Raw genomic sequence first — 72,089 nt, 5'->3', positions numbered from 1 at the left:
TCTTATGAAAGAAGTGGGAAATAGTAAGATTTGGAGAGCACAGGAACCTCACAAGGAGAGCAACAGAACCAGAAAATTTGAACACAGGGGTCTACCCAGAGACTCGTACTCCAACCAAGTACCAGGCATGGAGATAACCTAGAATCCCTGCACAGATGTAGCCCATGGCAGTTTAGTGTCCAAGTGGGTTCCATAGTAATGGGAAGAGGGACTGCCTCTGACATAATCTGATTGGCCTACTCTTTGATCACCAACCCCTGAGTGGGGAGCAGCCTTACCAGGCCACAGAAGATGACAATGCAGCCACTCCTGATGAGATCTGACAGACTAAGATGAAAAGGAAGGAGAGGAGGACCTCCCCTATCAGTGGACTTGGGGAGGGGCATGCATGAAGAAGGAGGTGTGAGAATGGGATCAGGAGGGGAGAAGGGAGGAGCTTATAGGGGGATACAAAGTGAATAAAGTATAATTAATAAAAAAAATTAAAAAAGAAAGTAAGTAAATTCATGTAAAGTTAATTTCTGATCGTAACTTTGTAGTCAATCTAGCTTATATACATAAAAAATAAAAGGGAGGTTTGATGACACAGTTATTTAAGCATTTGGCCTTCATGCAGCATAACTGGGCACATTTAAATGAATGACTAGCAAAGATTTCTAGTTGAACTATCTTTGGTTGAAAAACATTTAAAATATTCACAGGAACTCCACAAAGAGACCAACAGATCAAAAAATCCTGGGCCCCGGCTTGCCTGCAGAGACCAATATTCCAACCAAAGACCGTGAATGGTGAAGACCTAGACCTCTGCTCAGAGGAAGTCCACAGGCTACTTGGTTTCCAAATGGTTTCCCTAGTAATGGGAACAGGCACTGTCTCTGACATGAACTCAGTGGCCAGCTCTTTGATTACCTCCTCCTGGAGAGTACAGCTTTGCCAGGCCACAGAGGAAGATGATGCAGCTACCCCTGATGAGACCTGATAAGCAAGCGTCAGATAGAAAGGGAGGAGGACCTCCCCTATGAGTGGACTAGGGAAAGGGAATAGGGGGAGAAGAGGGATGGTCAGTAGGTCTCGGAGGAGATGAGGGAGGGGCTACAGCTGGCATACAAGTTGAATAAATTGTAATAAATAAATAAATAAATAAATAAATAAATATTTACAAGTTTCATGATTCACCTCATTGTATTCCTTTTATCTCTACATTTTCTTGGGCTTAAGTTTCTGTGGAGAAGGGGAAGAAAGTACAATTTGAATGACAGGAGGAAATTATACTAATAACTACATCAATGGACTGCAGTCCATAACAACTTTTGATATATATGTATATATTATAGCATTTATTTATTGAAAAGATTATACATGTAATAATGTATCATGGTCATGTGTGTCCCCTACTGCTTCATCCCAATTCTGTCTGGCTCCAGAACATCTCTCCCTCCTAACTTTCTCTTAGCTTCATACCCATATTTATAAACCACTATGTTCAATTTGTGCTACTTACATGTAAATTTGTTTGTACTCTTCCACTGGGGAATAAGTAACTTATCAATGACTGTTCCTCCAAAAGTAAAAAAAAAATTCTTCCTTTCTCAGCAGACAGTTTTATATCCTCAGCTAGGTTTAGGACACTGGAAGTCCCACCCACTTTCATGCTAGAATTTTGTCTTCTCTCACATATTTCATCCCATCTGTTTTTTCTCCTCATTCCTCTCTTCCCAGCCCCTTCTCCCCTCCCTACAGATCTGTTCTTCCTCCATTTCCCCTCAGAAAAGGGCAGGCCTCCCAGGAACATCATCCAAACATGGCATATCATTTTGCAGTAAGACTAGGCACATCTCTCATATTAAGGATTGATGAGGCAACCCAGCAGAACGAAGGAGGTCCCAAAACCTGGCAAGAATTTGAGACAGCCCCTAACTCACACTGTCCCACAAGAATACCAAGATATACCACCATAACACATATGCAGAGGAAATAGGCCAGACCTGTGTTTCAGTCTCTGTGAGCTCCTACACCTGTGTACCGTTTTCATATGGTGTCCTTGACAACCCATGGCTCCTAAAATTCTTCCTCTTCCTCTTTTGCAAAATTCCCCAAGCTCCAACTAGGTCTCTGGAATATCCAGCCTCTAGTTCCTGGCCTTCCAGGCAGTGTCAGATGTGGTCTCCTTCTGGAGGCATCAATCTGGAGTTGCACTAGTCATTGCTTGGCGACTCCCACAGCTCAAAGGTTATTTTTTTGTTTGTTTGTTTTTTGTTTTTTGTTTTTTTGGCTAGGCTGGTGTTCCAATCCCTCAACTGGAAGCCTTGCCTCGTTATTGATTTAGACTCAGTATCCCCTATTACTTTGGATCTTCACTAGGCTCACCCTCATAGATTTCTAGAAACCTTAACTCCTTGGATCATTTGGAGGCCTTAGGCAGGTAACCCTGGCTGCTGTTGGGTGCACGTGCATAAATACCATGGATGTCTAGGAACTAGCCTTTCCTAGAACTCTTTTTCATGATCTTCAAATTCCCCTTTTGGAATGTTCCCTAAACTATTGTGCTGACTAATGGCTCCTGTACTGAGGGGTAGGAAAACAAGAGCTCAGTATTCACACCAGAGCTGGGCAGATGGTCTAATACATACTTTTTGATGAAGCAAGAGAATATTTTGAAGGCTACAAAACAGAAGAAACATAAATGCATACCATGAAAATGTTAAATAATCAGATTAGTCAATATATTATATACATAAGCTGGATAATCCTTTTGCATCATATAGGAATATAGGAATATACAAATGTTATGTGTCAAGAAGAGAGAAATTATATGTAAAAGTTCTTACCATGGTTACAATAAAAGTATATGAGCAAAGTCTCTTACATATGACTTGTGATGATGCTTTCATTTTTATGGACTGTAGTCTTCTGTTTCATAAAGAGTTAGCTACTTGGATTTGTTGACCAGAACTGCTTCAAATTACATATAGAAAAGTTATTATAACTAAATTAGGTTTCAAAGCTACAGTAAGTGTTTAAATGCCAAGGCTCAGTTTATAAATGTTTTGGCCTCATTTTATAAAGTTCTCACAGTTTCAGCCAATAAATTTTTATTAGGCATTTGTTGATTTTTATGTCTTCATGTTTTCATCCCAGAGTGTAATGATTTTGAAAATGGAGACTGTTTTTGTCTTTCTATTTTTTTTTCCTGAGTATAGAAGATGGCTATAAGAAAGGATGGAATTTTTTCAGATATTGGTTTTCAGATATTTGGTTTTCATATAGTCCTTGACACCTATAATCTATTCACTTTTTTCTGAATAAGGCTTTTAAGAAAAGTTTTACTGGAAACTTTAGAGCCATCTTACTTAAGATAACTTTTTGAGATGGTTGGTTGGTTAGCTGTGGTTCATAAGTAGCAGTCACAAATAATGGTGCTTTAGAAAATTTACTTTGGGGTATAGGTCACAGATATAAAATTATATTTTTGAATGATAGTTGATAAAGTGCTACCATTAAGTGGGAATAAAATAAAAATCTCAGTATATGCTACATTGTTAAGATTTTAATCCTATATTTGAAATTGGTTTCTTTTGTTTTTACATTTTAAAAGGTTAATTTATTTTTGTTTTCTGTATGTTAATGTTTTGTTTGAATGTATTTATGTTTACCATACACATTCCTTATACCCACAGAATCCATAAAATGACATAAGATCTCTCAAACTGTAGCTCTTCATGACTGTAAGTCAGCATGTGGGTGCTAGGAAGCAAACTCAGGTCCTCTAAATTTTTTTGACTTATATGTAACCTCAATCAACTTGCTGTGACTTCCTCAGCCTTTATTTTAGGATGTTGAGAAATGTTTCATTCATACTTCTTGAAGAATTGTTTTCTTTTCTTGACACCATATATTATTTGTACTATACTTTGATTACAGAAATGGTCAAGCTTAGTTTGATTAGAGATGTTGGCTTACTTTTGTAACTAACTGTTGATGACATGTCTGCAGTAGATTGTTCCAAATACATTGTGAGACTATAACTGTAGTCCTTCTTAAACGTATCCTCTAATATTGTGGCTCACGTCGCTTACTTATTTTAGTAGACTCTGAAATATACACCAGCAGCATTACTTAATCTAAAACACTCAGTGATGGTTCATTTAAATCGGAAAAAGGAAACTTGAAGTGTAACTAACAGTAAGGTGGGTGTGGGAAGGAAGATAGACTCGCACTCCTTTAGTATCTGTGATAGCCTGCTAATTCATATACATGTAAACATTTAACTCTTGCATAGAGTTAACTCATCTATTTCAATATGCATGCACAGTGTATTAGGGATGGCATGTCATTGTGCAACAGCATGCCAGAAAGTCACTTACAGACATTTAGGAATGACTTCAAGCGTAAAGCTCCTGACTTAATTAAGATCTGGAAAAATGTCAAAGAAAATCATACTCTCCCACATCTCCTTTTAAAAATCGTTCATCAATAATGACTTCATTAAAGATTTTCCTTTCCATTTAAACAATTTAAACATGGTCCACATGAACCGTAAGTAAACACCTTGAAATGAAGTTAAGGGAAGACTAGAGAAAACTTAATTTATATTCCTATCAATTTCTACACTGAAAGAGTTGGAGTATGGGTTTATGCTTCTGTTTTTTCACTAGTCAATGGAGAAGACTGGACCAAAGTCTCTTTTAGGCAATGAACTTACTGAATACCTTTTTACCATTGCCATGAGGCATTTTTGTTTGTTTGTTTGTTTGTTTGAAACATAAATACATGAAGTTTTGTGGTGTTTTTGGAAATGTTTAACTTGAAGGAGGAAGTTAACAAAAGTGCTGCTAAGTGAACAGTATACATTTGATAAAAGGATTTAAAAAGGTTGTTTTGCAAACACAACACAATGCGTTTTGCTTAAGCTGAACTCTTGTTTAGTAAAACCCAACAGTCTGTGCTGATTCAATGAACAGTGGAAACAAATTTATCCTCTAAGTGTAATTATTAACAAGTAGCCTCTTTAGAGTCTTAAAGTTCCTCCTTCTATCCTTAAAGGATCCCTGTAAACTCTTCCTCAGGAGGACAGATTCTGATCCTTCTGGAAGTCCTGCTCTACTCTCAAAGAAGCACATTTTGCTTAGCACATTGTCCGAGCCCCTTCGGGTAACGAACTCACTTGGTATCTCGTTTCATGAAAAGAACAAATTTTAATTATTTGCAAAACAAAGTTTGAAATAAAAGAGAATTTCTGGGATACAAATCTATGTGTTATTTGTGTGCAGAATTTAGAAAAAAAAAGTATGTGCAAAAGAGCTTGTTTAAAATGAGAAGTTATTTTGACATACTTCAATGTAAGATATTACATCTTCCAACTAGAAACAAAAATGTATTTCTGAGCCTCATCCTCTAACTCGTCACTTCTTTTCCTGTCAAAGTGCTTTTCCAGGCATGTGCCTTTTACAGATTATATTGTACATGCTTTTGATACAGATTATGAGTTTTTCCTACATGCTTCCCTTTTTATATATAAGCTATGGGCTAAAATCTCTAAATTCTAGGTTTGTTTTCAAAGTGGGAATTTTTATGGGAGCACCTTTGTCTCAATATTATTATTGTTGTTGTTTTTATTTAATTTTTTATTTATTTTTATTTAATTTTGTTTATATATTTATTTATTACAATGTATTCACTTTGTATCCCCACTGCAGGCCCCTCCCTTGTCTCCTCCCAGTCCTATGTAATTTCATATCTAGACATTTTAAATCCAGGATCTCTGAACTATCTTTTGGACTTATCTATAAAATGCCTATCATTTGATTTCACCTTTTAAATAAACATATTGCATATCAAATTTCCCTTTCTAGCTTTGACATCCTAGGACATGGTCCAAAACTGATGGAGTATTTCAAGAGACAGACTTCTCTTCCTGAAGCCAATTGTAGAATTCTGTCTGTGTTATCCCTTGCATTATGGAGATAATAGCTTCAAAATTGAAAACTTGCAAAATGCTTCTTCCAGAATCCCTGCTTCTTTAGTCTCGTTGACATCAAGTTCATAAGAGCAAGTCAGAATTGTGAGAGTTCTGTGCACATCAGCAATATTTCTAGTCCGCTTGGTTAACCCAGTTAGATCAAATCTGAAAGAATGTCAAGTTGTTTTGGAAGAAAACAAATAGGTGTCCATGATCTCATATTTCTTTTGAATTGAAGAGTTTTGCTGCTATTGTGAACCTCTGTGAAACAATTTGTAAGCATTTAGTGACAAGATTTGGGCTTCCAGTTACATAGCTTTAATGCTTAAAAGGAAAGGTTAACATATAATATCTTCTAACATAGAAAGGAAGTTTCAATTCCCAAAGCACAAGGCTTAAACTCCCTAAATCTGACTATTTGTGTTGATTTCTTTAGGAATGCCAGATGTTTTTCTTCCCAAGTTTTATGAGCCTCTTTGTCCCTTATATCCTATGCTTTTAATATGAAAATAATTTTAAGTAAATTCTGTATACAGAGGAAAGAATAACCCTATTTTTGTTGTATTAATCTTCATATTTTACTACTAAAGCATCGTCTTTATCATTGTATTTTCCTTTCTTAATTGTCACAGTTAATGATGAAACTGTACTATTGACTTTACTGAAAAGATGAAAAGGAAGGAGAGGAGGACCTCACCTATCAGTGGACTTGGGGAGAGGCATGCGTGAAGAAGGGAGAGGGAGGGTAGGACTGGAAGGGGAGGAGGGAGGGGCTTATGGGGGGATACAAAGTGAATAAACTGTAATTAATAAAAAAAACTTTCTTGTGAAAAATACCACGCAATGTTTGAGTCATTTGAGTTCAGTGTGCTTGGAGACATTCTATCAAGTGGAGCCTGATTGCATCCTCACATCTATCGATGAGCTAAGGATACTTTCCTGATTATGACATGTCTGGATAGGAAAATTCCAAGAGTATTAAATTCTTATCTCTCAGTTACAAAGGCAAGGAGACACAACCTATCCTGCGTTCACCGCAAAAATAGCTGTCCAAATCAGCCCTGTGTCTGGCTGTATCCGTTGAAATAGAGCCCAGGTTAAGTCGCCTGAGCTAATTCGGGACTTTAATTGAACTGAAGAAAGTTTCAGTCAGTTGTAGATCTATGTCAGGATGCGGGATGAAAGCTTTTCTAAAACAATGTCACTCAAACTGCTGCAGTGCTTTAACAAACCAAATTCTCGGGAAAATATAGTAAAGGGAACCTGTAGAGTGCCTGCGAGTGATCTGGCGGTAAATACGGCCTGTGTTGGTTTTAAGGCTTAGCTGACAGTGGAGACTTATTACCAGATTGCCTCTGTGAGGATCCAGTGCATGAACCTCAAAAAGTCACTCTACATCCTCTGTCTAGCGTTGCTTCCTGTTACACCATGATCAGGAAACACTTCCCTAAAGGCTCTTGGGTACCTGCGAACATTATTGAATTAACTCTTTTCCACTTACAGTCATTTCTGAAGCAGAACCTCAGAGACTGATGCTCTCAGGAAGAAACAAACATTTTAGCTTCTGTTGTGATGACAGATACAATGTTCCTACTGGAATCCCTGGATGCCCTTGTTTTGCTTTATTTGAATAACAAGTATGCTTTTCCTTCTGAGTATTGTGAATTTAACTTCCCAAAAATGAAACCATACCGATGTTAGGGATTCTATAAGGCTGATGGACAGAGAGGAACCTGCAGAATTAGAATACTAGAAATTCTGAGTCGAATTATCCTGCTGTATCTTTTATTCTCTGTATGATTCAGTCACTGTCCGCCTTTCTATGTGACCTAATGTCCTTTCTGCTATCATGGCAAATGTATTGTAGCACACTATAAACAAATAACTTCTACTAACACAGGTAGTGTCTGAGACTTAAAGCAGAGACTTTGCTATAATGTGCCTCATGTTTCTACCAAAGAATCTGAAAAAATACTTAATTTGTGATTTTTTTTCTTCTATCACTGTAAAAACTTCACGAAACTATTTCTGTGCTGTGTTTTCTACCAATAAGACCTAACTGTATTTATAAATGAGGAAAAAAATCATTAGCAAATACTAAAATAATCACATATTACAAGACACTTTTTTATAAATGTACAATCATTGTGAGGAACACAGATTTAGTATTAAAACCTTGAGTTCTGTGAGAGATGAACTGAGTGCTAACCAAATTTACATAAGAGGAAATGAAGAAAATCCTACTTGAAATTAAAAGATGGACACAATTCACATCATTACACTACTTCAAAAGTCACTATACTTGTTGTGGACCTCTGAACCCCTGGACAGACTATGGTCCACTCTATTCTTGAACCATCAGTAACTGTGACTACCAAGAGGAAACCCATATAAGATTGGGTTTATTAACTTTTCATCGTGGGGGAAGTGCTCATGAAGCCGCATCCATCCCTGAGGTTTTATAGATCATTGCCAGTTATTACCAGAGAGGGTCTAAAAAAGTCAGTATTTCTTCATAATTCACACTCTTGGAGGAAGAGCTCACAAGGACTCACCCAAGACAGGTGTGATGGCCATGTTCACTTGTCAGATTTACTACATCTGGAACAACCAAAACCAGAGTAATTAAATCATATGAAGTGGGGGGAAAAAAAACCCATTTGTATCCCAAATATTTGAGGTGGAAAAAAAACTTTAATTTTGTTTTGAGGTAGGCATATCCACCTTCAGTCTGGGCCACACATTCTTCTGGAGGCCATGACCTATATAAAGGTCATGGAATAAGAAAGCTTACTCTCCCTTTGTCTGCTTGATTTCGCTCTTGTGGCAAGTCCATTCATTCAGTAGCATTACAGCCACTTTTTCAGGATTCTGAAATATACTGAAAACCAACTGAGACATCCAACTTCGTGCACTGGACAACTACTGGATTCTTGGACCTTCAGTTGGTAGACAGTCAATGTTTAACCAACTGGACTAGCCCACAAACCATTACAGTATATAGAGAGATGCATTTTTTTCCAGCCAGGTGGCTGCCTATAAAATGCCCAAGGTTTTCTAAGTCATTCCTCCCTCTTGCTTAGATAAGTTATACAAATTAAACCCAGTGTTTCACCAGGATTTACATGCATGAAATATTTATTTGTTTCTGGTATAGTACCTGATATAAGTAAAGGTTTGTTCATGTATCCTTATAAACAGTTCACATAAGACTGTAATTCTTTCTCAATAGCTCTATGCTGTAGAAATAAAGATTACTAATAAAACTGAAAAATGGAATCTGCTAAATCTTTTTAGAGAATATGTTTTGAAACTTTATGCAATGTAACAGAGTAACTCAAATATTTAAGGCATTAGAGTCCTTAGAATAACTCTTAAGGAAAATAGTATTAGACATTAGCAAACATCTAAAATTGATGGTTTGCTTTAGAAAACTGTCTTTAATTGACACAAAATAATATCACTTTCATCTCTCTTCCTCCCCAGCTTCTCCCGACCAAACTTCCTCAAGATGTTTCCATGTGCCCATTCGCTATTATTGAATTTGTGTATGTGTATATAGAAGTATATACATATTCATATGTGCATATATACCCCTCAGTCCATTTTTGTGGCTTGTGTGTATATGGTTTCAAGGCTGACCACTCCATATTGGGCAACCAATTAGTTCTCATCCCTAAGAGAGCCTAGTTTTCCTTTCCCATTAGTTGGTTGTAGTTCTTTGTCCAAGGGTCGGACTCAGAAAAATTCCCTCTTACATGTTCACATGCCCATTAATATTGCCATTGTTCTGGACTGTTTAGACATCAGGTCTCAGTGAGACTGTTTTACAGCAGATTTCATTGAATTCTGGCTGTTACTGTCTTTCTGTCCCCTCCTCTGCCTTACCATTATCCAAGCAACTTATAAAGGCTGAATCCAAGTTGAAGGGCCAACAATTAAAATCCATCATTACATTCACTCAAGTCTCCAAACTCTAATTTACCTTCAGGAAACCTGAGTACATGTACATAAAAAAAAGAAAATCAGCTTCAATGTGAAAATAGGCAGACTTTCTGCAGACCCTAATGAGAAAGGGACCTATATATTTTTTAAATTACAAATGAATATCTGAGACACAGAAAATAACTTAATTCTTTCATACACAGCAACTTAAGAAAAAAACCAGTGTTAATGTGGCTCACTACGAATTTGATTCTAACAGTAATCACTAATAACCTATAAAATACTTGTATCTCAAAGTCCTCACACTTTTTGGTCAGTCATGCAAATCTACTTAGCATTTCTTGGCTTTAACATTGACAGTTTATTGGTATAAAGAAAGATTGGTCCCACTGTGGGAAGTGAGTTATAAAACAACACTTGAGTGGAAGATAAGCCATCAATTTTACTTTCTAATAAGTGCAAATATTGCTATTCTTGACTGAAATTATGGGGAAAAAATAAGTAGAGTCAGAATTAAACTAGAAGTCACTCATTGAGGATTTGAATAGTTAATTTAAAGTGAAAGTGGAGAATAACTACTATAGGGTGGAAGTTAGTATTAGTTGTGTCCAACAAATTGTGTGTTGGGGAAGGTAGCTTATCAGGGTTCTTTTTGGTTGACTATGAAAAGGATCGGCCTGAATGATATTTTTTTTTTTAATAACCATAGCCTTTCAGTAAAAAAAGTGCCAGGCTTAGAAATTCTCCGTAACAGCCACAGTCACACCGGAGAAGTCTCCAAATGCAGCATTATCTTTAGAGTTGCACATTGTACCCCATCCGTAATGTTTTAGTCCAAAGGCGATTTTGAAAACATAGCTGGCAGGATTTGGAAAAAAAAATGCTGTATCTGCACTTTAAAAATGTTCTTCTTTGAAAGTGCTGCATAAATACAGATAAACTTTATATCCATCTTTTCCTGATGGCTAAGTATATGGAGAAGGGGGTGTTTGCAAGCCTGACGGTTCTCATGTTCCGGTCTGGACTGCGGCATTTCTCCTAGGGTAAACAGAAATAATTACAGTAATTATCGTTCAGATCCTCTGGCAGCAAAACACATGTTTATTCGGAGCAGTGCATGTTCTAAAGGATGCTTCAAAATGAATGGCCCTACCTGAACCACACTTTCATAACGCAGGGGATAATATATCTGCCGCAAGATTTTTACAAGCCTGCAGCAGCCTCTCTTGCCCATGTAAATAGTTTTACCACTGTAACTGCTGAGTCATTCCTTTTTCCAACAATCTTTTCTTACTAAGCAAAAGAAAACAATACTGAGGCAGTACATGGAACCTGTTCGTTAGTGTCTCTGGCTGGCATTTGTAGTCTACAGGTCAAACATGCTACACTCTGCATCCGGTATCATGTTAGCCCAAATTAGAAGTCTCCTACATCCTGGCGGTCTTTGGTTGTGGAATTCAGAATTTGAAGGACTATTAACCACTCTGTAAAATGTTCACAGCAGATCAGCATAAAGCCGTAGAGTGCAGGTGTTTCTGTAATTGGAAAAGTGCTCTGTGTTCAATGGTCCCTCAAATTCAGCCTCTTCTCCAGTGCTCCTTTGGGCTTTACAAAGCAGCTGAGGAAACCTGAGTGCTGACTGTACTTTTCTGCAAATTCAGGCTTCTACATCTGTGTAAAGCCTCAGAAGAGTTGTGCTTGCTCCCCTAAACTTTACTTAAGGAGCTGGCATTTCTTTGGGGAAAGTAAGCAATAGTGCCTTGCAATATGTGTGCTTGAAATCAAGGATTTCAGAAACATGAAGCATTCACTTAGGAGGAATTTAAGAATATGGACTACGTATAACATGTTAAAAATGATGCAAGCCTTTTTATTTCCCAAACCAGCTTAATAATATTTACAGAGAAAAGCATAGATTTATTTAAATAATACCAGTGTACATCTTCCCCAGATACTCAGTTGCTTCAGACAGAATGTATCAGATTTCTGAACACTACTTTTAACGTATGATAATGTGGCAGATGTGCTCATAGAGAGTGTAAAGAACTGAGGAATGAAGAAGACACCTTGCACACTTGCCAGGTGCCCTCTTTGTTCTTTCCTTCACTCTCCTTGGTTGTATAACATTTTGAGAGCCATGTGGTCTCTGCTTGCCAGGAAAGATGTCTGTGTATTACTCTTCATGGAAGGCCACAGTTGGCTGCGATGGCAGAAATTCATTCCTTCTCCACTTTCAGGAGATGGGTGTGGAAAGAGCTGTGCACAGTGACCTGGAAGCACTTGTTCTTCCTCCGAGGACCTTGGTGAGAAGAAACACGTTCTCTTTCAGAGAGAAAAAGTTTTCTCTGGGAAAATGCTTCAGTTCTCATTATGAAGATACTGATTCCCAAATTAATCATTTTTTCTAACAGGTCCATAGACCATACTTAGCACAACTGACTCCATGATGGAAGTGCCAGTCAGCCCATAAAACTCATCACACAGACAGCATCACTTGCTTAACAAAAACAAAACCGTAATCCATCAATGTCCACATAGGCCTGTGAAAGTCCCTAAATGTCCTAACTTTGCTTTTCGCCTTTTGTAGTTCTGCTTCTGGCTAACTGTTCATGTTAACTGAAATATGTCAACCTAAAGTATGGACTCTTGTGCTTAAAAGTTCACCCTAGGATAGTTTCAGGGTCTTCCAGGGTTCTAAATAACCAGTGTAGTTTCCAGCTGGCTAATAAAAACTTTCTATTGGCTTAAACACACATCTGAGCAGTCTTTTCTGGTAGATACGCCAGAAAATTTTTTTTAACGTTGAAAATTAGTGGACTTTTATGTAATTAGTTAATTATAAACAAACAGATTTAAAGTCACAGTCATAGATCAGAAACTTAAATTACACAAATAAAGGGATTTAGAAAATAGCCTTTTGTAATAATAGAAAAATACAATTATGTGGTAAAAGTAATTTACCTTTATCAGTGAAGATTTAGTTCCTTTGGAACCCACATGATGGAGAGAATCAACCTTTGCAAGCTGTCCCCTGGTTGTCACGTGCATGCTGTTATGCATATGAACACACATTCACACACACACAAACACACACAGAGGGAGAGAGAGAAAGAGAGAGAGAATAAATTATAACAAGTTGTAATAAAAATTGTAAACAACAATTGGTGAAAATCAGTTGCTTCTTACATCATAACTTTCATAATGTTAAAATCCCATTTACTTCAAAGATAACCTCTTATAAAATATTCAGACCAAACTTAACACGAAGAATTTGAATAAACTGCATTGAAAAAAAAAAGAAAGTTTATAAAAGTAAAAAAAAAAAGAAACAGGATGCTATAATGTTTAGTCTGAAAGTAGTCAACTACTGTGTAGTAAAATAGTATTTCTAAAACAATGATTGGGATAAGGGAGAGGAGCATCTTAGAAAATAAAATGTTTCAGAAAGAAATTACTTCATTATATATTTTTATAATTCTGGTGTTTTTTAACAGAGCAAGTAAATAAATGTGACACCTTCATATTTATGTATTTTATAAATTGTACTCAGTAACTTCGGCATAAATAATACCAGCCCTCAGAATTAATAAATACTGGGATATTTAACATGCCTGTGTTATTTACAATAAAATGGTATATAAATGCAGTAAAAAGCCTAATAGTGATATTCAGAAAAATTTTTTTTTGGTGCAAGTTTATGATGCTTAGTAGAAAGGTACAGATAATGTTACATGCACAAGAAGACACATTGCAGACCTTCTGTATCTTCTTTCTAGAGGTCAGAGAACAAAATCTCAAGATTCTGCTTCTGATTTGTTCCATGGATCATTAAGTATAAAACTTCAGAATAATTGGAAACTACACTAAGTAAAGAAATGAAACTATTTTTAAAATATTATTAATATAACGCAAATAGATTTTTTCAAAGATAATATTCATTGAATGTAGCTAAACCTGGACAAGGCCAATCCAAGCATTCTGAGTTTTCTACAATGATTTTCAAATATAAAATATGGAGTATGTTTTGTAGTTAGTAATTTTCTTTAAGTAGTAATTTTCTTGTAAGTAGTAATTTCCAGGTGAGTGGCAAGTAACTTCCTATTCTAATTGACAAATTATGGTGTTATAATTTATGATATTATATGCTGAGAAATGATAAAGCAAAGAAGATGTATATATGCATATATGTATATATGAGAAGGACTTCAGATAATGAATAAATAATTCACTAGTTATAAGAAAATGTGCAGCACAAATGATACTATTGTAGCTAATATTAAATGCACTAACTATATATATATTATATATAGTTATATAATATTATAATAGTTATATAATATTAAATGCACTAACTATATACTAAGGGATATAAAGAGAAAACAACTGAGTTTACAATAACAATTATTAAAAATCACAACTGCAACAAACATTTTTAAAGGAGAAATTAATGGACTAGGTGAATTTTTTCACAGTAACTTGAACACAGATATGCTTTACTTGGTTCAGGGATCAGATTCCTGTATAGATGATTTTTATTTTTGGTAAATTATTCATAGGTTAAATGTCTGAAAGAAGATTTCAAATCAAATGTATTATGTAAATTAGTTGTTTTGTGAATATAACATAACACTAAAGCCTTTCTGCTCAATGTGGGGTTTTCTATAGAAAGTTATTTTTAATGTTCTGTGGAATTGGTAATAAACACCTTTTAGCTGTGCCTATGGCTTGTGTTAGGTTTGGTCAACAACAGACTGAATAGAAGTTGATCCCATAAAGTTATACAAACTAGTGTTATGATATATTTTTAAAATTCTTCCAGAGATTTGTTTGTATGAGAGGGCATGGCAGTGGGCATGAGAAGGGTTGTGGGTAGAGGAAATAATATATATTTGTATATATATATATATATATATATATATATATGTACACCTATACATGTATGTATATACATTATATATATATATATAGTTTTGTCAATAGACAACTTACTTTGTGTTGGTAAACTTCGTTGTGTTTACAATAACAAACTCACCTCACAACTATTTTCTCACAATAAATTTCTGTTGTTTAGAATTACACAACTATATGCTGATGATTTCTTTTAGTCAAACACCTTCAAAGAAATAATACATCAGGCCCATACATACTAAAAACTAAAGAAAGGTTCATGATATCTAAGAGATATGTTATTCCGTAACAGATTCCACAAGATTAGTCCTGAAGCTAGTTGTCATGCTATAAACAGTTTCACATAACTTTTAGTTATTGCTAACAAAATATTTTGAAAAATAAGTTAAAATACACCTACATAAACAATTGATGAAGTTGCAAACAAGTTTTAGTCAAGAAATGTATGAGATTGTTCTTTTTTTTTTTTTGGATCTTAGAAATTTATTTTCAGCTGGTTACAGGTATTGTGGCAAGATGTGCGTACAAGAGCTAAAGGTAAGAAGGTAATCACAATGAGAATATATCTAGTACAACGGAAGGTTTTAATTTTTTTTATAATCAATAACTTACTGTAATTTTCTCTTTTTTTTTTTTCAATGCAGTTTATTCAGGAACCTTGAACAATCATCTGACCCTGGGGAAAGCCAGCCCACAGCTTAAATAGCCTCTGGGTAGCCAACCCAGGCATGCCACGTGGGCAATGCAGATAGGTCCACATACATGGAAGCAAGCCAGATCCTCAGCCTTAGCCAAATGTGGAATTGTTCGTGACAGAGAGCACTCACCATCAGGAAGGTGGAAGGCAGAAACCAGCTCCATCTTTAAGACATAGCATTCCCGCTCCAGGTCCCGCCTCTGAGAAAAAGGTATCTGACGGGTCTGATGCTCTTTGGGTGGATGACACCTAAATGAACATCAGTACAAAGTCCCAATTTATTTCTAATATCAGAGATCAGACCTCTACTCTTGCCTGATGCATCTAAAACAAAAAGGGGGAACTGTCGAGAGCTGCGGAATGCTATGCCTTAGAGATTGTTCTTAAATAAAGCTGTTTCTATTTCTAAATTTTCATAACATTTATTTTATCTCATATTTACAGATACACACAGAGAAATTCATGATAAATACTACGAGGTGTTATAAAGGAGGACTTTCTTTAAGGAGAGTCAAAGATGTGTTTTTGATGACTTGACTCCTTTTCTTTATGTGTCTGGATACCATTATTGCAAGAATGTTAAAATTTTAATTAACATGAGTAATACATATTTAAAAGAAACATGCACACGTATACAGAGATGTCACTACAGAATAAAAGAATATATAAACTACATAATAGGTTTGACTCATTAAAAATAAATAGGGAACATAAAAATAAAAAGAAGGAACATACAGAAGAACAGAAAGTAAATGAAACAAAAGAAAAAACTTGTGCTAAGAGGGTAGACGTAAACCAATTTGCATTAATTTTTAGGGTAACAATAATAGGCCAACTATAGTCCATAAAAGGAAGAAATAGATATTCTGAAAACTTATCTCCTTAGTAAAGTTATTTTATAAAGTTTGATCCAGCAATATGCTATTAAAAATTAAACTAAAAAGAATATACCAGAATGCTATGTATAAAACAGTTCTTAAACAGAAGAAAACCAGTATGGCTCATTATTATTTTAAACAATGTAGACTTCAGGACAATCAAAATAACCAAAACTAAAGTTTAAATTTTTATGAACATGAAATTTTAATTAAGCAGCAAGCTTTGCAGAATCTTAAATACATTCAATAACATAAAAAAAGCTACCAGAAATAAAGAGAAGGATAAACAGGTAGAGAGTTTAACCTCTGAGAAGTTGATAGAAAGCAAAAATCATAACCGTGTCCTAGTTAGACTTATAATTGTGATGAAATACCATGACAAAAGTAACTTTGGGAGGAAATGGTTTATTTGGCTTATGCTTCAATATCACTCTTCATCATCAAAGAAGTGAGGACAGAAACTCAAACAAGACAGATATTTGGAGGCACTTGCTGATGAGAGATAATGCTTTCTGGCTTGTTCTATGTTTTCATATCACTAATTATGAAAATACCCTACTTGTTAGCAATGGCTTGATCTTATGGAGGCATTTGTCTCAAATGAGGCTCCCTTCTGTCTGATGACTCTACACTGAAGAAGACATAAAACTATGCAGAGCAAAGAGCATGGACTTGAACAACACTGTCCAAGTAGACTCTTCTGGATATCATATCAAAACTTCAAAACATTCATTTTTATGTTAACATGATAAAGATGATCAATACATTAAGGCTCTTTTACTGGCAGAGGACCCAAATTATTCAAAAGAGCATTTTTTTTTTACTCCTGCCACATCAATTTTGGTGCATACATTAAAAATTATAAACTGTCTAAAAAATTCTGAAATATTTGAAAATTAGCCAATGAGTATCTAAATTATCTAGAAGGATAATTGGGAATTGGAAGAAGACAAGAGAGGGGGCAGCTGTGAATAAATTGTAATAAATAATAATTAAAATTAGAAAAAGAAAATTCTGGGAAAATAAACACGTTTTGTATCGAATTATTTTGAAATATATTGGAGAGGGGCTTGAACTTGGTGACCTAAATTTATACCTTAAAAACTGCAATAACAAAATGAAAAGCAAATTCAACACAATGGAAGTAGAACAAGAATCTAAGAAAAACAAAATATACTTGAATAAAATAAATACACGGTGTCAAACATTAACAGAAAAGGCTGATTGCAAGAGATGGGAACAAATAATATACAGAAAGCAACCTTGCTGACACTCAACAGTAAATGGAATGTCTTTATCCAATCCCTCCCCTCCGGGCTTGGGAAACCCAACAGAAGAGGTAAACAAGACCAGTGTAAGAAGAAAGCTGCTATGAACATAGTTGAGCAGGTATCCGTGTGGCATGGTGGAGCGTCTTTTGGGTATATGCTCAGGAGTGGTATGGTTGAGTTTTGAGGTAGAATTGTTCCCAGGTTTCTGGGAAAGTGTCAGATTGATGTCCAAAGTGGTTGTACCAGTTTTCACTCCCGCCAACAATGGAGGAGTGCCCACTTTTCTCCCTTTCTCCACATCCTCGCCAATGTGTTTTGCTCAGGAAGTTGTCTCCTGAGCCAATGAGGTCAAGGCTACTTGCCCACTTTTTCTTCTGTTAGGTGTAAGGTATCTGGTTTTGTTTTTGTTTTTGTTTTGAGGTCTTTGATCCACTCAGAGATGAATTTTGTGCAGGGTGATAAAATATGGATCTATTTGCATTTTTCTACATGTAGAATATCATAATTTACTTGGATCTAAATAATATGTTATATAAATAATTTTATTCCTTTTTATTCTATTCATTTCACTGTAATAACTATATGTTTTATTATTTTCTTGAGATTATTTTCTGGCTCACTGGGTCTCTTTTTTGTTGATCTTAATGTGCTCCTTAACCAACTGATTTTAACCATCAATCACTTTCTGATATGAAGGCATTTATGATATTTTTGGCTGTGAAGTTCTCAGTATTGAAATCTGGTAGTCATTAATTCTGTGTGTATGTACTCATTCATTTATTTGCTGAATCCAATGTTCTCAAACTTTAGTCTTAGACACTTTGGTGTTCTGGCATAGAAATACTATTCTGTAAAAGGATTTTTTTTCTTTATTTTTGATAGGAAATAGGATGTGCTACTGGAATCTTCCATAATCAATCCTTATTAGAGGGATTTCCTTCTACTTCAAGCAATAGTTAATTCAAATTTAAATCCTAGATCATGTGAGTGAAAGCCTACCAATCCTCAGATAGTTTTCTCTCTTACAGATTGGAATATACATATATAAACTGTTTCCCTGGTGGAATCTGTTTATTAATAGAGGAGCATTTCTCAACCTGAGCTGGTTTCTGAGGTTATAGCTCCTTCTCTCCTCCTGTCCCTCACACACCACCCTCTCCAAAGGTAGAGCTTAGAGCCTAATACTTGCTAAACTAGGATTTTGTGACTAAGTTGCCTTCTACCCAATTAATCTCAGATACAAATTCTTTGCAAGGCATATATCGAAGTGTTCTGTTCCTCTTCAGATCTCCCATGCTATGGAAGAATCATTTACATTCAAGAAAAGCCCAGTGTCCATATTTATTTACCTCTGTGAGATACACATGACTTTCGCGATGTCTGGAGGCCCATGACATCTTCGCTGTCTTGTTATAAACTCAGTAGAGGAGTGAAATTTATCATTGTAGTTTTATCACATATCTGTATATTTGAGGGTGGAAAGGGATTTTAGTATACTTATTCTGTCATCAAAGTAGTAAGATTATATAGGTCCCACAGAATTTGTTATTTTATAAGATATTTTCTCAAGTATAAAAACACAATATGTGATAATACACAGCACATACCCAATTTGTACAGCACACACTTACTTTTGCACTATATGACCATTTGTGTCTAAGTTAACAAAGATTATATTGCTTATAAAGTTATCCCACAGGTTTTAGACAAACTTGGAAACTACTTGGTTTTAGGCAAGGAAAGAATAGAACAGCACTGGCCAGGAAATAGAGAACTCCAGCAAATGCCATTTCCTGTGAACCTGCTTTGCAGGGGGAAAAAAAAGATAACTGTACATCTGTGAGCAAAGCCACTGTAATTTTCAAAATGCCTTCATTTGAGCAAATATTTAGTTTCTGAATGTTTGCTTTGAGTCATCTGTCTCATCAGAACAAAACAAACAGTCTGTCCCCTACTGTACTTTTAAAGACATGACTTGTTGAAAGCTATAATGCTGACTGGCTTAATGGGATTAGAGCGATGACACGGGGATAATCCAAGTATTTCCTTAAACCCACTTGGTTCATGTGTTTTGCTGTAAACACTGCAGAATCACCTGCTTCCTTCTGCATGCCCATTAAAAAATGCAAATAAATCCGGCTTTACTTTAACTTCATGGCTATGGGTGTGGCCTTTTTCTCCTGTTTTATCTCTGCTTTAATTCAATTTAAAGTGCAGGCCATCAGAAAACTTCAACCTTTTGGAATGAAAGATTTTTAGTTCTTTTTAATTTTTTTTTGTTTGTTTCTACTATAGAGCTATGAAGCTTTCCCAGCTTCAAGCAGTATATATGGACCATCTTTAATGTATAGTTAACAATGATTTTCACTGAAAGAAAAATAAGGTCATTTGAACTTAAACATCCCTCTTAAAATAATGTTAAAACAAACAAACAAAAAACGTGTAAGTCTAGAGTTTCTTTTGTGACGTTATATTTTCAAGATAATTTGAAGAACTTGAAAATCAGTTGTAACTTTAATTTTTTTCATTGAGTTTTAAAATTGTGTGTGTGTGTGTGTGTGTGTGTGTGTGTGTGTGTGTAAGTACACACATGTGGAGTTCAAACACATGTGGAGTTCAGAATACAACTTGTGGAAAGAAGATCTTTACTTATACCATGTGGCTTCGGTGGATAAAACACAGGTCTTCAGGCTTTATTGCAGGCTCCTTTGCCTGCTGAGCTACCCTGTTGTATTTTTAAGAATGTAAAGAGAAAGAGAATAATATGGACCACTAAACTACAAAGATTTATTCCAAAATAGAATAGTCGTGTTTCCTAAACTAGCATGCACATCAAGTTACATGACTGTTGACCAGGAGGTCAGGCCTGCTCTGTGTTGTATGCACATGCTTGTATATGAAAAAAAGTTTGTATACCCTTAAAAAGATCAGCAGAAAGAACAATTCAGCATTTCTTTGAGCAAAGGAATTTCTTCCCCATAATGTTCAGGCTTCTACTCAAGTTTTAGTATAAAGGTGTTTAGCATTCCTTTGTGTGTATGTGAAAATAAAACAATGCATTTAAAAGTTTATCCACCTTACTTTTGTATAATAGTGGAAATTTTACATCAGAATCAATGTTCCTTCGTTTCAATGCAAAGTAGTGTGGAGCAATTCATGACTAATAGTTTGAAACAGTTTCTTAAATATAACTTAAGGATACACATACAATGATGAATCCATGCATATTATCTATTTGTAGAGCTAAGTTATTGATTTTTGTATGATCTGATAAACCATTGCATGGAGCTATTATTCCCACAGATAATGTTCTGATGATACCTACTAAAAACTGAAGTTCAGAGACACAAATTAAGCTGAAAATGGGCATAAAGTTTATAAATGCCCTGGAAACTCAAAATATACTCACAGACTAAGAGTATCCACCAAACAGAAGAATATCATCAATCATGTACCTCATGGCATCATATAATTATAGACATGGACTTGGTCCATGTGTATATTTGCTAGATTAATGAGCTTAGTGCCAAGGAAGTTAAAGAAATGTTGTCCTTGTTCTTAAGAGCCGAATAGTTTTCCATTGTTTAGATGCACCACAGCTTCTTTTTTCCATTCTTTGGGTGAAAAACACCCGGGTTCTTCCCAGTTTCTGGCTAGGATGTAGAAAGGGACTATGAACATATTGGAGCAAGTGTCCTTGTTTTATGGTGGAACATTTCGAGGGTGTATGCCCAGAAGTGTACAGCTGGGTCTTCAGGTAGAGCTGCGCCCAAATTTTGAGAAAGCACCAGACTGATTTTTCAAATTGTACAAGTTTTAACTCCCACCAGCAATGGAGGAGTGTTTCCCTTTTTCCATAACCTTGCCAGCATGTGTTGTCACTTAAATTTTTGGTCTTAGCCATTCTGATAGTTGTAAGATGGAATCTAAGAGTCATTTTTGAGTTGCATTTCCCTGATGACTAAGAAGGCTGAGCATTTCTTTAAGTGCATCTCAGTCATTCAATACTCTTCTGTTGAGAATTTGCTTTTTATCTCTGTACCCCATTTTTTATTGTATATATTTAGTTTGTTAGTGTTTAATTTCTTGAGTTCTTTATATATTTTGGATATTAGCCCTCTGTAGGATGTACGGTTGTTGAAGTTCTCTTCCCATTCTGTAAGCTGTCATTTTGTTCAGTTGACCTTTTGAGTTACAGAAGTGTTTTTAGTTTCATGAGGTTTCATTTATTAATTTTTGACCTTATAACCTGGGCTGTTCGTGTTGTGTTCAGAAAAATGTCTCCTGTGCCAACAAGTTAAAGGCTTCCCCACTGTTTCATGAAATTTGCAGGCAAGTGTATAGATCTGGAAAAGATCATCCTGAATTAGGAAATCCTGACCCAGAAATACAAACTTGGTCTTATAAGCAGATATTAGCCATATAATTCAGGATAACAATACTACAATCCACAGACCTAAAGAAGCTAAGTAACAATGAGCACCCTAGGAAGGATGCTTAATTCCCACTCAGGGAGCAAATAGAATAGACACCAGAAGTGGTTGAAGAGAAGGAACAGGATGTGAGCCTACCATGGACATCCTCTGAGGATCTAAACAGATGCTGAGACTCACAACCAAACTTTTGGCAGAGAGCAGGGAGGCTTATTGAAGGGAGGGGGTGGATAGAAGGACCTGGAAGGGACAGGAGCTTCACAATAAGACCAACAAAGCCAACAAATCTGGGCCCTGGGGTAGGGGTTGGGGTTTCAGAGTTTGATGTCCCTACCAAGGACTATTCATGGAGAGGACCTCAGCCCCCTGCTCAGATGTAACTCAGGGGCATCTTAGTCTCTACTTAGTAAGGAGAGCAGAGGCTGCCTCTGACATGGACTCTGTTGTTTGTTCCTAGATCACTTTCCCATGGTTGGTTGGCCTTGCTAGTTCACAAAAGAAGGGGATGCAGCCAGTTCTTATGAGACTTGGTAGGGTTGAGTCAGTTGGTGGGGGAGAAGGGCTCCTTTTTTTCTGAGAATTAGGGAAGGGGCATAGGGGAGAAGAGGAAGGGCTATGATTGGGATACAAAGTGAATAAATTTTTAAAAATAAATTTAATAAAGGAATATTGAAAAAAAGAAAGTTAAAAGAAATGTCCTCAAAATTAGATGTCTAATGAGAACTAGAATCAGAACTAAACCCAAGAGTAATGAAAAAAATATCAAAATTGATAGTTGACATTGTGAAATTTCATAAATTCTAGATGTTATTAAAGTGAGTATCATATATGTTAAATCTATCAAAATAAAGATCAGATTAAAATATTAAATTGTGATTTATTTTATTTCCAATTTTGTATTGTTACTTTTCATATAATGACATAAAAATATTTTTACCAGTTCTATTTACATTAAAAAAAATTAGTCATTGTAGAGATGAGGTTGAAAGCATATATACCTCTAAAAATAAGTTCAAAAAGACAAAAACTACAAAATAGCAGTTATTCTCATATGGCTCAAATTTAGAGATAGAACTGATTGATAAACAGTTTAAGTTTAGGCTTCTTATGTAGATTTCTAAACCTTTTGTATGTTCTAAATATCAGAAAACTTAGTACTGGAGACTTCAATTGTAGATTTAGCTGTTAAAGATTTATGATATCCCAAATTACTGTTTGTTTTTCTGATTTAATCTTATATATTTCATCTGTTATTTCCATTTTATGACTCTTGCAATTATTGAAAATAATTATGAGAGTAGAGCTGGGTTGTATAAGGGAAAAAAATCCTATATTGTATAATGTTGAATAAAACTTTACTGGAATGACATTGTCATCTTTACAAGGCCTCATTTGGAGAGGGGGGAAATGCCTTGTGAGAAATAGGTTTTTTATTTTTTTCTTCTCTAGAAACATTTCATAGATAGGTAATGATTCCCAGATCACCCAAAATTTTCTGTGTGGATAAGTCTTACTAGACAAATGTTAAGTCAGCACCTCCCGCTCCTGGGACCATTGAAATTGGGAATGCCATGTGGAATCCATCATGAAGCTATCTGAAGGGTATCAAACACAAGAATGTGAATCTACCTCTCCTATACACAGCAGATGAAATCTAATATTTGAAGTTTGGTAAATCAGACCTAAAATCTAAACTGAGTGTAGTGTCTTTCTACCATTTTTTTTTTTTTGTATAATGAAGGAAGTGTACACAATATTATTGAATTTCTTTATAATATCCAATTAATACTATATTAATTAAGAATGTTAATTTCTGAAAAATATAATTCAATTTGTGTTAAGAACTCATCAGTGGGAAATTACTCACTTAAGCAACATAAAAAAAAATGTGTAACAGTCAGATATGGTGACAATTATCTTTAATGCTAGCACTTGGAAAGCAAAGGCAAGGTGGTCTCTGTGAGTTTGGAGGAAATTTGGTCTATATAGTAAAATCCAGTTAACTAGCTCTGTAGAATGATACTATGTTTGAAAAGCAAAAACAAAATGGTATTGGTACAGTATTGATCAGATGTCCTTAGAGAACAAAAATTACGTCTGAATGTTTGTTCTTAGAAAAAAAATATGTCAGGTAGCACATGTCTGTAGTTCCAGAACTCATGAGACAAAGGTAGAATTATGAGGAGTCAAGGCCATCCTTGAGTATAAATCAAGCTTTAGTTCACTAGCTTAACCTACAAGACACCTTGTTTTGGAAAAACAAATTAACATAAAACAAAAGAAAACATGTATAGGCAAAAAAATTATAGTAGAAAATGTAGAGCAACCTTAGTAGAGCACATCTTACGCCCCTCTGAAGTACAGACATGCCCTTAGTACAGTCCCAAACAATGAAGATAAAGTTAGTTTGTAGAAGAAAGCTCCCATGGTTGAAAATTATAACTAATTAAGAGGCAGACAAAGTAATGGATCATGAAAAGATTTGACAGAATAAGATAAGCTCAACTCTCAAGAGAACAGAGAGAAGAGAGGCGACTTAAGAGAGAGCATCAAAGAGGGAGAGAGGAGGCAGTTTTACAGACAGGTTGTAGAGAGAACAAATTAGACTCACAAGATGGAGCCAGAGAATGAGAAGCAGCCAGAAGATTAGAACAGATTGCTACAGTTCCTTTGAGGCCACACAGAGCACGGTGAAGCAACTGGAGTTCAAAAAGAGCCAGGAAGGCTTGGGAATGGCTCATCTCATCCTCTCTTTTGAAAAAATGGCAACGTTTACGATAAAATTTTGACACAATGAAGTTTTGTTTTGACTTTATATTTGAATCTTCAAATGTGTAAGTTATTACTCTTAATCTGATTATCACAGGAGTAGAGATATAGCTGGGGTTAGGGCTAGCATGTCCCTGGTGCTGGCTTTCAATCCCCAGTACATTAAAACAACCAAAAATTTCTCTCAAGTAAAATTTGCCTGCCCTTATTGCATTATTACAAGTATCTGAAATTATGCTGAGTTATTCTACACTGAAACTAGAGAATAAACAGTGGCTAGATTTTTATGATCATTATCTCAAGGATTTAAAATTTGTGTTTACATACCATTAGTGGTCATGGGTTTATCTTCTCTACCATTCAAAGAATAAATATTGTACTGAAGGTTATATCATGCATCAAATCCATTTGCTCATCAATTGGCTCATCAAACTCCAGCGAGGAAAATAGAACTAACCTGTCAAAATGTAGCTTTTACTAAGAAATAGCCCAACAGCATTCAAAAATCAATTAAGCCCATTTCCATATGCCTTTCATTATGGGATTTTTTTTCATTGCTGGTGCTTATGAATTAAAAAAATGTGTAGTTGTTGTATATGGAATAATTATCTTTGTAAAAAAAAAAAACAAATGGAAATTCTGTGTATAGAATAAACTCTAGATTACACAATTAACACTACGAAATATGATTAAAACCCATTGAGTATGGATTTCAGAAAACTGATTCTCTTAGAGGTGGGCCAAAAACATGCATGGTTGAAGATCTGAAATTTTATGACATGGAACACAATGTTCTTAGGAATACTGAATGTTGTTTTATTTGAAGTCACTCTAAATCATTGTTGTGTAAAGGAGGGTACATAAATGCACCCTGCTCTTTGATCATCTCTCATTCACCAAAAACAAATGTTTTAAAACAAGTTCATGAGTTACTGACTAATGTGTACTAGTGTTATTAAAATTTCCATTTGTGAAAACAAAAATATTTACAGAATAAGAGAATAATTTCAAAGAATCAATTTTAATATAACTAAATAGCTTTACATAAATGACTTCATAAAATTAAAAGCAATCACTATGAAGTGGCAGAATAATTAGAAATATAAAATATTCAAAATTTATCAGAAAATAAAAATTTCCCTGTATATAATGCACATAATTTTCAAATAATTCAGTTTCTATGACTTTTTTGAATTCTAAGTTACAAGTTGGTTCTTTTCAAATATAACAAAATTATTTTTGGAACGTTACTAAATTACATTCTCAAATATAACAATGTTAGTAATAACTGTGTATTATTCTTTACCATGACATTCTCTATGTTTTAAGTTCATTTTCTGCCTAAAGCGATTCTCTATTTTTATCTTCTTTTTTTTTTTTTCTGGGATTGTGAAGAGAGATTTTTAAAAAGTAGATCACAAACAATGGGAACTAACAGACAACAATTTCAACTGTTGAGTTTCATGCACAGTTTTGCACTTTCATGTTCCCTACCAGTCCTTCCCACACATGAATTATAAGCTTTTTAAAAATATATAAATCATGTTCTGTTTTGCCTTACATTTTTATTTTTTATATTAATTGCAGTTCACTTACTTTGTATCCCAGCTGTAGCCCCCGTTCTCATTCCCTCCCAAAGAATTATAAGCTTTTATCGTGAGACTATCATGATTTTTCACTATCCTAAACAGTTTCTCACTCACGGTACTTGATAGAAGGATGTTGAGATCCCTTATGCTTACCATTGTCATTAATTTTATTTCACGACTTGGCCATTTTCAATTTCCTCTATGACATGCTCACGTACATATATATTTTGTGAATTTTAGTCCTCTGTCTTCCAAGCCCATGCTTTCCAAACTTGTCTCATCAATAACTATAATAACTATAAAATTAAAAGTGGTTGGATTTGAAAACTACTTGCAAATTAGAGTTGAAGCATGTGATAAAGAGCAACCATGCAAACATTGCCTTGATAAATATAGCCCCTTGCTGTTAAAAAGGGTGCCTAGGGATTCCAGAATGTGAGTCTTCTGTGGGTTATGTGGACGGTGTTCAACTGGAGCCTGTTTGTCAAATGACAAACTGTTTTCCAAACAATTAAAATAAATCACTTCAATTTCATTGCCTGGTCTGAGTATATTATCTTCTGTCATGGATATAATAAAATTCCCTAGAATGTTAGAGGGGAAAAAAAATGGGAAGAATCTCTGCGTAGTATGCTCAGCCTCTCTGAGATCACGAATTAAAGAAGGATAGAGCAATCAAGCTGGCAAACACTGGCAACAGCTTTAATTTTCTACTTAGCATTCTTTGTGGGTGGGCAGGTCAATCATTGCCATTTAAATCCTCACACCTGCGCATCTTCAGAGTTTGGCTCACTGACAAATTTAAAAACAAAAGAAAACAAGCTTTTCCTCTAGAAAAACACAGCCCTTGAAATGATGAGTGACAAACGCAACAAAGGCAAGTGCTGCTTGTAGTGTTCTCATTTTTTTTTTTCCATCTTTTGAAGAGGGATCCTTGTTTACTGTGGGCAGGTGCGCCGCGTCTTCGCATACTGATGTGTTCTCAGGTGCCTTGTCATTGAACTCGAGAAAGCAAGGCTTGCAAAATGGAGGAAGGCATTTAGGTAAAACCTCCGCAGATTGCAACCACCTGCTCTCAGGCTGGCCCCAGGAGTGCTGGGAGAATGCTGCCCAGTTCTCTGAAAGCACTCAGGCTCTCACAGAATATCAATGGCTCAACGTGTTCTTAAATCTCTCTGAATTTTACTATCAGTGTCTCTCACTGGAAAAAGAGTAGGGTGACAGTGTATTCTTAGAGACTCAGATGGGGGTGCGTTAGTGGAAACACAGATGATAGTGAAAGCTTTAAATTATATTAATGACTCAGTTTAACACACACAGAGAAATAAGTGGGATCAAGAGAGGCACATACCTCTAGTTTCCTACTGTGGAGTCTGAGGCCAGAGAAGACTTCAAATAACAACCTTGAGATTAGCCTGGTCGACAAGCCATTTGAAAATGAGTTAAAATAAAAAGATTTGAAAGATTAACCAGAATTGACAGTGACAATTATTTCCCAGGTGCTTTGTAGACTGAGTTATTATCATGTGACTATAAGCTCCCTGGAGATAGTATTTCCCTCCATTGTTCACTCTATTTACAGTATTTAAAAATTGTTCTGCCTATTGGAAATATTTCATAGAGTATATGAAGGCACATACTCTGAGCTTATGTGATTATTCAGAAATGTTTTCTCCTCTGATTTTATCAATGGCAATCTTGCCTCCTTTGTTCTCAGTAACCTGTGGGGATAAATCAAGCTATTATAACATGTGCTTGATACTTTCCCAAACAACACATCATTGGATGTCCAGGCACACATGCCTTCTTATTTTATAAATAAACCAAGTGTGCTGCAAAGATTAATCAAAGGTCAACGAGCTGCAAGCAGTTTATTTCAGTTTTAGAACACTATGGATGTTGATATATTTTAGTTAACATAAACAATTTTATTTGAGTCTGTTGTGTTTTGATCATCTCTTCCACCAGAGACTTGTTTTGTCTACTTTCAGTTCTTGCCAAGTCTATACCAGTTGTTTGCTTATTTATGTTTACTCACTTCCATAAAACAGGGCAGTGCGTTCCTCGCTCTGGAGCAGTCCTCCTCGCTCTAGAGCAGTGCTTCTCACCCTTCCTAAAGCTGGAACCCTTTCACACAGTTCCTCATGTCATGGTGATCCCCAACCATAGAATTATTTTTGTTACTACTTCATAACTGTAATTTTGATACTGTTATGAACTGTCACGAAGATATCTCTGTTTTCCAGTGGTCGTCAGTGACCCCTGTGAAAGGGTCATTCAATCACCAAAGGAGTCATACCCCAAAAGGTGAGAAACCCTGCTCTACAGTCCTCTGCCAACAGGCTTGCAGACCCAACAGTTACCTGAAATGAACCAAGCAGTAGCAAAAGAGATAAAAGTTCTAAGGAGCTCATCTTCCTTATACAGAGAAAGATAATGAAGTAAAACATGAAAACATATTTCTTTAAATTTCACTGTAAGAAGAGAGTAAATGAGGTTACAAGTCGCTTTTTAGTCCAAATGAAACCCCATACAGAAGCCCAGATGACAAGATTTTTTTCAAATAATATATAGTCTACTTATTTCAAGACATTACACTAAAGGCCTGTACTATTTCACTTATATAGTATTTTAAACATGCAAATGTTGTTACATCAAACAGACACAGACAATGATTTGCATTTTTGAAATTTAATAGAAAATATAGTGTTGCCGGTTGCCAATTATGTAAATTAAAATTAGCAGAATCAGTGCGTAGGTACTTGAGAGGGTTGGCAGGTGTTTCCTCGCCCTCAGTTGTTTGCCCACTGTCTTTTCCTGGTTTATTAGGGAATCTTTCCTTTACAAGGTATTCAAGTTTTCCAGGTCTCACACCATTGTGTGCCCCAAAGGTTCCTAGAAGTTCATATAATCCTTGCTATGAGAAAGATTTATGAGACATAAATGAGACACACATATGAATTAATGAATACAATTCTAATCCAGGTATTAGAATGATCCAGAATTGAAAAGACAGTCAAGATACAGAAAGCTGTGCATTATTCTGACCATATTCATTTGTTATACTTCGACCCCATGCTCCCATAACACAGTCAACAAAGCTGGGAAAGAATGTGGCTGATTTTCACAAAAGAAATTATAACAAACTAAATTAGGCAAGATTTACAGTAAAAAGAAAGTTCTGAATAGATAAAATGTATTAAAAAATTATCTATTCAGGTATACTTGCTAATTTTTAAATGTATAATGTTCGGTCCTTCTCAAACATGGTATTAATATTTTAAACGTTTCTACTTTTACTTTATGTTTTGTCCTCTTTGTAGTGTTAGAAAAGAGAATCCAGGGCCATATGTACACTAGGAAAGTGCTTGATCACTGAGATACACCTCCAGTCCTTACTCTTTCTATAGTTTAATCATCTAGATTCATTTTTAAAGGACTATGGTTATTGTATCAATTGGGAATATGATTTGTTTTCATAACATGAATCATCCTTTATGGTTACTAATCAAGGTCAGAATAATCTGACAGTTTACTGACAAGTTAAATTCAGAAATCCATTTTTGCTTGCAACTTCCCAATGCAACTTTTGATTTTGTTTAAATTTTTCTTTGTCTGGCTTTTGTGAGTGCTAATTTTCGTTTCACAGACTCGAACATATAGTACATGATTCCATTTTTCCATTTCTTTATTGCAAATATTAAATGGGACTGATATCAGCTAGAGAAGCTTTTAGCCAAGAGGTCGTTAGAATCATCAGGGCAGAAGATGGATGTTGCTGTCTCCTTGCTGCTGCACTAACTTGGTAGAGCATTCATCTTATCTGAAACTGGAGCTGTACAGTGTGGTTTTTCATGGGGTGGTTTCCCTTTCTCCAAAAGTTTTATCAAGCAATGTTAGATTTGATGTAGCGCAACATCAGAGATCAGGCACAAGAAAGAAGCAAAGGGTGGTGATTGAGAAAGAAGTAAAATCGCACTGCTGGAGACACACTGGTCTACTTTCACAAAGATGACAGTCCATCAGCGGACACACTTCAATTTGAAAACAGATGATTGTGGCCGGGGAATCTGTCTCTCCTCAAAGTAGGTATATTTAAACATACACACGGATAGTAATAAATCATGTTAGATCAAAGGTCTACTAGGTAACAGCAGAAAAAGATTGGACTGTTTTCTTTACTTCTAGAGCGAACTCTCTGGTGCATACATGTGTAATACAAGTAGGCAACGCTGTCCATATACAAATTGCTTTGGCTTCTACATCCAGACATTGAAAGCCCTGTCCAACATTTCTCTTCACGTCTAATTCACGAACTTGGCATTTACAAATTTCAGAAGCAAATTGCAGATCATTTTAAGCTTGTGAAAGTATGCAGAAGGCAAACTGAAACCCCAGCGGCTCAGGGTGAGATCCTCAGATATATCGTTCTTAATGCAGAATACAAAACTAAAGTTTTACCATTTGATTGAAAAGGAAACATAATATTTTAAATTTGGTTTGAAGATGAAAATGGATTTCAATAAATATTTATGTTTTCTCCCAGTAATTAAGTTTAACTTCTGAAGGCAATAATATTCATAAGATCTTTAAACTGTTTTCTTTAAAAAACACTCAAAAATTGTTGTAACTATTTAATAAAATTAATACTTTGGCTATGTTTCACCTATAATGGGAGAGTAAAAATCAAGTCCACAATGAGGTAATTAACCAAGTTAAAAATTATACTTTCAGTTCATCATATCCCTCTATTTGTTGGATATAGACATTGTCTAAAAACATGTTTTAAAAAGCACACTGTCATTGTTTTGACCAAAAAGACAAACAGGAGGTACATTGCTTAAAAATTGGAAAGTCTCACTGTAAATGGAATACTACTCAGGATGTCCAATTAAAAACAAGAAAATCATGAAATTTGAAGGCAAATGATAGGAACTAGGAAAGATCATCCTGAGTGAAGTAGCCCAGAAGCAGAAAGACACACATGGTACATACTCACTTGTAAGTAGATATTAGACATATAATATAGGATAAACATACTAAAATCTGTACACCTGAAGAAGCTAAGCAAGAAGGAGGACCCTGAGTAAGATGACCAATCCTCACTCAGAAAGGCAAATGGGATGGACATCTGAAGAGGGAGAAAACAGGAAACAGGACAGGTACCTACCACAGAGTTCCACTGAAAGACACTACTCAGCAGGGTATCAAAGCAGATGCTGAGGCGCATAGCATAGCCAAACTTTGGGCAGAGTTCAGGGAATCTTACAAAAGAAAGGGGAGAGAGAAGGAAGAGCTCCACAAGGAGAGCAGCAGAAACAAGAAATCTGGGCCCAGGGGTCTTTTCTGAGACGATTACTCCAACTAAGGGCCATGCATGGACATAACCTAGAACCCCTAGAACACCTGCACAGATATAGCCATGGCAGCTCAGTCTCCAAGTGGGTTCCCTAGTAAGGGGAGCAGGGGCTGTCTCTGACATGAACTCAGTGGCTGGCTCTTTGATCAACTCCCATTGAAGGAAGAGCAGCCATACCAGGCCACAGAGGAAGTCAAAACAGCCAGTCCTGATGAGACCTAAGAGGCTGGGTCAGATGGAAGGGGAGGATGTCCACACCTAACTGTGGACTAGGTGAGGGCCATAGCGGGAAGAAGAGGAAGGGAGTGTCAGGCTGGGAGGAGATAAAGGAGATGAGGGAGGAACCACAGCTGGCATACAAACTGAGTAAATTATTTTTAAATTAAATTTTTATTTTTTGTATTAATTACAATTTATTTACTTTGTATCCCACCTATAGCCCCCTCTCTCATTCCCTTCCAATTCCACCCTCCCTCCCTCATCTCCTCCCTGCCCCTCTCACTGGCAGGAGAAGACCTCCTCCCTTTCCAACTGACCCTAGCTTATCAGGTCTCACCAGGACTGGCTGCAATGATCTCCTCTGTAGCCTAGCTAGACTGCTCCTCCCACAGGAGTTGCAGAGGTCAAGAAGCTAGCCACTGAGTTTATGTCAGAGACAGTCCCTCTTCCCCTTACTAAAGAACCCACTTGGATACTGAATAAATTATAATTAACAAATAAATAACTAAATTTAAAAGAAAAAATAAAAGGAATCCCAGACATTGATGTATTTAAATTATTTTTTTTTCATTTTTGAGATTACAGAATAAATATACTATTTACTCCTTCCCTTTAATTCGTCCAAATTCTCTCACAAGCCATGCTCATTTGCTGTCTTTCAGACTTGGAGAGTTTCCATGATTAGATATTCTTTCAAAGTATGCCTTAGCTCAGACAAGTCCTTCAGTGAGAGTCCTTCTTAGCAATGTGATCAGTTGCCTTGAGACTAGCATGAAAGACAGTAACCTCTCAGATCATGAGCCAAAGTGAACACTCACTTCTCCATGGTGCTTTGGTCACAACATAAAATTGGCTAAGAAGGTTCACAGTGTTTCTTAAAATCCTTCCAACCTCAGTTATTCTTGTGTCCAGGCATAGAGAACATATTTGTTGTTGTTGTTGTTGTTGTTGTTATTGTTTTAACATTGTCTAAGGGAGACAAATATTTCAGAAATTCCAAAACATCACTGAATCAATGATTGTGTCTTTGCTACTCATCCAAATAACCTTTACTGATCCCTACCTTCTTTGTTTCATAGGCATGTGTGACTCTAGGTCTGTTTGACAACATACTCGCCCTAAATTAAGATTACTGACATTATCAAGAGTTGTTTTGTGACCATTTTGGATGTTGTTGTACAAAATAGTACAGTATTGACCTTAGTTGCTAAGTTATAAATATATCTACATTTCAACATGTTATAGTTCCAATATAAAGATGGCATGGCATGGGGTACTAAAAATTCTGCCATGTGGCTGTCCCACCTAACTTTCTTTGTGATATAGGTGTTATGTATGTGCAAGTGCTTGTTACTTTGGGAAATGATGGAAGCAACATTCCAAAAGTTTCCCCTCACCAAAACCTTTGGCAGAGTGCATTAAACCATATGAAAGAAGGGGGAGTTAGTATGACCTGGAGAGGACAGGAGCTCCACAAGGACCAAATATATCAGAGCACAGGGGTCTTCTATGAGACTGGTTCTCTAACCAAGGACCATGTATGGATATAACCTAGAACCCAATCTTGAATCCAAGTAAGGGGAACAAGAACTATTTCTGACATGAACTCAATGGCTGGCTCTTTGACCTTCCCCCAACCCCCGCAAGGGAAGAGAAGCCTTGCTAGGCCACAGAGGAGGACTTTGCAGCCAGTCCTGAAGATACCTGATAAGCTAGGGTCAGATGGAAGGGGAGGAGGACTTCTCCTATCAGTGGACTTGGAAAGGGGCAGGGAGGAGATGAGGAAGGGATGGTTGGACTGGGAGGGAATGAGGGAAGGAGATATGGCTGGGATACAAAGTAAATAACCTGTGATTAATATAAAAAATAAAAATTATATAAAAAATTGCCTGACAGCTTCAAAGGGTTACATTAAGGTAGTGTCACATGCTCTTTCCTTAGTTTTGTGAGAAATAAAATTTTCTTGGATACAAGGAAGGCACAACAGCATATTGAGACCGTTTCAGGAGGAAAGTATTGTAAAACCAACTCTGCTCTAATTTTGCTGATGCAGGGAGAAAATACATATGAGATCAATTATAAAAGAACTAGAAATAAAAAAAGACTTAATGATGCTTCAAATAAATAAAAGCCTCCAAAGCTTTTTAGGTTATCTACTCCACAATTATAACATTTCTTCATTAGGCATCTTGTTTCATTAAAAAAACACGATAAAATTTTAGAGAGACATAAAGTTTTCTATTACTTTTCAGCACTCGCTGACAGTTTCTGCAACTGTCAATAACAGTGCAATGACAGTGATCAGCTAGTAAATCTAGATTTTACTTCCTCATGAGTTATCAGCTCACTGGTACATGCTATTGAAGGTGTACACATTTATTAGGTAAATGTCTTGTAAGAAGCAATGAACAGCAATGAACCTGTAAATATAAGGACACTGTAGTTACATTAAAAAATATCACTCTAAAAAAAAAGAAAAGATTTGTCCTCATTCAGAAATCAAGTCTTATCAAATCCATTCATCTGATTATGGGCTAGGACCAAGAGACAAATTCTAAAGAAGAAAATCAATACATACATCTACCATAAGTTTGGTGTTTAAAAGCATAACGGTATTTATATAGGATACATTTTATATCAACTATAGATTTTGGAATTTACCTTTTGAAAAAAAAAACAATCAGTGGTAGTTAAGGAAGAGAGTAATGAAGAAAGAAAAATGTTCACACATAATTAGTCAGACAACATTATACAGAAAATATGATCAGAAAATAATGGAATCTTTGAAATTACTGTCTGCTAAAATATAGGGAAAGAAATGCTCAGTATTAATTGTGAGGATAAGAAGAATAAAATAAGAAAAATAGAATAATTAAAATTTTGAAAACATAACAATTGAATAGAATTTAAGAATATTGTCTAACATTTATATATCAGATATGCAGACATTTTATGTAATGTCTTAATTCATTATAGATTATATCTTTAATATGTGGCTTTCTTGCTGTTCTTTTTGGATGAAGAATAGGAAAGGAGAAATGATGTAATTACATTAATCTCAGAAGAATAATAAAATCTAACAATATTTCTGTAAGACTGCAATTTACTAAATACGAAGTTTTAGACTGGCATGGTTCTGCATACCTTTAATCCCCTAAATCTAAAAGCAGAGACAGGTGAATCTCTGTAGGTTTGAGGCCAGTCTGGTTTACAGAGAGAGTTTCAGGACAGCCACAGCTTTATGCAGAGAAAACCTGTCTTGAAAAAAAATAAAGATTTGTCAGATATAAAGTATTGCCTGAAAGTGAGAAAAATTAACTCTAGCTAATTAAAATCATTCAAAAATATATTCATTAACAAGTGGATAGTTCTTATGTGGGATAGCTCCTGGCATTATTTTCTAACTAAAAACCCTTATTTATTTGCAATTCTTTTACCTATGTTCTCTTCTCTCTGTTGAGCTCATTTTCATGATAAAAGTGAAACATCTTATATTAGACTGATGTGCCTCTGTCTCAATGAATTAGTAAACAAATGAATAGATTAGATAGATGATAGGTAGGTAGGTAGATAGATAGATAGATAGATAGATAGATAGATAGATAGATAGATAGATGGATAGATGGATGGGTGGATGGGTGGATGGATAGATTTAAAACCTATCTTTTCAATGATCTGTGTAGATTTAAAAGGCTGTGGACATTGTGGTGCTTATGGTGTCGAAAACCAGGAGCTAACACCAACATATTGCAAAGGAATTTTTTACTTTTCTGTCAAGGCCAAGCTTACAGTCTGCTTAGTAGAAGGATAAAGTGGCCTCTAAGCTGTAGCACAGGAATTCTCATATGGGTAGCTTATGACTTTTGCAAGCAACCAAAGCTTAATGGAAGACGAAAAATTGCAATTACCTTTTAGCATAAACACATTGTTACAAGATTTTAACATCATTAATGTTAACCAGTTTCAAAAACATTGATCAGCCAGTTTCAGAAAGACTCATTTTTCAATGCAGGTCGACCTAGTTCTCAGAAGGTCTTTGTGGCCTGTTAATTTGAAAAACAGTGCACAATAGAAACATAAATCTCATTTTTACCTGAGAAATACAAGTACAAATATGGACACAATTCTGAAAGAATAAAGGCCTTGTTATTATTTAACCCTTATTAACCCATAAACCATAAAATCAATAGTGAAGGCCTAAATATGGGAGACAGCTTCTATAATAGTCACTTTAAAGCTTAGAGTAGATTGTTTTCTTTGTCAGAAAAATGGATCTCCCTGAAAACATTTGATTATCTATGCTTTCAGAGACATATCTGGTATAGTTGTAATAAACATGAGGACAAAGATAGAACTTTAAACTTTATTACCTAAATCCTCATTTTAAAAAGCAAATGCTGCCTAACTTGTAAACTCACGAAGACACGATACATTGGGACGCAGTTATTGGTTTATTGTGACAAAAATGTTATTTTTTTTCTTTTGCATGGGGCAAAAGGGAATATAGAGAAAAGTGTTTATTGCATATCTGAGAATTTCTACTCTGAAGTTAATGAATGTGAGCTTGAGGGAGAAAAATACTAAGACAGTCTTAATGGTCTAGAACCAAATACTGCCTGCAGGAAGGATGGTTTACATGTAGAGTGAACCGGGACCAGGAGGACAAATCCAAAGGTACATAAATCTGAACAATTTTCAATTAACATGAAGGATTTTAGTAAATATGATATCAGAGTAAAATGATTGAAGCTTATTTTCTCCTGGGAAGGAACTGTATTCTCTCCTGACAACTGAATTTTTATTAAGCAGGCAGATTTGCATGGATAACTACAAAGTCCTTGTTCTCACTCTCAAGCACAGAATAAACATATGTCTGTTAGAAAATCCAGGGATCGAGGCAATCTTATTTCCACAACATTTGTTGCCCCCGGGGGCAGTTGGGAATAAACACAGTCTATGATGGCAGTCTATTATATAGAGATTATGGTGCTGGTTGAGTAAATAATTCAAATCTAAGTGAACCTGAAACCTTAAAAAGCATAATACCTCCATCTTTCCTTTCCTGGTTCATCTGTCATTTTTAGGTAAGAGGAAGAGAGCTGAACTTCTAGAAATTTCACATTGGAAAACACAGAATAACTCTAGCTTTCAAATAGGCTGTGGTAGCTTTTCTGTGTTATAAATAAAGTCTTTTATATCAGCATCACAATATCAATCAGTTTGGAAATTCTTCTTATATTTACAAAATAGCTTTTCTATTCACTGTAACTGTGTCATGATGTACTGAGAAGGCAAGATGTGGACAGGGAACTGAGTTGGTCCTCCCCGTACAGTTGGGAAGGGAGCATTCTGACAGGGCAAGAATGCATCACATGTTCTATTAAAAAAACAGAGCTTTATACAATATACAGACTAGAAAATCACTAATAGTAAGCTATGTACTAAGTACCATTCAAGTGCTATCCTGAGGAAATTCAAAGATACATATTGAACATATCAGTGATACATCAATCCTCTAGTAGGTCAATGTGCTGGAACACATAGAATTACTGTAGTTAACATTTTAAAAACAATCTTGTTCTAACGCTGACTTAAGTAAATTTCATAAAAATGTTTTTTAAGACTATTACTTTGGATTCATATCTGTATTTATTTATTTTTTGCTAATGGAGTATGTTTATTTTATCATGAAGTTAAAATACTAATTTTCCTACATATAAGTCATGTAAGCTTATTTTTATCCAGAAATAATTATTGTGGCATAATATTTAATACAGCAGTAATTTAAAAAAAAACATAATTAGAACTTAAATGGTAGCACGAAGATTAAAACCAGGGATATCATATGTGCATTTCAAACAAACTCAGTTAAGAACACAAAAGAGTGAAATCTTTAAGTTAATTAAGTGATAATTAGAATATTAAAAAGAGGGGTAGCCTTGCCGGGCCACAGAGGAAGACAATGCAGCCAGTCCTGATGAGACCTGAGAGGCTAGGGACAGATAGAAGGGGAGGAGGACCACCCCTATCAATGGACTGGGGGAGAGGCATGGAAGGAGAAAAGGGAGGGAGGGAGGGAATGATTGGGAAGGAATGAGGGAGGGGGCCACAGCCAGGATACAAAATGAATAAATTGTAATAAATAAAAAATAAATTAAAAGCAGATTTGGGATCAAATAACCCTATTTTCTTTTATTAGTCACATATTTTCTACCCAAAGAATACAAAAAAAAGAACAAAAATTCCAGACATCTTTAAATCTCACTGATGTTAAGCAAAGATTATTAAAGTTTATGACTAAGCAAACCTTTTACAGTGGTTGGAGGAGAGTATTTATTACTTAAGTATTAGAATTTACTTCAGGGTAAGAGTCTGAAGAAAGATCAACATCTAGAAATCAGTCCCCAGAAGCAGCACAGATGGGATACAAACCAATTGTGAGAAATAACTCTAGAATCCAGGATGCCTATGAAGGAAAGCTGGATTAATAATATTAATAAAATGGTGAAGAGTGAGAATTGCCTCACATTATGACTGTGTTTTACAACTTGTCATTCCTAAATAGAAATCTAATTTTTGACAAAGCAGATGAAATTGGACACAAAATGACCAGAGAATTTCTGAGACACCAAAATGGGACAAAATTATCCAGAGGCATTAAATAGAGAACTAAGTAGGTTTTTAATAATGTAATGTCCAAATAAGACTAGATGGATTAACGAGTAGAAAAGATAAACACTTGCTAAGTGTCTCATAGCTCTCTCTCCCAAAAAAACAAAGCACATTTGGGACTAAATCTTCAGATAATCCACTGTTTAATGACACAGTAATGATTACATTCCACTTTTAACACATGTCAACACAGAGCATCCCAATCAGGGCATAGTCTGCTTCTGTACTGCCAACATTAGTTCTTTATTTTGTCCTAAGAACATTCTCATAGTAGCAATAGTTCCACTTTCAGACTCTTGGGATACATGTCCTGAGACCTAGGCTCAGGCTATTCGTCAGATGAGTGAAACTGGTATTTATGATGCTTTCTATATCTCTACCTTGAGATAATTCTTCGTACCTACTAAAGCATTATTATGGGGTTATGTCAGCAAGGAGCAAATTCTGTAATATTTGATAAGGGTACCATACTAACTAGGAAAAAAACAACACTGCTGTCTAAACATTTATTGGACTTTATGTTTTATCAAAACTTTAGAATTGACAAGAGTGGGATTTGTGATCAAATAACTTTAATTTCTATTATTAGCAAGATATTTTCTTCCCAAACAACAAGCAGTTACAAATCACACTAATGTGAAGGAAAGTATTTGAAAGACTTGCAGAATGGCAAACAGGACAGAGAGCAGAAGCAGTGGACCAGAGGAAACAGGATGGGAGCCTACAATAGTGGGTCCTCTTAAAGGGGACCCAACCAACAAGGGATTGAAGCAGATGCTGAGACACACAGCCATACTTTGGGCAGAGCTCAAGGAGTCTTATGGAAGAATAGCGAAGGACCGAAGGACGTGGGGCAGGAGAAGGACAAGAATCCCAAAGGAGACCAACAAAGTTAAAAAAAAAAAAAAAAAAAAAAAAAAAAAAAAAAAAAAAAAAAAAAACTGAGCCCAGCGGATCCTGCAGAGGCTGATGTACCAACCAACGACCATGTATGGAGAGGACCTAGAACCCCTTCTCAGATGTAGCCATGGCAGCTTAGCCTCCATGTGGATTTATGAGTAAGGGGAGTAGGAGCTGCCTCTGTCACCAACTTGGTTGCCTGCTCTTTGACCACTTGCCCCTGGAGATCCGGCCTTACCAGGCCACAGAAGAAGAGGATTCAGGCAGTCCTGATGACTTGACAAGCTATGGGCATATGACTTAGGCGGATAACTCCCCCTTTCAGTGGACTAGGGGAAGGGGAAAGGGGGGAAGAGAGAGGGAGGATGAGACTGGAAGGAGTTTAAAGAGGGGGCTTCAATCAGGATATATAATGAATAAATTGTGAAAAGAAAAAAAAAGGAAAAGACATATGGAAACCTACAGTGTAGAAGTTTCCCAAGATATAAAAAATATGCATTTATAAAGTAAAAAGATATAAATATATTTTTGATTTGTTGAAAAAGAATGTTCAATATTTGAAAACAGTCTATAAAGACACTGAAAAACTACCCTGAGCAATGGCTTCTAGATCCACAGAGAGAAAAAAGAAAGCATTTCAGTGCACATTACTGGTTTCTTTCCACACAGGGAGGTCTCACAGAGCTCACAATGGCCTCAAAATTTCTCTCTCCAAAGATAATTAAAATCCTTATCCTTCATCCTCTACCTTCCATGTATTGCATATTTGGAGCATAAAAAAATGTGATAACAGTCATATTCTTAGGAGGCCCTACAATTTGTGAAGTGTGTTCTATCATTTATGTCATAAAAAATTAGAAACTAGTCATTATAAAGACTAATTTTATGTTAAACCAATTATGTTAAAAAAGCAAAACATGATAGTTTAAAAGTGAGACAAGAATTTTATATAAAGATGGAAAAACAAATGAATCATCATAAATGCCCAAGCTATTCATTGCAAATAGTTTTATTGGATGTCTGCCAAAACAAAATTTTAGAGCATTTGTGATAATTTAGTAGATTAAATCAAGGACTGTAATGAATTAAATGAGACATAATGCTTTGATAGGTTATTATCATCAAACCTCCTTTATGAAATTAAAAAAAAAAAAGTGAAGCATTTGAAACATGTTAACAAATTCAACCAAATTAGAAAATTTCAAACTTAAAAAAGTGAGTTAGGGTCAATTTCTTAAGATGTAATTTCTCTTCAATGATTTCTGACAGCAAAATACAAATATATAGTTTGCTAATCACTTGATGCTGGACAAGTGATCTACTTAAAGTTTTAAGAGGTAGAATAAGCATGACATAAGTTTTATCTTTTCCTCAGAAGATAGTCAAGAGGAAATGTCCCTCTCATATTCAGTGTGAAGAGAGGGAAAGGAATAAAATACGGGGTTTCTTTCCATTCATATACCAGTTGTCAGCCAAAGTGAAAATTAGGTACACAAAACATACCAACAACTGTATGTTTCTATAAGTCTCTGATCACAATTACATAAGAATCACATGTCCTTACATAGCTTTTGAAGAAGCAATTACAATGAACATGAGCCATGCTATGATCTTTTCCTACCTTGGGTAGAAGCTTAATTAACACCTGCCAGGGACTTCTCAGTAGCGTCACTTTAAGTTGCATTCTTTATTTTAAATACAGCCATAGCTTTGGTGGCTTAATAATATTCCAGATTTGAGATGGCGGGTTGTTATTTTAGTTATTGGCTTATCAGTTCCTTCATAATTCAAAATAACCGAAAGGATTATTTTTTGGAGTTCTCAAAAGAATATGCTAATCACCTAGATGAAAAGTTACCACAAATGCTCTAAAATTTTGTGGAAAAAAATGAATTCTATGGCTAAAAAGGAATAACAGTGTCAAAAGAACTGAAAAGGGGATTATAAAGCTCAAAGCGACATTTTTATCATGTTTAACACAACGAACACACCTTTTAGCACCCCATGTTTTTTTTTTTTTTTAATCCTGGTTTTACTGTCATGTGTAGGTCTATACTTTCTGAACATATATTCAGAATCTGTTTATATATTTCCTGACAAATATTTCTGAAAACTAAATAAAACTATAAAGTGGAGTAAAATAAATATTTTTACTCAGTTGACTGTATTCATGAAATGATTTACTCTCAATTCATATATAAACATGGACTCTATTAGCTTAGAAATAATTGCTTTAAAATACTGTTTTTATATAACTTGATAGTCCTTTTAATTTTTTGAATTAGTTGATTACTTTATTTTTTATTTATTACAATTTATTCACTTTGTATACCAGCTGTAGCTCCACCCTCGTTCCTAACCAATCCTGCTTTCCTTCCCTCCCTCCCTTATCTTCTCCCATGCCTTTTCCCCAGTCTACTGATAGAGGAGATCCTCCTCCCCTTCCATCGGACCCTAGCCTATCAGGTCTCATCAGGACTGTCCTTCATAGTCTTCCTCTGTGGACTGGGCAGGATGCTCCCCCCTCAGGGGAGGTGATCAAAGAGCAGGCCACTGAGTGCAGGAAATCTTATGAAAGAAGGGGAAATTAGAAAAACCAGGAAGGGTCTGGAGCTCCTCAAGAAGAACAACAGAGACAAAAAATCTGGGCATAGGGGTCTTTTCTGAGACTGATACAGAAACCAACCATGCATGGAGGTAACCTGGACTCCCTGCACAGAGGTAGCCCATGGCAGCTCAGTCTTCAAATGGGCTTCCTAATAAGGGGAGCTGGAGTAGTCTCTGATTTGATTCTTTTTTTTTTAACGTGCACTATTAATGTAACAAAAATAAACTGCCACATTTTAACTATATTATTTTATTATTATTATTAATTACAATTCAATTCACTTTTTAAAAATTACACTTTATTCACTTTGTATCCCCCTGTAACTCCTTCCCTCTTCCCCTCTAAATCCCTCCCTTCCTCCCACTTCTCCACACATGCTCCTCCCCAAATCCACTAATAGGGGAGGTCCTCCTCTCCTTCCTTTTTATCCTAGTCTATTAGGTCTCATCAAGAGTGGCTGCATTGTCTTCCTCTGTGGCCTGGTAAGGCTGCTTCCCCCTCAGGGGGAGGTGATCAAAGAGCAGGCCAATTAGTTCATGTCAGTGGCAGTCCCTGTTCCCATTACTATGTAACCCACTTAGACACTAAACTGCCATGGATTACATCTGCACAGGGGTTCTAGGTTATCTCCATGTCTGGTACTTGGTTGGAGTATCAGTCTTAGGAAAGACCCTGTGCCCATATTTTTGGTTCTGTTGCTCTCCTTGTGGAGTTCCTGTCCTTTCTAGATCTTACTATTTCCCACCTCTTTCATAAGATTCCCTGCACTCTGCCCAAAGTTTGGCCATAAGTCTCAGCTTCTGCTTTGATAGTCTGCAAGGCAGAGCCTTTCAGAGGCCATCTACACAATGGAATATTACTCAGCAATAAAAAAACAAGGAACTCGTAAAATTTGCAGGTAAATGGTAGGAACTGGAAAAGATCATCCTGAGTGAGCTGTCCCAGAAGCAGAAAGACACACATGGTATACACCCATTCATAAATACATATAATATAGGATAAACCTAATAAATCTGCACAACTAAAAAACTAATCAAGAAGGAGGACTCTGGCTAAAATGTTCAGTCCCCACCCAGAAAGACAAAGAGGAGAGACATCAGAAGAAGGAGAAAACAGGAAACAAGTTAGGAGCTTTCCACAGAGGGCCTCTGAAATTTAATTCACTTTTTATCCTGACTATAGACCCCTCCTTCATCTCCTCCCGGTTCCACCCTCTCTCTCCCTCTCTCTCTCTCTATGTCCCTCCCCTAGTCCACTGATAGGGGAGTTCCTCCTCCCCTACTGTCTGACCCTAGCCCATCAGGTCTCATCAGGACTGCCTGTATCCTCTTTCTCTGTGGAATAGTCAGGTCACATTGCCAGAAGGAGATGATCAAAGAGCCGGCCACTGAGTCCATGTTAGAGACAGAATAGGGGACCCACAGTGAGACTGAGCTGCCCATGGGCTGCATCTGAGCAGGAGGTGTAGGTCCTCTCTCTGTATGCTCCTTGTTTGATTCATCAGTCGCTGCAAGACTCTTAGATCCCAGATTTTTTGATTCTGTTTGTCTCCTTTTGGAGCTACTGTACCCTCCAGGTCTTTCTATCTCCCAAATTGCAGGGGAACTATACTAATTTTAATTAGGAATCTGCTTCCTAGCCAAATCTGTCATAATGTAGTAATTAGAGAGATGGGTCCGTCTCCCTGTCTCAGTGTCTCCTTTAAGCAGATTACATCCCTTAAACTTTTCACCATGTGACATCATTATATATTACACATCATTATATCTTACACACAATTGTCTACAATATTGACATGGTGACTTTTAGAGTGATATTGCTTTATTTTTCAGCAAATTTAGTTTCTTTCCCTTAAGTTTCTATTATCAATTTTACAGCTTACAAGGAAGACTGACGTTATAGTAGATCCAAAGAAATGTGCTCCCATAGAGGATTGCCTGCCAAGCTACCTTGGTTTCTTCTCTTCCCATGATAATATAATTTCAAAAGATACTGTGAAATGAACCATAGCATAGCATAGGATGGGATGACCTTATGAATGGTCAATGGAGTGGGAATTATGTAAAGGAAGAAACAAGAAAATCCTGTACTTAAATGTCACCCAGTGAACTTATCATCTGATTTGAAACTACATGTTCAATTAAGATTTCTAAAATTTCTAACACACAAGCATTTCAAAAGTCAAAAACTTTGAGAGAGCTTGTGACATAAATTTATCTAGAATGATTACTACGAGGGAGCAGGATACATCCAGTTTACATTTCAGCACAGTTGGTAAAATCTGTAAAACTGTTTAACAGCCCCATAGAGGCTATTGGAGAAATTGAAGCTGCAAAGAACTTTGTAAAAGAGAAGAAGACTTCATTTGTTGAAAAAAAAAAAAGAAAGAATCTTCCTTAATGAAAGCTAAGAGCTATACTTATAGATGGGTTTACAGAATAAGTATTTAGAATGTGTTGGAAACTATACTGGTTTAGGAAAGTGGCAGTAGTAGACTCTTCTCTAGGGTCCAAGACTTCATTAGCCATGAGTAGTCTGCTAGATCTTCAGTACCTGGCATAAATTTCCTCCTACTGAGTGGGCTTTACATACAATTAGACAAAGATTGGTTATCCTTAAGAAGAAAACACGAGTACAGAAAAGAGATATCATATCTAGACAGTCATTTTTTATGAATTATAGGCTTTAAAGCTAGGTAGGATCATGAAAAATTTTCACCATGGGAGGCTTGCATAGCTTCTACCTATTCTGTGGGATGTAGTTCTCAGGGAAGAGTCTCTTAGGCCATGATCACCTTGATACCTCCAAGTCCTGTGTTTAAAGTCCATGGTGGGTTCAGCAAGAGGATCTTACCTAAGTTCTAGGAGGTAGTTAAGAGGGAACGCCTCTTTTTACAACAGATAGAGACTTCTACAAAGAGCCATGCTGGACAGAATGTAGAGAAGAGGTGATGATACGGTGCCAGAACCAAAGTGATCCACCTACAAAGCAACCCCACAACGATAGCTCTGGGAACAGAGCAGAAGAGGGAACAGAAAGATGGCTAGTGAATAGTGCTACGGTTTCTGCTGAAAAGAGGTTTCTTCTCCATATGAGAGGGAAGTTAAACCAATAATATCTTAAAAGTATGGTTGATTGAATAAAGTGTAATTGATGAAAAATTTAGAAAAAAAGGGAAAAAATAATTTAAGAACCCTAAATGACTTTCAAAAGTGGAGGAAAACATGGAGTTAGTCAATTGGCATGGAGCACGTCTTGCCCCTGGGGGCAATGGTCTCCTGAACCTACTCAGACCTCGGACACCACCACTGCTAGTTCTAGAACTGATGCAGGATGTTCCAACGAGGGGGTTAAGGCTTCTCGTAATATTTCCTATAAGCCCACACCTGTTTGTCTATATCCCCCATTTTTATTCATTATTAGCCAGATAGAGCCAAGTAATTGTGGTGATGATACTTGCTTTTTTGCCCAATGCTGGAATGCTAGTAAATTTAGGTATGCCCTGGTTACTCGCATGCCTTACTGCGTGCCTGTGCCCTTTGATGCCCCTCACGCTATGACTTTCTTCAGACAGAAGAGGGATCTTGGAACTACAGCCACCATTGTTATTACCATCTCATTGGCGGCTGTTGGAGCTACCACCGGGGCACTAGCCATGAGTCATACTGGGCAGACTGCTCAGACCCTGAACAATCATTTAACCAATGTAGCTCATGCCTTAGTTGTACATAAAGGAATTAATGCTCAACTAAAAGGAAGCTTGATGGTGTTCAATCAGAGGATTGACATCGTGCAGGAGCAAATTGATACCCTATGGCAAATCGCTCAACTTGGCTGTCAATGAAAATATGCTGGACTTTGAGTCACTAGCATATAACATGAGAATTTTTCCTGTGCTGCAAATCTGTCTAAACAATTGTCGAGCTATAGTTTAGGTAATTGGAATGGAGAATTCGATACTACGATGGAGCAGCTGAGAGTGGCCATTGTCACAGTAAATTCTACCAGAGTGGACACAGGACTAGCCACAGGATTATCATCATGGATTGCTGCAGCCATAAATCATCTGAAGGAATGGGCTGGCATGGGAGCATTAGCAGGCCTTCTGGTGTTGGTCTCCTTGGTTTGCCTGTGGTATATATGCAAGATTAGAGTCTCACAACAGTGTGATGCAGCCTTGATCATTCAGGCCTTTACAGCCATTGAAGCAGGACAGTCTCCCCAAGCATGGTTGGATACCATAAAAAGATAAAATGTTACGCTCAGGATGCGAGGCTAAGCACTGCACTCAGGGTCAGCCGCTTTGGACCCAGAGAAGAGCATGTCTGGTTGCATGCGGGTTGATGCCCCAGGTCCCGCCTCTGAGAAAAAGGTATCGGACAGGTCTGATGCTCTTTGGGTGGATGACACCTAAACGAACATCGGTACAAAGTCCCAATTTATTTCTAATATCAGAGATCAGACCTCTACTCTTGCCTGATGCATCTAAAACAAAAAGGGGGAACTGTAGAGAGCTGCGGAATGCTATGCCTTAAAGATGGAGCTGGTTTCTGTCTTCCACCTTCCCGATGGTGAGTGCTCTCTGTCACGAACAATTCCACATTTGGCTAAGGCTGAGGATCTGGCTTGCTTCCATGTATGTGGACCTATCTGCATTGCCCACGTGGCACGCCTGGGTTGGCTACCCAGAGGCTATTTAAGCTGTGGGCTGGCTTTCCCCAGGGTCCGAGGATTGTTCAAGGTTTCTGAATAAACTGCATTGAAAAAAAAAAAAAGTATGGTTGATTAACCAAGTTCTGTACAATGAAAACACCAGTTTTTAATGTGGATGGGGGAAAATACATAATTCCCCAACCTTAAATGAAGCATTACAGGAAATCAATACAACCAATAACTCTTGAGAGAGGGAGAATCAATTTTCTTCAGAGAGGTGCTTCCTGACAGGCTGTCCAATCCTAAGTGGTCAGCTATAAATACACCTACATATAAGCAACACTAAATTGAGACAAGAAGAACACACATACACACATCTCAACAAAAATTAAAGAAGTACTGAATTTGAGAGGGTGTTGGGGGACATGGAAAAAGTTTAACAAGAAGAGAGAGGGATGGAAATGTATGAAATTCTCAACAAAATTAAAGTAAAGTAAAAAGCTAATATTAGTCAAAATAAGGATGAGGACAATCTTCATTTGCTTCATTTGGAACAATAAATGTAAGGCTGGCCTAAAGTCAGCTAATATTTCAAGACCATTAACATGATTCTATTGCAGAGGGCAAATTATCTACTAACAAGAATGTCTTCAAATGCCATTTCCAGAGCCAAAACATTGCCAGAAATTAATAATTTATTCACTCATCTATGTATTCAAATGCAAATATGTAATATAAAGCTAACCTTGGGCAGTATGCAGAAGAATATAATAATGAACTAACTAGTCATGGCCATTTTGCTTAAGAGATTTAAACTCCAGTGAGAGCAATAAAAAAATATTAAATAGGAAGTAGGAGGGGACTACGAGAGTTACAATATACTACATCATGATCATGAGTATGGGATATTTTTTAAAAAGATAATCACAAGCAAAAGCATATTTGTAGTGAAATGTGAAAGGAGACACTTTTCAATAGATGATCCTAGGAAAGGAAAGGAAAAAAGAGTGTCTAGTAGAAAGCTATTTGGATGACTACTAGTGGCATAAAGTCCATTCTGCATATATTCTCTTGGGAAAATTGTTTTCTAAAGCAGAAAATGGAGATGTATTTATTGTGTCCATAGTAGAAGAGGAACAGATAGATTTAGCCAAGACCTTAAAGCCCAGCCTCATTAGAGCCTAACTTTTGCCTTTTTAGTCTTCAAAGAATTAAGATAAAAATAAATTGTTTTAATATATTTGTACTATATGACGGCATAGAATTTGTGTTTGGTCTCCTGTTTTCTGGGGAAAAACTAACTATCTTGAATAATAATTACTGGCTGAAAGGTTAACAGCATTGCCAACAGCCACATGACCTTCGCTCTTCTCCATACTGTAACGGAGAGAAAATGTTCTGCATGGACTCATTGCACTCATTGGCCACTTATTTCATTCTCAGATCCATGGGTACATCCACCTACTTTCCTAGTATCCTTTTAGCATACAACATTTTTCATCATTATTCCACCTGTTTTAGTTGTAACTATACTGTGGACATAGAAAAGAGTTCAATGACAAAACTAAGGCATTTGCACAACTGATAACAATGGTCGTTTTTCTCACACTGAGTCTCCTAGGAAAGCTGGCTGCTATGTTCCCATCAAAAGGATGATGCCTTAAAGCTAGAACCATTAGGAAAGATGGGTAGACAAAAGAACTCTTTAAAAGGAGTGGTTTTGCTTACAAATAGCCTTTAATCTTCCTGGTCATTGAGATTTTGTTGTTGTTCATGATCTGATAAGTCCAATGATTTTTAAAACATATGAGTTTGGATTTCGTTTTTTGTTTTTATATTTTATTTTTATTATTAGTTACATTTTATTAACTCTGTATCCCAGCTATATCCCGCTCCCTCATTCCCTCCCAATCCCACCCTCCCTCTCTCATCTCCTTCCTGCCCCTTTCCAAGTCCACTGATTGGGGAGGACCTCCTCCCCTTTCATCTGACCGTGTTTTATCAGTTATCTTCAGGATTGGCTGTAAGGTGTAACATACCCATCCCAACTGTTAAACCATTCTGATTTACTATTTTTATATTTTTAAAGTGAAAGATTTTTTTTGTGGCTCTTTTTATTATTTATTTCTTTTCTTTCTTTTTTCTTTTTTTATAATTTTTATTTTTTATATTAATTATAGGTTATTTACTTTGTATTCCAGCTGTAGCCCCCTGCCTCATTCCTCCCCCCAATTCCACCCTCCCTCCCTCATCTCCTCCCTGCTCCTCTCCAAGTCCACTGATAGGAAAGGTCCTCCTCCCATTCCATCTGACCCTAGTTTATCAGGTCTCATCAGGACAGGCTTCAATGTCCTCCTCTGTGGCCTAGCAAGGCTGCTCTTCCCTCAGGGGGTGAGGGAAAGGTCAGAGAGCCAGCCACTGAATTCAAGTCAGAGACAGTCCCTGTTCCCCTTACTAAGGAACCCAACTTGGATGCTGAGCTGCCATGGGCTATGTCTGAGCAGAAGTTCTAAATTATATCCATGGTCCTTGGTTGGAGAATCAGTCTAAGAAAAGGCCCCTGTGCCCAGATATATTTGGTCCTTGTGGAGCTCCTATCCTTTCCACATCATACTAACTTCCCCTTCTTTCATATGATTTGCTGCACTCTGCCCAAGTTTTGGTTATAAGTCTCAGCATCTGCTCTGATACACTGCTAGGATTTCTAATTATTTATTTTTTCATTTGTTTTTCACAAGGTCTTCCTATATAGCTTTGGCTGTTCTGGAATTCATTATGTAACCCAGGCTGGCTTTGAACTCATAGACCTCCCCCTACCTCAGTATCCCAAGTGCTGGGATTAAACAATGCACCACCACCCTGGCTAGCCCATCTCTCTTTACTAAAGAAAATAAACACTGAACCATAAACTGAAATATTCCCGTTATTAGTTTCACACAAACTAACTTGAAAAAAAATCTCTAGAAAAGATGACAACAACTTCTCCAGAAATTAAAAAAAAAGTGTTACACTGAGAACCTTAACAAAAGAAAGGTTTTAAAGGGACGAAAACACTTTTTTTTTAATATTTTCAATCAGTTTGTTATATTTTTATTCTAGCATAATTTTTTTTGCTTTCATTTTTGCTTCTACCTCTTTACAACCGAAACTATTATTCTTCCTTCAAAGAATAAAGTGGTTTCAAGAATTAAGAGAGAAAAAAACAAAGGAGGAGAGTAGAATAAATTTACGGCTGTATTTTTTTCCTACACCATTTTCTTTTGCCTGGACATGAATACCCAAAGCTCAAGTGGTCATATGGGCAGTCCCTGAAGAGCAGTGCATGATCTCAGCTATCCACCTTTTCATCTCACCAGAGCAGTGAACTTAACTTTTTGGTCTTAAAGAGTCCTTGAATGGAATTCTGCTCCAATCTATTAATAGTTCCCTCTGCTATTCAGGCATACACAGATGTGTTATTTTCTCTGATTATCTTCTGAGTACCTAATTACTTATCACCATTTTACATACTAAAAGGAATCATTGAGAATACCAGAACCAGATTAGCCCACATCATTACTACATGAATACAAATACAATTGAAGTCGCTCTACTAGGGAGACCCAGTTTCTTTTACTGAGGCTTATCTCATTCTGTTCCTCAGTCATGCCTTTTTTATACTTTTTTATTATTATCATTTATTACAATTTATTCAATTTGTATCCCAGCTGTGGCCTCCTCCCTAGTCTCCTCCCAATCCCTATTCTCCCCCTATGCCCCTCCCCTAGTCACTGTTAGAGCAGGTCCCCTTCTATTTGACCCTAGCCTATCACATCAGGACTGGTTGCATTGTCTTCCTCCGAGGTCTGGCAAGGCTGCACCCCCCAGGGGAAGGTGATCAGAGAGCCTGTCACTGAGTTCATGCCAGAGAAAGCCCTTTCTCCCTTAATAGGGAACCCACTGGAAGACTGAGTCTATGGGCTACATCTAGGCCAGAGTTCTGACTTGATGAACAGTTGTGTCCCTGAAGCCCCTTAATTTTTTAATAGTACAGTTTTACTATTTGTAATGATTTGAACTTTGTAGAGGAATACTCAAACTTGACATTTTTGAGAAACCATTTACAGATTTAACAGACGTCAGAGCTGTGGGCACTTTCAATGAACAGAACAGTGTTTTTAGTTGGGTAAAGGCTTTTTTCAGACTATAGTTACTAATGAAGAGTTGTTAATTATTTTGAGTGTATTGCGAATGATATCACATTCACAACACAATTTAAATTAGTCTCCGTTACTCCAATTAATTGTAAAATAATAGAGAGGGTGTTAAAAGGATGTCCTCTTTCCCAGATCCACTTGCTTGTACAAAGAGAATTGATTTGTAAGTAGAGGTGTTCAGAAGGGCGGAATACTAGTCATTCTATGGACCAAAGGGGCTCAGGTTGTGCAAATCTTTACCTGCTGTGTTTTGCATTTGCTTTGATCAACACTTACAGAAGCTAAACTATTTTCACCATTGCCACAGTGTTCATCACTAAAATATCCCTACCTGCTTTACCTGCCCTCAATAATAGAATAGGACTAACAGTGGCAGAAGATTTGCTGCTAAAATAAGTAAGCTCTTGTGATTTAGGCAGTATCAGTGTTGGCAAACCACAGTTCCTGGAAAACTACATGGCTTTTACTTTCCACCAGTAAAGAAACTTCCAAATACAAGGATAATTAAAAGCAACTTTGATGGCACTATAATGAGAACTTTTTAACATTCATTGGTGAAAATAATATTATGTAGTTAAATTACAAAGATAAGCAAACTTATAAACTGAGAGTGCTCGGGGCTTTGGTTCTAGATTCATTTCCATTTTAAGTAAGGTTTTAAAATTTTAATATTATTGTAAGTAATTACCTGTCACCTGGAGAACTACTGTGTTAAAATTAATATAGTGTCTGATATGGACAGGGGTTGTTTTCTGCTTTTGGAAATGTCAGCATGTGCTTCAAACTGGCTGCAGGAATAAAGAATTAATTGATTTTAGTTTTTTTTTTAATCTTTTTACTCCTTGTTAATTAGTTTCTTAGTATCTGTTTTTGTGTATTTCTGCTTTCAATCTTTATTTCTCCTCCTGCTTAATCTTACCATCAACATTGGCTGCAAAACAGAAGACATTCTGTGTTAAACAAAGCAGAATTTAGAAATATTATGAGAAAATTTTTGTATAGCAACTGACTAAGTTCATGCCACGGTGAGACTAAATGAAATATGTAACAAGAGGAATCACTTACACAAAAAATCATTGTTAATAAATCAAGAGAAACCAAGTGTGCATTAAAAGCTGTAGGGCATATATTCTGTGTTCTCAGATACAAGATTTATTGCCTGTGTAATTGCTCTACCATGGAGGATATGCAATTATTGCAAACATTATAAATTATTACAAAGCATTTACTATGAAACCTATTCATATTTCCACCCTTAATGATTCCCCATATGAAGAGAAAGCCCTGACTTACAATCCACATATACAGAAGTAATCTTCTAAGATCAGGACAATGAGAACCATGTTGACCCACCTCAATAATTACTTCCCATCTATTAGCATGTAAAAAGGGTTCATGAGAAATAAGTATAAAAGTACAAGCAAAAAACCTTCTCAAAGTTTTTTTAAAAACATTTATTATTTGTAGTTTATTCACTTTATATCCCAGCTCTAGCCCCCTCCCTCATTTCTTCCCAATCTCACCCTCCCTCCCTCCCCAAGTTCACTGACAGGAGCAGTCCTCCTCCACCTCTCTCTGATCCTAGCCTATCAGGTCTCATCAGGATTGGCTGTATTGTCCTCCTCTGTGGCCTGGTCAGGTGGCTCCCCACTCAGAGGGAGGTGATCATTGAGCCAGCCACTGATTTCAAAGTTTTAAGCTAGGTGCTAAAGATAAGGTAGGCAACAGCCTATATATAATACTATGGTTTACTAATAACAAAATTACAATGTGGATGTCATTCCAAAGACATAACTTGTTAATTTTTTTTGTTTTGTTTCTTTTTTTTTTCTCCTGGTAACAGAATCTTTTCTTTAGCAATATCTAACTTCATCAAGTTGTTCATTAAATGGACCATTGTTCTTCCACATAGAAACAATAGATTTGGCTATCTTATAGGAGGTGTTTGGTACTATGCTTGCAATAATGGGTGAACTCAGTAAGTGGGAACTACCAGTTGGTACCATGATTTCATTACAAATTTATTAGTCTTGTTATAATCCTTGTAGTGAAGGCATAATGGCATATTAAAAATAATCTTGGCACTCAATTGGAATCCGTAGGGTCTGAAAAATGTTTAGTGATGCTAAAAATTATACATGCCAAGTAATGTACATGATAATTAAAAAATAATGAGAGGCAAATCATCATTTTCAAACAAAACAAATTATATCTAGTACATCATTCTTGCATATGAAAACATCGAAGAGAAAGTTAAAGAAGAAATTATGCTCTGTCCTACCTTAACTTCTACAGTAGGAATCTTACCCATTTCTCCTAACACCTGTGTCCTCTCCCTCTTCTCTCTATATGTGTGTGTGGTATAGGCATAAGTAGGTGTGTGAGTGTGTGCGTGCGTGTGTGTGTAGATGTTTATATGTACACATACATACAGCAATCATATTTCATCTTTAAAGATGTATAGATGCAAATACACATTTTCAAAAGCAATAATCAATTTAAAGTTATCACTTAATTAGGGACAGCTTTGTGCCAAAGTAGATAAAAAGGCATGTTTAAACATATCTTGTCTGCAGCATTTATTTATTTATTTTTTCTTTATTAATTACACTTTATTCACCTTGCATTCCCCCCTGTGGTTCCTTCCCTCCTCCCATCCCATTCCCTCCCTTCCTCCACCCTCTGCACGCATGCCCCTCCCAAGTCCACTGATAGGAGAGGTCTTCTTTTCCTTCCTTCTGATCCTAGTCATTTAGGTCTCATCAGGAGTGGCTGCATTGTCTTCTTCTGTGGCCTGGTAATGCTGCTCCCCCTCAGGGGGAGGTGATCAAAGAGCAGGCCAATCAGTTCATGTCACAGAAAATAGACTCTTTTTTTTTTTTTTTTTTTTTTTTTTTTTTAGTTTCTCTGAGAATTTAACCTGATGTGTTTTGGTCATATTACCCACCGCCCACAAAAGCTCCCATATATGCTCCAATCAACTTTCCTATGTATACAACATTGTATCTACGTTCTTTTCACTCACCAAGTCCAATTTATGCTCTTCATATATTCTTTAGTATATGCCCTGTAAGACCTGGGGTCTCACAGCTCAGGAGTTCAAGATCATGCCCTTCCCAGAAACTCCCACAGACCACGACTTGTTGCAAAAGCAAGAGGTTTATTAACCATTGCGCAATTACTGCTAGTCAGTAAAGAGTAGCACCGGGAGACAAAAGCACCCACTAAAATCTGTACATCTAAACATACTAAGCAAAAGAGAGGGCCCTAACTAAAAGGCTCAATCCCCATCCGGAAAGGCAAAGAGGATGGACATCGAAAGAAGAAGAAAACAGGAAACAACCTAGGAACCTGCCACAGAGGGCCTCTGAAAGCCTCTGCCATGCAGACTGTGGAAGCAGATACTGAGCCTGATGGCCAACTGACAGGCAGAGTGAATGGAATTTTATGTAAGAAATGGGAAATAGTAAGAGCTGGAGAGGACAGGAACTCCACAAGGAGAGCAACAGAACAAGAAAATTTGAACACAGGGAACTTCCCAGAGACTCATACTCCAACCAAGGACTATTCATGGAGATAACCTAGAACCCTGACAATGCAGCCACTTCTGATGAGAACTGATAGACTAAGATCAGAAAGAAGGAGAGGAGGAACTCACCTATCTGTGGACTTGGGGAGGGGCATGCATGCAAAAAGGGAAGGGGGGAGGGTGAGACCAGGAGGGGAGGAGGGTGGGGCTTACGGGGGGATACAAAATGAATAAAGTGTAATTAATAAAAGTTAAATAAAAAATGGGAAAAAAATTTTTTGAAGTTGCAGTTTTGGCAATTTAGGATTGGATGAGGAAGCTATAATGTAAGATAATTGGTTAGTCTTAGGTGCTCAAGCTTGGCCAGTCCTGCCAAGTGTGGATACAGCTGCAGTTGAAGGTGGGGGTGGTTAGTTCATCCTTGAAGACTGGGGCTGCGGATTTTTGGCAGGAGGTCAGGAGCTACTCAGAAGAAGAATTGGGGCCTTCTGGGTTGGTTGCTAAGAAACACTATCTGGAAGACAAGGGTCAGGTCTTTTTTTTTTTTTTTTTCTCTGAGTGAAGGTCATTGTTTGCTTGCATTTTTTATATCTGTCCTCACAGATAGAGTCACATTTCTCCGTTCTCTGGAAAGGTACTAAGAGGCTTTAGCTTAACCTGAACCTAAAACTCAAAACTATAGGCTTTAGAAGACATACAGGTTACAAAGTTAGTCTAACCCTTTCAGCCCTTCCACTAAAGCATGTCTGACTTACCAGGGAATAAACTCCTAAAAAAATGGCTCTACCCATACCAGTAGCTATCAATTGTCAATAGTTTTAAGGCCAGATGTAGAGCTTAATGTCCACCTGAACTCTCTATGCTAGTATTTAGTCTGTGTTAAGCTTGCACTATTCTCTATATGTTATCAAAATGGCTGTGAGTTCATGTGTGTTGCTGTTCTCCTGTATACAGAAAACACTACTTCACTGTAGTTACCCATTCCCTCTGGCTCTTATATTGTTTCTGTCACCTCCTCCATAATAATCTCTGAGTTGTTTAAGGAGGAGGAATAATACATATGTGACAATCAGATCTGAGCATTCCACAATTTTTTATATTCTTAATTTTGACAAATTTACGGTCTTTTGTTAATCATCATCAATTGTAAACAGAAGTTTCTCTGATGCAGGTTGAGAAGTGAATTAATCTATGGCAATAACAGTAAGTCATTAGTAATACTACATTGGTTTAATACTACATTCTGTTAACAAAAGAGTAGTAGGATCTCCTTTAGGGCCCATGACCTGTCTAGCCACAGGTCCTTAGCATGATAATATTTATTTATCCCATGATATTCATGACACTATTGCATCAGTAGGCGTGTCTTTCCAAACCTGTTATTACAATACCTCATGGAGTTCACATTTCCATGGTGGTTTATTTTATCCTTAGTAAGATGCATAGCACCTTGTGGCACTATGAAAGCAAGCCAATATGGATGAAGTTTTCAGATCAGAACCATCTTGCTATCTTCTTATTCTATGATCCATGCAAATAGTGCCTTCAGCAATAGATTCTTTTTTTTTTTTTTTAGGAGTTTCACAATTTCTTACATTTATTTCATGATTTATAGGCATAACAGACACACACAGGCATGAAAGTACACACACACAAACACACAAACACACACACACAGACAGAAACAGAGATAGAGACAGAAACAGAGAGACAGAGGGACAGAGAGACAGACACATAGAGCCAAGATTATGATCCTGACTGGTCAGTCTTTGATTAATGTTCAATAAATTTCCATCAGTCTGAGTCTGGTGTTTGAATGGTCTACATAGGTCTACATAAGTCTATATTTAATATTATGAATAATTTTTAAATACTTGAATTTGTGATGTCATGTATTCCAGTAGAAAGAAATTAAAATGAAAATTAACATTACTTTGTGTTATTATCAACATCTGGTTTTAATTTTCTGTTCATTTTTATGCCTAGTAATCTTTGAATGAAGATATGATATTAGTAATTCTGCTGTCACTTAAATATCTCCTTTTTCAGCAATAGATTCTTACACTGGCAATACTCTATAATGTTTGGGGGTCTATTGTAATTCACTAGCTTAAAACTCCAAAAGAAATAAAAAATTCCTGGAACTGAGCTTTTTATTTGTTAGCTTGTGATGTATAGTAGGGGTATTGTTTACCCATTTTTGGGTACTTCCATTATAAAAATTACACACACATGCACACACACATACATATATTCATGTGTATATATGTGTAAGCTACAGGAGTAGGTTTTCATGTGACCTTTTCAAAGGGTCTTTAGTAAAATCCAAACCATTATTGATTTTTCCTAGTTGGCTCTCAATTGTTTTTGTTGGCAACATGTATTGACACCCATTATCACTGTAATATTTTCCCCTGACTTCATGATAATAATAACAATGGCCACTCACATGGGAACTTCCACCAGGATTAACAGCTGCTATCCTCCAAATTCCTGATGATCATTGATTGACTCTATTGTGTCATTTGAATTGGAGGAATTTTAAGCTGAGGACATAAAATGATAGGAAAGGTGAATAAGTTGGTGGTAGAGAATACTTTATTGACAGGTCATAATTGGATAAAGATGGAAAGAAGGCTTTGTTGCATTTCTGAGCTTTTTTGACCCAAACAAATATTCAGAGGGAACAAGTAGAAATCAGAAAGGTTTCACTTGTCATAATTCTCAATGAAATATTTTTGCTTGTAAATTTCACCCTGGTGATGGAGATCAATAGCATCAATATTTTAAATGAGGGATTTTTTCATAATTGTTACATATGTATGTAACATGTGACATACATATGTAGGAACAATGGTATGACTGTAATACTGAAGCTTTCGCTTTTTTTCTTACTCATTTCCATGGTATAATTACACGTTCTTACTTAAAAGTTAATGAACTATTTCTCATATCGACTATATGAGTCGCATCTTAAGAAATCTCTCACACTGTTCAGCATGTCTACTAAAACTTTGGAACTGTAAATTAGAATGCTATCTTCCTTTCAGTCTTATTTAAATATATTATTTTATTTTTATTTTGGTACAGAGAATAATGGTAGATTTAGTCAAGTGGTCTTATTTATAAGACTAGAAAAAGGAGAAATCTGAAAATATGTAAAAATAAAGACATTGATTTTAAAGAAAAATACTTTAATGTAACATCTTAATAACAATATTCCACTGGTATTAAAGCTTTGTAGTAATTGTGCATTACACAAGAGAGCTATAAAGTCAATAGAGCTGAACATTTCTAAGTCATACCTCTTTGGAAAAGATAGCTTAGTTACATTATTGTTTGAAAACAGTGTAGTCTTTTTATTTATTTATTATTTTTACTTTTATTAATTACAGTTAATTCTTTTTGTTTCCCCCTGTAGCTCCCTCCCTTCTCCCCTCCCAATTCTACCTGCCTTCCTCCTTCTCCACCCATGTCCCTCCCCAAGTCCACCGATAGGGGAGGTCCTCCTCTCCTTCCTTCTGATACTAGTCTATCAGGTCTCATCAGGAGTGGTTGCATTGTTTTCCTCTGTGACCTGGTAAGGCTGTTCCCCCTCAGGGGGAGGTGATCAAAGAACAGGCCAATCAGTTCATGTTAGAGACAGTACCTGTTCCCACTTGGGAACCCACTTGGACACTGAGTTCTAAATGAGATCCATGAATGGTCCTTGGTTGGAGGATCAATCTCAGAAAAGACCCCTGTGCCCAGATTTTTTGGTTCTATTGCTCTCCTTATGGACCTCCTGTTCTCTCCATGGTCTTACTATCTCCCCTTTCTTTCATAAGATTCCCTGCAATCCGCCCAAGTTCTGCTATAAGTCTCAGCATCTGTTCTGATACCCTGCAGGGTAGAGCCTTTCAGAGGCCCTCTGTGGTAGGCTCCTGTCCTGTTCCCTGTTTTCTCCCTCTTTTGATGTCCATCCTGTTTGCCTTTCTGAATGGGGATTGAGCAAATTAGCCAGAGTCCTCCTTCTTGATTAATTTCTTTAGGTGTACAGATTTTAGTATGTTTATCCTATATTATATTATATTATATTATATTATATTATATTATATTAATATATTTATTATATATATTCACTTATGAGTGAGTATATACCCTGTTTGTCTTTCTGCTTCTGGGATAAATGTTCCTAATACAATAAATAAGGCCTTGGTTACAAGTATTCAAAAGGAACTTAGTAATTACATATACTTTAATGATTTGGAAATTAGCATAAAAAGGCAGATGTGGCTTAAAAATTTCTATGTACTCTACTGGCGGTAGAAGATCAAGTGTCCTGCTACAAAAATTAAAGATAAGATTGGAGAAATCCTAACCTAACCAAACTTTATGTAGTTTGATAAAGGTGTTGGTGAGCCTTTCCTACTTTCACTAAAGAATGCATAGACAGAAAAATGACATCCGGGCCACAGCAATGTGGTTCCAGTGTCTCTCTGAGTGCATCAGGCTTTATGGAACTTGAACCATTAATATGTACAGGTTTTGTATTTTTATGTTTCACTCTAAACTGAAATTTTGCTTTAAAAGGCTTTAGAAATGAGTTAAGTCTTATAAATGAAACAAAAAGTAGAGTGTGTGAACTAGTATCTATTATTGTATATCTAACAATGTGTAGGAGAAGTTCAAGGGACCGGCATGAACTATTGGATTCTTTTGTTTACCAAAGAGAACAGATATAATGATATTGTGATAACATGATGACTTTAAGATGACCATAGACCTCGCTTAAATCAGTTTTTTTAAATTAAAGGTATTATACAAAAGTCAAGATTTTTACTCAATACAGATGAAGCATCTCATCCACAATGCAATTTTAATATATTTTTTAAAATAACATTTTGAGTCAATACTGTTTTATGAGAATGATTATTGCACTTCTGTAAAATCTACTATGAATGTATGCGGGGTCGAAGGTGGGGTGTAGGAAGACGGTTGGAATTATAAAATAATTTTTATTTTATTTTGATTATTTTTCTAATAGTTGCAAGAATAAGTCTGTCAAATTTAAAATCCATGGAACTTTGTTGAGTTTCACGTTAACAAAAACAGCCATATATATCAAAATCTGTAGAGAGAAATGAAGCCTTAAAAATTCTATAAACACTGGAGAATTGGCTCAGTGAATAAGCATGCTTCCTTGACAGGCTTGAGGGTCTGATTTTGGACCCTCTGTGCATACAAAAAAGCCAACTGGAATTTTTTTCCCCTCTGTGTAGAAAATGATATTTCATAACTCCTCATCACTTCCAGTGTTTGTCTCTATACTCTTCTCTAAGCCTTAAGGAAGTAGCATAAATGCCTTATTTATGGCAGATAATGCAAATGTCCTTTAATGTCAACCTTTTGTGTAGTCATGGATCTTTGTAGATTTTACATTTTAAAAATTCTTTTATGAACGAGTGGTAAATTAATATAAATTTCAGATGAAGTATGGAACAGTGAGGTCTGAAAAACTTGGGTAACACCAAAGACAAAAATTGTTATCTGGGAAGAAACCAAGTAGGTGAAGGAGAGTGGTTAATACCACTTCAGATGAGAACTGATAGACTAAGATCAGAAAGAAGGAGAGGAGGACCTCCCCTATCAGTGGACTTGGCTACTGGCATGCATGCAGAAAGGTGAGGGAGGGTAGGATTGGGAGGGGAGGAGGGAGGGGCTTATGGGGGGATACAAAATAAAAGTTAAATAAAAAAATTAAAAAATATATTCTATGCTTAACTCATAAAGAACTGGGATGATTGTAGTGGCCCAGTTCTTTTATTTTTTTAAACTATTTTAAACTTTTTAATTCACTTTACATCCTTGTTGTAGCCCCAGCCTGTCTCCTCCCCCAGTCCCATACTTCTCCCTCCCTCCCCACTCCCTGTTCCCCTTTTTCTCAAAGAGGGGAGCTCCATTTCACATTCAGCCCAGTTCATTAACTTTCATCAGTACTGAGTAGATCCTCTTCCCTTGTGGCGTGGCAATGCAGTCCTGCCAGGGGAAAGTGATCAAAAAGGTGCCAAGCGAGTGTATATGGTACAGTCCCCACTTCCCTTAATTGAGGACCCACATGAAACCCAAGCTGCCCATCTGCTACATCTTTGTAGGGTCCTAAGTCTAGTTCATGCATGGTCTTTTGTTGATGCTTCATTTTCAGCAAGCCCCTCTGGGCCCTGGTTATTAGGCTCTGTTTGTCTTCTTGTGGAGCTCCTGTCACCTCCATGTCCTTTTCTCTTTCCTCTCACTTTTCCACAAGATGCCCTACTCATTACCCAAAGCTTGGCTGTAAGTCTTGCCATCTATTTTGAGGTTCTGCTGGGTAGGGCCTCTCAGAGGACAACTCTGTCAGGTTGCTGTCTGCAAGTTTGGCAGAGCATTGTTCATAGTGTCAGGGTTTGGGACTCTCCCATTTGGTTGGGTCAGGCATTGGTTGGGCATTCCCTTAATTTCTACTCCCAGCGGCCGGGCATACTGGTACTGGGTCCACAGAAATCAAAGCCTCAAAAAAGTCACCTCTGCAGGAAGAAAGGATGCACACAGTCCTAGACATATGCTGATGTGTTGGCAACAGATCCTAGGAGAAGGAGAAATGTGGAACTCAGTTGTATACTCCTCAGTGAGTCCACACAATAGTCACTGAGAGTTAGATCCAAACTCTGAATCACACTGAAAGCCCTGATTTCTTTCTGCTGGACACTAAACAAAACCAAAACGACTAAAGAGAAACAAGAAATTTATATAGGAGAGCGGTCCTGGGAGGAGTGAGATAAGAATGGCAGAGGAAGAGGGAGCAAAATAGATAGTGTAGATGATGCATGAAAGAACAAAATTTACTAATAAAGAAAAAATATATATCAAAATGTCCAAAAAAAAAAAAGAAATCTAGTGTGGTCAGATGCCTCCTTGTGACCCTGGAGCTGTAGGCAATAGAAACAGGAGGACCACTGGGATTTGTTAGTTGCCAACCTAGTCATCTGACACCCTCTTCTGGCCTCTGCATGCTCAGGTACACATTTGCATACACGACATGTATGCACACACCATGAACATATTCATAAGAAACATTCTGTAAATTAAGGTATATGTGAATATATTATTTTAAAGCTAGCATGGAATAGTTGCAAAGGAATACTGTGATTTTTGTGGCAGTTTTAAAGTGCTGATATGTCCTGACTAGCTTGAAAGTTCCAATTTAAATTACTCTTACTTGTGTTGTTTGTGTTTTGTAGAAGAGCCATTACACACACACATACACACACACACCTTATTTTTTAAAAAATCTCAAAATAAGTTTTTATCTATGATATGATATAGTAAACTAAATTTCAAGTACTTTTAAATTAAGAAAAATAGGAGACAATAATATATTAAAATTGGAAAAAAGAAGACAGAGAAGATTTTTGAAGAAAGAAAAAAATATTAGCTATAAGAAAACCTATTAACAGTAGCTAAAAGCAAAATTGATGACAGCTGAGGTTCCCAGGCCCCCGTACAACTTCTGCTGGGCTGTCTTGAAATTTCAAACAAAAGAGATGTTGGGCCACTGGGAAATGACGGCTAAAGAACCTTCAGTGACTTTCTTTTGGCCAATAAATCAAAATCCTCCTTGCGGAAACACAAGAGTTTTTCTAGGCAGCTCCCCCTGGAAATACACTCACTGATCTGGTGGAACTTGCCAGAAGGAGTTTGCATTTCCACTCTCCCTTCTCTCCTCTATATCCATCATCCTCATGTACATGTTCATGCACCCATGCTACCCTCCCGGTCTCGTGCTGTTTCTCCTGGTCTGATGACTCAGATCCTAGGCATCTTTCAAGGTCTTCCCACTCTACCATCTGCTACCAAACCATCTCCAGCTATCATGGGCAGTGCTGACCTCTCCTTTCCCGAGCCTCCTGGGTAATTTTCGTTTGGTCTGAAACATAACTGGTAATTATTGGAAAATCAGCAACAGCTGTTCAACTGGATGCTTTTAATGGGCCAGCACGGTGAGTGCTGTCACATTTTGGCTTCCTTGTTCCTGTTCCACCTCTCGATTAGCCCTTTCAGCTCCGTTGTACTTGGTGTCCAGTTGAGAACCGGTCACATGGAGCTCATCTAGCACAAAGCCAAATGTCAGTATCCTCCTTTCCATTCCAGAACCCCTGAGGAAAGGTTTCTGCAAGTGGACGCAAGAGAGACTTAAGTCCTACTGCTTGCATTTACCTGGATTGCATTCTCAGCATTTTCTCTACTTCCTTTCACCTGGAAATCTTCCCTCTGCTAATCCTCCCTTTGCTAATACTCTCTGGAATTTCTAGATTCTGTCTTCTATGTACAGCTTTTCATTAAATCTGAGTTCCCTGAAACTTTTCAATAAATTGATTTTGTTCAACTAACCTGAATTTCTTTTAGTTATTTGTGGCTCAGTATGCTAGGGTATTCAGGCCCTGCACATGGTATATAAGTAGCAAGTATTATCTCAGGTCACAGGGGTAAACCAGAGAAAAGCCACTTTTCTATTCCTATATAACTTTGGTAAATAGGTATGTTTTTACACAGCAGAAATCAATTCCACTTAATTCAAGGCAGCTTTTCAGTATTTCATTAATCCATTAAAAACCTCATAGGGAAGTTTCTAGTTTCTGGGACTTGCAAAGAACAGGTCAGAAGAGACATCATCATTCCAAAATCCATTTGCATGCCTGATTTCTGCCTGGATTCATGGCACTTATATAAGGATCATGGCCTCCCCAAATCCATGTACTAAATTCCTCACCCACAGATTATTAGAATGTGATAGTTTTTGGCAGGTGAGTCTACAAAGAGCTAAATAAATCTAAAATAAGTCCTTAGATTAGGAGCGATGCAGCTGATACCTTGTCAAGAAGATGAAATTGGGGAAAAACAAAGAGCAGCAATGTGGTCATCCTGAAGTGAGACTTTATAAAGACATGGCAAGTATCAGTTTCAGCAAAGACCCCTGAGCCCAGATTTTTTGGTTCTGTTGATCTCTTTGTGGATCTTCTGTCTCCTTCAGGTCTCTCTATCTCTCCCTTTTTTCACAAGATTCTCTGCATTCTGCCCCAAGTTTGGCTATGAGTCTCAGCATCTGCTTTGATGCCCTGGTGGGTAGAGTCTTTCAGAGGCCCTCTGTGGTAGGCTCCTCTCCTGTTTCCTGTTTTCCTCCTCTTCCAGTGTCAGTCCTGTTTGCCTTTCTGAATGAGGACCATCCATGTAGATAACCTAGGACCCCTGAACAGATGTAGCCCACAGCAGTTCAGAACCCAAGTGGGTTTCCGAGTAAGGAGAACAGGGACTGTCTCTGACATGAAGTCAATGGCTGGCTCTTTGATCAACTCCCCTTGAGATGGGAGCAACCTTAGCAGGCCACAGATGAGGACAATGCAGTCAGTCCTGATGAGACCTGATAGGCTAGGGTCAGATGGAAGGGGAGGAGGACCTCCCCTATCAGTGGACTTGGAAAGGGTCATGAAAGGAGATGAGGGAGAGAGGGTGGAATTGTGAGAGAAAGAGGGAGGGGGCTACAGCTGGGTTACAAAGTGAATAAACTGTAATCAATATAAAAATTTAAATTAAAATTAAAAAGAACAGCAAAAAAATAAAGAAAGAAAGAAAACAACAAGCGTTGCTCTTGTAGAGGAATCTGGTTCACTTCTCAGCACTCACATGGAAGTCACAAGCCATTTTGAACTCCAAATACAGAAGACCTAATAGCCTGTTCTGACCTCCATGGCCACCAATCATGTATGTGTTGCACATACATACATGTAGGTAAAGCACTCATTTACATAAATTAAACTTAAGCAGTACTTGAAATTATTTCCTGATAAGTTATGACATAATTTACTTGGTTCATTCATGGTTATAAATCATGTGCTCAATGCACAATACATAAGTTTACTGAATAAAAGGTAAAACCAAGTATCATATTGCCAATTTTATACTTTTCTTCTTTTAGACTGCATTTACTATGTGCAGTGACTTTTTTGCTTGCTTTGTGGTTCCAGTCCTCCAGTAAAGCAGCATGTTATAAACAGATATGGATGCGAGACATGAAATACAATAACTTTATACTTAAAAACATTCAAGTGAAAATTTTCACAGCTTGATTCCTGTAAAATAAAACTTTTATAAAATAACTATGAACTCACATCGTAAACTTTATCTAATATAAAATACTGGCCACTGTGGAAGCTTGTATATTATAAATATGAAGGCAGTGGGTGTAGGCTGAATGGTCACATCCATTTACTAATTAGCACAGAGCATCATTAATATTAGCATATAACAATGCTGAAAAACTTGGTCAAATTCTGTTTTACTTTTTATTGTTTTTTTTTATAAAGAAGTGGGACTTTTCTGTGAAGTTAGAAAAAGAGAATGCTAGTTCCCAAACTGAGAAGTGACACAAATATTACTGGACAGCCAACATCTGGTCTCATTTAAGTCTGTTCTGGACAGGAAAATAAAATAAAGATTATACCAGAGGGACCAACCCTTTGCTTTTGGGGAAGTGAAGGGGATGACATGGTAGGTTTTTCAATGATTAAAAACCTTCCATTTTCACATAGCCTTACCACAAATAGAGCATTTATCTGTGTTCAGCTTTGCATTTGATTGTCTAGTGAACAAAATCTCAAGAAAAATTGCTAGAATTTTATTTTGCAGGTGACCAATGCCAAGTAAAGGTTTTAAAAACCTCCCCAACTCTTCAAAGGACACTATAAGTAAAAGCACACTAAATTCATGTTTTTCAAAGTGGGGTATTTGCCCCTCTTTTAAGGAAAGTATGAAAGAAATATGTTCTTTCAAGGTCAACATATATGATTACCAGGAAATTTGGTGAAATTAAATTCAGTGGTGTTACAAGGGTAGATGCTGTAGGTAATAACTTCCATAGAAATCAGAGGAGAACTGAAGGTTGTCCATTCGCCTATTTTAGCATTGTGAAACTTCAGGGCCAGAGGTTTGTGTCTTTGTAATGTAGCCACACAGCTGTTGTGCAGTTTTGCCAATTTTCCACCTGCCTGGTGAAAGAAGTCACCTCGCCGAGTCTCACAACTGATTCAAGCTGCAGCGTGCAACTTGGGTATTCTACATAATTTCACTCCAGTCAGCCTACTTAATGTCCCCTCTGTACAATTATGATCCTGTTCCTGCTTCTATATGACCCTACTAAAATGCTATGAGTTATAAACTTTATAACACAGTTACAATAGTGTTATTAACTTTAAATGAATGCACAGAGGCTGAAACCAACTGGCTGTAGAACTAAATCTCTTTCTTAGGAAGTGCTGGACTATGAGAGTCAAAATGTCAAATATATATATATAACCAGAAGAAGTTATTTTATCTAAAAGAGTTATTTTCTATGATCAAGCAGTAATTGAGGATCTTTACTGCTAAATAAACTAAATCATTTCAGATATGATGTAGCTAGAAGGTAACAGGGGACCCCAGGCAAGGAGATACACATTTTAAGATGTTAGAAGTTTGGGAAATATATTTAGACACACAAACAAATACATACACACATTTTCATTCAAATAATATTTAATGTTTATGATTGATAGCAAATACTAAATGTTTTGGTGGACAATAACGGTCACATACTCACGAGTTGTTTTCTTCCCAGTGGACAGTATAATTTTTATCTACTAAATGGTATATGTTTGTCTATAAGGGCCTCTAAGAGGAATATATATATATATATATATATATATATATATATATATATATATTTACTTCTATAAAGAGAAAGAGGTCACGTGGAAGGATGGGACTGTAGCCTTTCAGTCATGATACTTTAATCCCACTCCATTCCAGACATAAATAGGTTGCTTAGTCCCTGCTTCCCAGTCTCCTCTGCTATCTGTCTCCCCAAAAGTAAACAAAACTTTACCCTCAGCAGCAATTCATTGTCCAAAACAAGGCTGAAATAGCTATCCTTTTAGCAGCAATAGAACAAACTGCTCTTAGTGGAATGACTGGTCAGAAGAAGGAGTAAGAGTCTGACTTTGAAGGAACTTTGTCTTAACTATATTTGTATCACCATTCCAGAACATAGTGAGATATGTTCAATATTCATTGGTTCAACTACACTGGCACAAAGCATAACATTGTGTTATGAATAAAAGTACACTTATAAGTGAAAGTAATAATACTAATAATACTAGATCATGGAGTCAGTATCTTAAATGGTAACTAAAATGCACTCTGTGAGAAGTATGAGACCTGTATTCAGGCGAGTCCACTATTTTTGTAATAATGACTTGGATGAGTAACTGAGCCCCACTGTTTCTTCAGGAAAAAACAAAACTGTTTGTAAAAACATAGTACTATTTATCTAGACGAATTTTAGTTCAGAACACATCCGTTAATACAGATATGGCCAAACGGCTGACAGTAGTAGACACTGAAATAATTTATAAAAATTATAAAATTACTTATGACTTCATAAGTAATACAGACACTTGGGAGAGACTGGTGTTCCCCAATAGGTCGTTATTCCATGAAGTACTCTAAGTAGGAACATGGTAAGAAAACAGCAGTTGAGGACATCTTGGTTTAGATAGAGACCTTGCTGTAGATAGATACTTGCTTCTCTAAAGCGTACAAATAGTTGCTACTGTGTGTGCACACACTTATCTTCAGTAAATTGGTCATGTGCATTCCATTCTCTTGACATCAACATCTGGCCTCTGCACACACCTGCACATACACACAATAGCCAAAACGAAGACCGAAGTAAAATGCAATGAAATATACACACAATTCATGCAGTACAATATTAAATTTTGATGTCTGAATTTGTTGATTAGAGGTATAATAGCCTATTATTCATGTGCACATGAGGAAGAAAATGCGTTATGTACACTAAAGGTGTTCAAAGTCTAGTGATTGGCAGGATGGGCATGGTAGAGATAGCTACTTGGTGAGAAAACAAATAAGTTCTAAGCATAGATTAGAATAATAATCTGGGAAGTGTGGGCTCTGAGATCTGCTTACATTAGCATCTCCAGGTAGCAATCAGAGAAGACATATTAAGTTAGTACATAGTTCAGAAAGTTCCTTTTCTATGTATATTTACATCAAGCTCTATGTGTAGCTCCTAAACATCACTTCATATTCTAGCCCAGATATTGATTTTCATCTCTCACATTTCAAAGAGGTGTCCTGGTTGTTCTCTACTTCATAGCAACACCTTTCTCTAAAGCAATTATTTTTTTAAGTATTGGTCAGTCCTTTTGTCTTTCCATCAACTCTGCAAGATTCTGAGAAGTATTTTGGTTGAAGACTGTGGTATAAATCACATATTTTCTGATAAATTTCTTTACTTCTATTATGGTTGGGTTTTTTTTTTTCCACACTAAATTATTGATCCTTGCTTTGCTCTATTTCATCTGACCTCTGTGGTCTTTTTCTGCACTGCATCCTAATGTACTAAATCTCAAATTGCTTCATTTTCCCAAAAGCCTATAACCACAAAAAAATGGATTATTCCCAGGGCAGTTTTCCAAAATTGTAATTAATAATAGGGTTTTCAGATTTTTAATATTTCCCTGTCAGCTGACAGTGGATTAAAGCAGTCCTAAAATCTTATGGTCTGTTTACCTGAAAGAGATAGATGATCCTAGTCCTCCATCATCATTTCTGGTGCAAGGAATCATCATTTGGGGGAGATACAAGCCCCTAAGACCATTTCCACCTTTCTAAGAAAAAATCCTCTGCTTCCACATTTTCATTACTTTCTCATGCCAAGCAAATTGTTTTCTATTGATTATTCCATACAGAGCCCAGGTATATGGTTTGCATAGGAGGAAAAACAGAGATACTCCATTACATAGATATTTGCCCTCATACTGGCTCATTCTGGCATATTGCATTGGAGAAAAGATTATACTTTCCTGCTAATGCTTATGATATTTTTAGATAAGGTTCTCCCTCCTACTAGCTTCAAAAGATAGAAAAGCAACAGTGAAAATTTGCTTTTTAAACACTCCAAAGCAAACCCCTGGATGTATTTGTTATTTTTTTTTTTAAATTTTGATTTGTTCATATGAAATATCACCTGAACTGGATCATAAGATCTATGAAGACATGGCTGGAGAGATGACTGAGCAGTTAAAGAGTGCTTATGTCCCTTTTAGAGAACCAGAGTTGTAGCCCCATATGTACCTGTAATTCCAGGTCTCTCTTCTGATCTGCTATGACACCTGTATATATATTGTGTATGCACACAAACACACAAATGAATAAAGAGCAAAAATTAGTATTACAAAAATTCATAGTCACCTTTTATTTTTTAATAAGAGATGTGTGTACCTAAAATTGATTCAAAGTAACTAAAATTTAAAGGCTTTCTGTACCTTTGTCCTTAAGTAAATAAACATTAACTAAATGCCAGGGGATGTTATAGAAGATTTACAATAACAGAAAACTTTGAACAGAAGCAAAGAGGACTAATCAGCTGTTAATACCCATGCAAACTATGTATGTGCCCAAAATCAATTACTTTACCAAACTTTACTGTTCTTTGGCAAAGTATTCCGAAGGTTATCATATAGGATTAAAAAAAAAAAAAAGAAAAGAAAAGAGAGACAAAAAGAGAGGGGGGAGCTACTTACTATCTTGTCAGTAATATGAAGATGATTTTGGAATATGTCACAAGTGAGCTTTCTACATCAGTGCCTGATTTACATACTCCAAATGCTTAGAAGTGTTCTCCCAATGGTTATGACACATCACTTAGCAATGATGACACTAAAGGAGAGATTAAAATCATCCTTTTTTTTTTTGGCGGCATTCCTTGATATTTATCTGCTGCACCATGCTGGGAAACTACATCACTGTCAATGGAGAGTAACAGTTCTTAATGGTTCTAATTAGCTCCCAGATGCCAGAATCACACAGACTCTATACTTCAACTGACAATAAAAAGAATAAGATGGCTTATATTTTTAAATTTCCTCACATGCAACACATTAAAATTCAATATAGAAATGTAGCTGCTAATTCATGATATGAAAGCCACAGTTGTCAATGAGATTGTAACATTGAAAATCAACTAATTTCATACACATTTGGTAAACCAAATATAAGTAAACAATATAAAAACTACAAATGAAGTTCAAGAGGGCAAGAACATTCATACTAGATTGTTTATATAAGGACTAACAGGAATAAGAATATTAAGCAAACTAAATGGCTAAAAATCTTAAGGAATTAAAAATTAATTTTATGTAAATAAAAATAGAAACAGGAGCGAAAAAAATTCCAGGGAAATAAAACAGTATTTCCATAGACATGAAGCAGTTGGGTATCATGATGAGTAAATCCTGTTTAATTGAATGATTTATTTTGTTATTCTTGAGAAAGTAAAGAAGAAATTTAACTTTGGGGAAGATTTATTTTTTTATAAGTAGTGTGTAGAGGGGTTCAATATAGCAGTTGGTGACTACTGGCTTTTGAATAAATGAATAGAATCTAAAAACAAAAAACAGGATGACACAAGCTACACAAGCTACACAACCGCGTGATTTCAAAGAGCTGATGAGCTGAAAGCCCAGGGATGCTCACAATGCCTAAACAAGTCTGGGTTCTGTTGTCCTCCAGTCAGGTTTGTCCATGACATCATAGGCTAAGCATTAATAGTTCTAGTGTTCTGTGTGGTCGGTGTCTCTAGAGCACCTTTATGACAACTAACATGGCTAATATAAAGAAACCATAAACCTTAGAAGGTCCATATTTATGACAATACATGTAAAACAGTACTGAAATAGAAGAGAGCTTGAAAATATCAATCCTTACAAATATGCATTTTATTTTTAATTGTGTGATTGTGTGTGTGTGTGTGTGTGTGTGTGTGTGTGTGTGTATTTGGATGTCCTGGTGGCTGCAGAGGCCAGCAGCTATCAGATCCTATGGATGAGTTACAGGAGGATTTGATTGCCTGACACTAGTGCCGGAAACAGAACTGGGGACCTCCTAACGATCAGAACATGCTCTTTAACAATGAGCCATCTCTCCAGCTCTGGAAATTTCAGTCTTTATGTATGTTCTTTCTGACAATAATTCATGGACATCATGTAATTAGTACCTTTCACGTTTTCATACAATCGGCTCAATTCTCCTATGACTAAGGACCAAGTGTCACATAACCTCTATATGAGTTGCATTTTCTTTTAGAATTACATTTTTCTTTTAATATGATTGCTTAATTTTTCTAACATCTAAGTCATATTGCAATTATATTGCACTCATACCAATACCAGATGAAATATGAGAATAGTGGTCATGAGTGTGTCAAATAACACTGGTAATAAGAATATAAGCAATTACCAAGCAGATTGCCCAGACCACTCATGAGTGGAACACTGGTTGACTTGTATTTCTTTTGCGATGATTTTATTATTCTTATTCAACTCTTCTAATAAATTTTAACCTTCTGAAAATTCCTTTTATATGTCTAGTTACATATCTGCCCACATCACATAAAAAGCCAGGATTGATTGATTGAATAAGTAATGCCCCATTAGGACAAGTTGCTGCCTTAGATAGTTGCTGAGTCTGGCTAGCTGTGTTCTGCAAGCATTTTAATAGCTTGTCCTCTCTATTGTCAGCACACCACTGTGACACAACTAGTAAATTTCCTACATCAGAATGTGCAGTTAGCTTATACGTCTTATGCTTCAGATTTTATTGTATCATATTTTCTCTACAGAAGCCTAATCTCAGTAGACTAATCTCTCTCACTTAGAGAGAAAAGTGAATGCATTTCGTAGTTGAACTATTCTTACTTACTAACTGGAGTATTCATTTTGAATGATCAGCTCCTTTAATGTTTTATTTTTGTTGGAGATTATAATTACATCATTTCTTCTTTCTCTTTTCTTCCTCCAGACATTGTCATATAACCCTTCCCATTCTCCTTCAAATTCATGGCAAACATTTTTTCACTAATTGTTACTGCTTACATGTAACAGTCAGTAAAATGTCACCTGTTTGTACATTTTTGGGGCTGATTGTTTGGAACTGAACAACTAGCTCTTCCCTAGTGCAGATTTATTATTACCAAGACATCCTCTAGATTGAAGATATCTGGTAAGATTTGTTTGATAGAAACATTGGCATGTTCCTTATCATTAGTATAACAATCATTAGTATCACAAATTGTCTAGTAAATATTAAAGTTACCTATTTATATTTGCTTGCTGTAAAGAGGCATGTATACTTTTTTCTTTTATGTTTTTTAATTAAATTTTCATTTTTATATTAATTACAGTTTATTCACTTTGTATCTCAGCTGTAGCCCCCTCCCTGCTCTCTTCCCAGTCCCACCTTCCCTTCCTCATCTCCTCCCATGCCCTTTTCCAAGTCCATGGATAGGGGAGGTCCTCCTCCCATTCCATCTAACCCTAGCTAATCAGGTCTCATCACAATTGGCTGCATTGTCCTCCTCTGTGGCCTGGCAA

This window comes from Meriones unguiculatus, chromosome 4 (genome assembly GCF_030254825.1).
Source record: "Meriones unguiculatus strain TT.TT164.6M chromosome 4, Bangor_MerUng_6.1, whole genome shotgun sequence".
NCBI classification, from domain to species: domain Eukaryota; kingdom Metazoa; phylum Chordata; class Mammalia; order Rodentia; family Muridae; genus Meriones; species Meriones unguiculatus.
Note: the sequence above shows the minus strand (reverse complement) of the source record.